This window comes from Protopterus annectens, chromosome 9.part0 (genome assembly GCF_019279795.1).
Source record: "Protopterus annectens isolate FY-2018-M chromosome 9.part0, PAN1.0, whole genome shotgun sequence".
Lineage (NCBI taxonomy): Eukaryota > Metazoa > Chordata > Ceratodontiformes > Protopteridae > Protopterus > Protopterus annectens.
In genome coordinates this window covers 375,651,936-375,724,024 of record NC_056743.1, presented here as the reverse complement: position 1 = coordinate 375,724,024, position 72,089 = coordinate 375,651,936, and positions in this window count along the sequence as shown.

Sequence of the window (72,089 nt, the reverse complement as noted above, 5' to 3'; positions counted from 1 at the left end):
GACATCCAACTAAATTCCTGGTTTTGTGTATATATTCTGTATGTAATTCTGTAATTAAATCAACTAGAGTCCTGCTTTTATGTATGTATTCTGTATATATTACTGTAATCAAACCAACTAAATTCCTGCTTTTATGTGTATATGCTGTATATGTTATTGTAGTCCCTATGTGTAACACTGTTTATACTTCTGTACCAATTAATGTTTAATTTTTTCTGTTTATATGTTCTTGTCAGAGCTTTTCTACCCGGGCCACCACTAAAAATGGGCTGTTTTTGGCCAAGTGGACTTTCCCAGTATAGATAAGTTTACTATCAAAATGTTGAAACTGAAAACAGTTTCCAACAAAATTACCAACCTGTTTATCTGACTTTGGTAATACCGAATTACTAAAAATGTCAGAAATGGTAACAATGCCATCGACATTCAAATACCGGAAGTTCCAATGTTGAAAATCCCTGTTACCATTAACACAGCACCCGCCACACCCCATGCTTATTATATATACCAACGCTGAGATCACACTACAGTTAGGAAAAGGGAATATTTCACCATCTGCACTATACCACGATCTAAATTCAAAACATCAATTTCATATTAGCAAATGTATATTCGGTTTCTCTATTATGAAGTCATATATTTTCAGTTCAACATTACAGGTGTTGGTAGATGTTCGACCAACCCATTTTTGAACTGCATTTCCAAATTTTATATATATATATATATATATATATATATATATATATATATATATATATTTATAAATATATGCAGAGAGAAAGTCCGAGTGTATATGATACTTAGTCATATATAAAAAAAAAAAAAAAATAGTCTTTTGCAGGGCCAATCCCCCTGGTACCACTACCAGAAGTTGATTATATTTTCAAACCCCAAGATTGTTCTACATTGGGGAAAGGTCAAACTCTCCAATCCCCACTGTACGTGATCTCTCACTGAAGCAAAGCCAGCAATATTAGAACAGTTGATTTTCATTCAGCTGAGCAGCTTCCTCAACACAATGATTGCACATTTCACCACCTCAATGGCACCCATATATAAATATACACACACACACACACACACACACACACACACACACACACACACACACACACACACACACACACACACAGACACACAGACACACACACACACACACACACACACACACACACACACACACACACACACACACACACACACACACACACACACACACACACACACACACACACACACACACACACACACACACACACACACACACACACACACACACACACACACACACACACACACACACACACACACACACACAGTCTGATGGTGCACAATCAGTCCAGGCAAGCATTCTGATCACTGTCATTTCAAAAAGTTGTGCACCTCTACTCATGTTTTCTGTTACTTGTCTACCTCTAGCTTACTTCATTTAGTGTTCCTGTTAGCTCAAATGGACCCATTCTATTTAGCCACAATTGTTTCTGCTGAGAGGACAAAAGCTAATTCTTGGTCTCCCACCTCAAATTCCCTGGTGCGTGAGTTTATATTAGATATTTCTTGTTTTATAGCATGGACTCTTTCCATCTGCCTCTTCCTGGATTATGGGCATAGTGTTTTACAACAGGGGGGTTTCTCTTCTGCCCAAATTTCTATTGCAATATCTAACAATCCATAAGCGTACCTTCCCTTTAATAACAATGTCAAAATTTGTGGCCCTTCTCTAATGGCAGTCCAGATGTACATTCTTAACTGGTCCCACCTTCTGCTATTGCCATCACTAACTTTTTTTTCAGCATGGACTTTAATGCTTGGTTAAAATTCTCTACTAATCTATCCAGCTGGGCATGGTACACTGAGGTTTATAAAAGCACAGTCATAGTGTATTATTATTATGAACATATATGGAGTCCCCTGATTAGTGAATATTTCATTATGTGTCTCTACGTAGGGAAAAATGAAAGCTTGGCTATAGATTTAGCATCCTGGTCTGGCCAAAACGTTCCACCCCTGGAAAACCTCCTGAAGTGGGCTAACCATTCCCTACCCCAGGAAACCATAATCCTAGGTGATTTTAATATTAACTGGCTGTCTTGTAGTAACGGTCACCCAGCCCACCACCTAAACCTTCATGGTTTTTCCCAACTAATACAGTCACCTACCCGGATAAATAAAAACTCTAACAAACATACTACTCTCGACTGGATAAATAAAGACCCTCATTCATACTTAGCTGGCTGTCTACCAGACAGCCTCAGTGATCACACACCAACATTCCTTCTGAGACACCACTTAAATTTTGCTAAGCCTATCATCTCTAGGCAAATCTGAAATAGGATAAATGTTAACCCTCTCTCCTTTATCTCATCCCTTCAGAAATGTGATTGGACACCACTAAAGTACCTCAATCTGGATGAAGCCATCCACTTCATTAATAGCACCTTCCTAAACATCCTAAACACACATGCCCCCATAAGAAATGCCAGAGTCAGAACACAGTACTCCCCTTGGCTACAAAAAAGCACCAAGGCACTAATGAAAATCAGAGATAAGGCCTGAGAGCACTGGCGCTTAACAACCCCCCTTCACTAGACAGTCATTCCTAGAGTTGCAACAAGGTCAAAAAGCAAATAAAAGAGTATAAAACACAATATTATCAGTTTTCCCTAAATTCCTCCCATCACAACCCTAAGCAGTTCTGGTTCACAATAAACTACATTCTCCACCCAGGTAAAGTAGGCACCCCCCCCCCACCTACCACATCCCCCTTCCTGCAGCAGTATTGCTGACTCATTCAGTAAACAGTTTACAGAAACTATTCTGTCTTTGACTAAACAACATAACCCTCTACCCACCCTCCCTACATCAAAACCAAATACTCTGCCCACAGTCATTTATTTATCATCAGTACCTACCTCTTATATAAAAAAAAAACTTCTATTGAAACTTAAGCCTACAAAATTTGCAGCTGACCATCTCCCCTCTGAATACTTAAAAATAGCAGCAGAAGCCTTAGCTTATCCAGTTTCTTTCTTAATTAATTGGTCCTTAGAAAGCTATGTCTCCACATTTTGGAAAATATCCCACATCATTTCCCTCTATAAAGGTGGCTCCTCCACTGAACTTTCCCATTACCTCCCCATAGCCATCATTTCTCCACTTTCCAGGATACTTGAGAAATGCATCCATTCCCAAGTCTTAGACTGCCTCTTAACTAATAACTTCCTCTCCAGCACCCAGCATGGCTTCAGGCCATACCACAGCACTACTACTGCCTTGGTCTCTTTCACTAACGCTGTCCTTCATCATAAATATAATGGCCTATTCTCCTTTGCTATTTTTCTGGATCCATCCAAGGCTTTTGACATGGTCTCACACAAACTACTAATCTCTGTTCTCACTAACCTATCATTTTCCCAATCAGCTACTGATTGGTTTCACAGCTAACTGGGCGCCAACACTCATAGCATAATGCAGCAAAAACAGATTCCCAACAGGAACAAAAAACTTGCCAACAAAAAGCCAGAGTGTCCTGGGCTGGTGTGTCCCAGGCTGTTGTTGGGAGCTGGTGTGTTCCAGGTCATTGTTGGGATTATTTCTTTATTTTCCAAATCATGGCATAATGACCTATCTCCTCGACTTCCTGTAACACTCAGTGTTCCCCAAGGCTCCATCCTTGTCCTCCTACTATTCTCCCTCTTCACCAATGATCTATTCACAACCACCAAGCATGCTTTTCTTATACAGTATGCAGATGACTCCACCCAACTATACCAACTTCACAAAATCACACAGGAAGCCTTTTTATCTGTAGAAAGCTGGCTATCTAATGCCCAGTTATTACTCAACCCAAGCAAGACTAAACTCCTTATCTTCCAACACACTAAATCTAACCCACTTATTCCCCACTTTAGTATTCTAGCCAAAGAATACTGTCATTTCCCCAACAGAACACACCAAACTACTTGACTGATAATCTCAGATTTGACACTCACATTTCTCTTACCATAAAAAAAGTTGACAAAAAACTAGGTGCATTGTACAGAAACAAACAATTCCTCACCAAGACAGGCAGAATTTCTGCTGCCAATTCCCACCTAATCTCTACTTTACTCTACACCTTTCCTATACTTACTTACCTTAGAAGGCTTGCTACAATAAAATTGCTAAGTTTGCCACTGGTGCATCTTATCGCAGCCAGCACTGTATCTCACTTACAGAATTTGACTGGCTTGAACTCCCTCAACTTCTTCACCTGAATCAACTCTCTCGCCCACAAGTTAGTAAACCATCCTCAAATTCCCATCCCTTCAAACCTTTTCCAGCCCTACTGCTCCACTAGACCACTATGCTCCAGCAGCAAAAATCTACTTCTAGTGACCAAACCCAAGAACTCAGCGGGAGAAGCACTGTTCTCCTGCGTCATATCCAGATTATGGAACAATCTCCCCCCCAATAACCACACTACCTTCTTGCAATCTGGTTATGCACATGCACCAATCCTGACTAGTAACCCTCCTTTTTACCTCCCTTTCCTCTCCCCTCCCCTAGCCACCCTGCCTCACACCACCTGACCATTGCATTCCTTCCTCTGCAGGCTCTGGCTCACGCTTTACCCTACCTTTCCTTCCTCACTCAATCTCTCAGACCTGTTATAACATGCTAAACTACCTCACTTCATCTCAACTCCAAATACGTATCCAACTGACTTACACCCAGCTTCCTCTCACCACCACTTATACTACTCACTCAGTCTCCTCTCACTAGCTTCCTCTCACCACCACATGTACTACTCACTCAATCTCCTCTCACTAGCATCCTCTCACTACCACGTATACTACTCACTCAGTCTCCTCTCACTAGCTTCCTCTCACCACCAAGTATACTACTCACTCAGTCTCCTCTCACTAGCTTCCTCTCCCTACCACGTGTACTACTCACTCAATCTCCTCTCACTAGCTTCCTCTCACCACCACGTATACTACTCACTCAGTCTCCTCTCACTAGCTTCCTCTCACCACCACGTATACTACTCACTCAGACTCCTCTCACTAGCTTCCTCTCCCTACCACGTGTACTACTCACTCAATCTCCTCTCACTAGCTTCCTCTCACCACCACGTGTACTACTCACTCAGTCTCCTCTCACTAGCTTCCTCTCCCTACCACGTATACTGCTCACTCAGTCTCCTCTCACTAGCTTCCTCTCCCTACCACGTATACTACTCACTCAGTCTCCTCTCACTAGCTTCCTCTCACCACCACGTATACTACTCACTCAGTCTCCTCTCACTAGCTTCCTCTCACCACCACGTGTACTACTCACTCAGTCTCCTCTCACTAGCTTCCTCTCCCTACCACGTGTACTGCTCACTCAGTCTCCTCTCACTAGCTTCCTCTCCCTACCACATGTACTACTCACTCAGTCTCCTCTCTTCCTCCGCTATCTCTCCCTTCCTTCCCATTAGCCTTCTAGCTTGTTCCACCTTTGTGTGGAGCATCTGCTTTATATCAGAGTTTATTGCAATATTTGTATATAAGATTTAGGTATATGAGTTTAGAACAGTATCCATTTGAGCTTAGTACTATCTGTCTATACATCCTACCTTTATTCCAAGCCTTTAGCTAGATATTGGTATATCTGTTCATTACTAAGTTCCATATTGTATGTATAACTAATGTTTGCTGAAGTATGCATTATTTGCTATTGTATGTATACTCAACTGTTCTTCATGTACACTGCTGCTCATTTATTGTTCTGTGGAGCTTTTCTCCCTGGGCCTCTGCTGAAAAAGGACCTGTGTCCAGTTGGAATTTCCCAGTAAACAAATGTAAATAACTAAATAAATTAGCTTTAAGTAGCAGGATAACATTTTGGTACTTAGTTGCAGAGTCCAAAGTAGCTAAAATATGATGAAACCCATTGCTGGATTTTGCCAATAGCTCAGCAATTTATTAAATATGATTAAATGGTACCTCTTCTGGGATAGATATTAGAATCACAGGCTTTTTAAAACCAGGGTGAGGACTACCTTATGGCATTCAACATAGTTGTTTTCCAATTCTTGCTCTGCTGTGGCCAGTAAAACCTTGGTAAAATCCTTGCCTTAGATGTATCTATTCCTAGTTGGCTCCCTAGTACGTCTATATTTTCACTCAACATTTAACTTCTCAGAGGCTTAATTAGGCTTACTTAATGCACTATTTAATCCTTATTTATTTTTTACAAGTCACTTTGTAACTTCAAGTTTATGCAGGAAATATGAACTTCTTAGCTCAGTTTCTTTCCCTGCAGCTCTAGTTCTTTTTTCCTTGCTTTGCTCGAAGAAGCATAGTCCCATTGAGCCTGTTTTAAAATTGACCAGTTTATCACCTTAAGATCAGTCAGCTATGTAGGCTGCTCAGGGTCAGCCTGTCATGAATTAAAAGGTCTCAGGGTCTCAGCGCATAACTTTTCACTTAGAAAGGGCACCTTGTACCACGATTATATAGTGTTAGTTGCTATCTTTACCTTATTCAGTTTTTTCTTGTTCCCTTAATTCCTGGAACTGATGCACAAAACTCTTTCTTCTGTTTAATAGTCCTGTATTTTGGTTTACTCTTAGGAAGAAAACTAGGGACACGTGATCCATCACAATGATTGTTTACAGTAAAGTACATGTTTTATGCGTTACATATTGGTTTAATGCTGGTGAGAAAGATTCCATTCAAACGCTGTCCTCGTCTTGGACAGGGAGAATGCAGATATGATGGCCATAGCAACCTATAGGTAGAGCACATTTGCTTGACAGTTTCATGGCCATGCTGCCAAAGCTATGTCAGAGCTGAGTCCCTCCCAGCAATCTCTAGTCTAAACTTGCAGGTGGAGCTGTTTTTCCGGAGAGCATTGGCTGACGTGAGCTGCCTCAGTGAGACCTCTGATATATATATATATAGATAATGAGATTGAATAACACAGAGCAGTGCAGAAATTCAGCACCTGTTCCTGGCATAGTGACACTCCCACTCCAACTCAATACCTTAAGGTATTCACCTAAACATTGTTTGCCACATGATATCACAAGATGCAAGATAAACCACCAGAGGGAGGCTGGCATAATGCTAAGATATTTGCCTTGCAAACGCAAGGTGCTGGGTTTTATTCTCCTATGGGTTAATTTTTCTAGGCTTAAAATGGCCCACAACAGAATCAGGATGTAATTGGACAGCTATTTAGCATATACTAAATATAAACACACCTTTTTTTAAACTTAAATATATCTCCACTCTTGTAACTAAAGTAAAAAAAAAAACTATGTATTTTTGTATCAGAATGCTCACTTTATATTATGAGAGTAAAAATACTGCAAAAGTGGTAAAAAGCCTTTGCACTTGATATTTAGGACACAATTTTGATCTCAACATTTTGTTATGAGAAAAATTCCAGCTATAAACTTTGGAGCTTGTCTCTCTAAGTAACACCAGCTCTGACAAGTAATGCTTTTTTAGCCTCCTAAGTCTGGTTACTCAATCCATTCCATCTCTGTAAGGATTTCACTGGTTCTCTGGTCAGATGGGCAGAAAGGATCCTTGACCAGTTGGCATGGTCCCGTCCTATGATGGGCATATTGCTTGAAGGTGGCATGAAGTGTCACTAGGTCCTCCCATTCTAGTTGTTTTAATGGTGGAACTGTCCTTGGCATAACCATTGATTTGGACAGTACTAGCATCCCTTCAGCTGGGGCAGTCATGGTCTACAGTAATTCTTGCACAGTTTTTATCCTGACAAATACATGCACACATAGGTGTATTTGACAAAGTGAACGCATTTCTCAGACTATACCACAAGATTCTCACACTGGGGAAACATACTGAAACAGGTGGCTCCTTTATGTTGACAGTGACAAGTACAGTCCAAGGACTTTGACATAATAGGTGGGCCACAAATGCCCACTGCAATCTACCAATGTGTGATATTAAAAGCAGCAGACAGCAGCCTTCGAAACCAGCAATGTTTGTTATACAAAGACATCCATTTTGGAAACCACCGCACCCTGACTACTTCATTCCCTGTGCAACTCCTCAATATAGCCAAGGTTAAGGATTCCTTTCACTTCACTTATTAATTTTCTTTGGCACCCTGGTTTCCTATATGGTTTTATGTTTATCTCCTCAACTGGCACTACTAATTGTTGTGCAAGGTGTTATTGCTTAAATGTGTCATATGTAGGGTTGTCATTTTCCAGATTCTTCAAACTGTTGTGTGACATTGTGCAGCTCCATTTGTAAATATTGCTCATTTTTGCAAATGATACTGTGGAGTGGATTGGCTCAAATTAGTATTGTTTGTGAAATGGTAGTGATCCTTATATTCTATGCTACAACTATGAGCTCAGACTATTAATTTCTGGTAGATATACGAGTATTTCAACTTTACTTATATTCAGTTTATTAACTTTTATGGTTTATTCGCTTATAAAACTCAAAGTACCCTTCTCACTAAAATTTATAAGAAAATGGAACACAGTAATGCATACCTGAGCTAAACAAAATATTGTCAATACAGAGTTTTTGAGATAATCATCTCACCGATGATCATTTTTTGAAGAAGAAAGCACAATAACAGCCAATAAGGTCTGTTAAAGAGATTACCCAGATGATGTATTGGTAGGTGCCATTGAGGAAGGTAAGGTAGCCAAAACCACTAAATACAAACAATGCAGACGGATTGACCAAGAATCTGGTCAGTATGTTGAAGACAATGATAATCCTAACTATAGCTCTCAACCTCTTGGCATCAGAATTGGGAATATCCAACACTTTTCACAAAGAAATGGCCCAAATTAAGGCCACATTTTAACTATTAGCACTACTGATTTAGGAAGCTGACAAAATAAAAGGATGTGAATTAACATGCATTTTCTGAAGTAAAACAAGTCTGTAACAGTAATTAAGGTAATTGCTTGCTGATGGTAATCCACTTTTTTCATCAAGTATCACAGATTTTAGTTGGTCAGTGCAAAGGTATGAGCCAAGATCAAGGACATTCCTGAAATTCAGGGATAGTTGAGAGGTATGCTTGTAAGTTATACAACATCCTAGTTCTCAATTCTCTGTATATAAAAAAAAACACCCAAATCAGACAGACGTACATACCTAGTGACACACATGAATACCAGCAATTGTAGCAGAAAACATACACATACCATTCACCAAGCAACAGTACATGCAGACAATGTACTGGCAAACAAAGGACAATGTGTATGTCTTCACAAGGCAATAATGACATTGCTAGGGGATCAAACAAAGCTGTTTTCCTCTGTAACTGTCCATTACAGTATGTATAACATTCACACCATACTTATAAAGGCCATAAGCTTTTCCCACCCCTGATATACCAAAGCTCATGATGGATGTTAGCTCATGACACCCACCCTAGCAGCTTTTCCGCAGGAGACCACCAACCAGGTCCACTGCTTGCCCAGAAGTTTGATCTCAGTCAACAGCTACAAAGTGGTTGTCCTTTACATTGTGACCAGCAGACAGACCCACACACCCATACTGCTCTGTGCATTGATGAATAGTGGGGTTTTGACCTTCTCTCTTCAAAACAGGACTACAATGACTGTGAAGATTACCGTTACTGGCGGATGTCAGCTAAGGACATTATCCCAACTGCTGCAACAAGTCACTGCACTGACTCCTCTTTCTTTGGTCCACAAGTGTCCACTATAGTATATTAAAAACATACATATGCACATGCATGCACACTTTAATCTCAGCTCCTTTAAATGGTATCTCTGGTAACAGTATTCCCCTATGCTACACTGCTTGGCATCCTAACTGATAACTGCAGTAAATCTGAGTTATACAAAATTTGTCAAAAAGCACAATAAAAACTAGGCTGTCTATACACATAGGTAAACTCTGTTAACCTGCATATGGATAAAATGCATAGATGCTACTTCTATACTACCTTGCATTTCTTACACTACTCCAATCGGGTGTATGTTTACCCATCAAACAAAATCTTTAGCGAATGGCAACTTGTCGAACACTTAACATTGAACGTGCCATTTATCGAACAGTCATATCAACATAAATAACATCAATGCACTGTCATAGTTGGCCAACAACAAGGAAATAGCATGTAATACATGTAAATGTGACACTAAACATCCTGATATTATTAATAAACGTTTGCCATATTATTGTCCCATATAGAAACCTGCTATATAACTACTGTCTGTCTCCATAGCCCCCAATGTACAGGCCTGCACCCACCACAACCCACTAACAGTTGGCCAACAACAAGGAAATAGCATGTAATACATGAAAAATGTGACACTAAACGTGCTGATATTATTAATAAACATCTGCCATATTATTATCCCATACAGAAACCTGCTATATAACTACTGTAATGCACCCAGGTTGTGGGATCTGCCCCCACACTCCCCAATGTGGAGGGCTGCGCCCACCACAACCCTCTTAAATATATATATATATATATATATATATATATATATATATAGTTGGCCAACAACAAGGAAATAGGATGTAATACATGTAAATGCGACACTAAACGTACTGATATTATTAATAAACATTTGCGATATTATTGTCCTGTATAGAAACCTGCTATATAACTACTGTAACCCACCCAGGTTGCGAGCTCTGCCCCCACACCCCACAATGTGGAGTGCTGGGCCAACCAAAACCCCCCTAAATATATATAGTTGGCCAACAGCAAGGAAATAACATGTAATACATGTAAATGTGACACTAAACGTGCTGATATTATTAGTAAACATTTGCCATATTATTGTCTAGTATAGAAACCTGCTATATAACTACTGCAACCCACCCAGGTTGCTGGCTCTGCCCCCACATCCCCAAATGTTGAGGGCTGCACCCAACAAACCCCCCCTAAATATATATAGTTGGCCAACAGCAAGGAAACAGCATGTAATACATGTAAATGTGACACTAAAAGTGCTGATATTATTAATAAACATTTGCCATATTATTGTCCTGTATAAAAACCTGCTATATAACTACTACTGCAACCCACCCAAGTTGGGGGCTCTGCCCCCACACCCCTCAATGAGGAAGTCTGCTCCCAGCACAAAACCCCTAAATATATATAGTTGGCCACCAAGAAGAAAATAGCATGTAAAACATGTAAATGTGACACTAAACGTGCTTATATTATTAATAAACATTTGCCATATTATTGTCCCATATAGAAACCTGCTATATAACTAATGTTACCCACCCAGGTTGCAGTCTCTGCCCCCACACACCCCAATGTGGAGGGTTGCACCCACGATAACGCCCCTAAATATGTATAGTTGGCCAACAACAAGGAAACAGCATGTAATACATGCAAATGTGACACTAAACGTGCTGAAATAATTAGTAAACATGTACCATATTATTGTCCCATATAGAAACCTGCTATATAACTACTATATCCAACTCAGGTTACAGGCTCTGCACCCACAACAAACAATGTGGAGGGCTGCACCCACTACAACCCCCCTAAATATATATAGTTGGCCAACAACATGGAAATAGCATGTAATAAATGTAAATGTGACACTAAATATGCTGATGTTATTAATAAACATTTGCCATATTAGTGTCCCGTATAGAAACCTGCTATATAACCACTGTAACCCACTCAGGTTGTGGGCTCTGTCCCCACACCTCCCAATGTGGAGGGCCTCTCCCACAACAACCCCCCTAAATGTATATAGTTGGCCAACAACAAGGAAATAGCATGTAATACATGCAAATGTGACACTAAATGTGCTGATATTATTAATAAACATTTGCTATATTATTGTCCCGTGTAGAAACCTGCTATACAACTATTGTAATCCACCCAGGTTGTGGGCTCTACCACCACACCCCCATTGTGGAGGGCTGCACGCACCACAACCCCACCAAATATATATAGTTGGCCAGCAACAAGGAAATAGCATGTAATACATGTAAATGTGACACTAAACATGCTGATATTATTAATAAACATTTGCCATATTATCGTTCCCATATAGAAATCTGCTATGTAACTACTGTAACCCACCCAGGTTGTAGGGTCTGCCCCCACACCCCCCAATGTGGAGAGCTGCATCCACCACAGCACACCCCCCTAAATATATATAGTTGGCCAACAAGGAAGTAGCATGTAATACATGTAAATGTGACACTAAACGTGCTGATATTATTAAAATGTTGCCATAATATTGTCTGTTATAGATGCCTGCTATATAACTACTGTAACCCACCTAAGTTGGGGGCCCTGCCCCTACACCCTTCAATGTGGATGGCTGCCCCCACCACAACCCGTGTAAATATATATAGTTGGCCATCAACAAGGAAACAGCATGTAATACATGTAATTGTGATAATAAACGTGCTGATATTATTAATAAACATTTGCCATATTATTGCCCCATATAGAAACCTAATGTATCTACTGTAAACCCAACCAGGTTGCAGGGTCTACCCCCACACCTTCCAATGTGGAGGGTTGTGCCCACCACAACCCCCCTAAATATATAAAGTTGGCCAACAACAAGGAAATAGCATGTAATACATGTAAGTGTGACACTAAACATGCTGATATTATTAATAAACATCTGCCATATAGGTTCATAGGTTCATACTAGGCTATCTGCCCTAGGGCATTTACAAGCCTAGCCAGAGTGTGTTTGGCTTTTGCCACCCATTTTAAATGAATTTTGCTATGCCCTTTTTCGAGGTTAGTATACTGTGCCTCTGTCTAACAGTGACACAGAAGTGATACCCGGGGTAAACCTACGATCTCCCATCCACTCATCAAGATTCCTCTTGAAGAGAGTCAATGAGGGACTCTGCCTAACCTGGACTGGGATTGTATTTCAGAGTGAAGGGAGCCTCTGGGTTATGACTCTGTCCCTCCAGCATGTCCTATTTATTTCAGTGCTGAGGTTCAAGTCTCTCGAGCGCGTAGCTCGATGGGATTTGGATTTTCTGAGGTGCAGCATGTCCATTAATTCTGGGTTGGATATGGCTTTATACGTCAGGCACAGATCGCCTCTGAGCAGGCGGTATGCCACTGAGTAGAGCTGGAGTTTCTTTAACCGGGCAGCATATGGCATCTGTTTGAGTCCTTTGATCCTCTTGGTGAGGTACTTTTGGGGTCTTTCCAGTTGCTGCAGGTGTCTGGTAAGGTACATCCCAAAAGGGGCATTGTACTCAATTATGGGCCTGATGAGGGATGAGTAAAGAGGCACGATGGCCTCCCCTGATCTAGATGTGAATCCCTTCATGATTAGGTGGGCTATATAAAATGTTTTTCTAACCACTTTGGCCACGTGGTTGTCGAATGAGAGATTGCTATCAACTTGGGTCCCCAGGTCCCTAATTACTTCTTCCATACTTAATGGATTACCACCTATGTGGCAATTTGTGGGCACTTTTTTTTTTGCCAAAGGGGATGACTATACACTTTTTGGCATTTAGCTTGAGGCCATGGCTCTGGCACCAGTTATCTGTTTCTATGAGGCCCTTTTGTAGGATGTTTGTGTTGGCTGAAGAGTCGATTATGGTGCCCAGTTTGCAGTCAGCTGCAAACTTAGTCAGCCACAGTCCTTCCATGTTGGCCTGTACCTCCGAGAAATATATACTGAACAAGAGAGGTCCTAAGACTGAGCCTTGTGGGATGCCACTTGTAACTGGTCTGGAGTCTGATATGGCTCCAGCAATTCTAACCATGTGGGTTCTGTCCTTGAGCCAGTTTGCAACCCATCTAGTGACATAGGGGTTTATATTTAAGCTGGTGAGCTTATCTATAATGCCCGAGTGGGGTATTGTATCGAAGGCTTTTGTGAGGTCCAGGTAGGCTGTGTGGACCACCTTTCCCTTGTCAATGGCCTTGGTGACTGTTTCAAAGAAATCAACCAGGTTTAAGAGGCAGGATCTGCCCTTAACAAAGCCGAACAGGGTAGGATCCAGTGTCTGTAGGTCCCCATTATCTTTATTTATGAGGTCCATGATGATCCTTTCCATAGCTTTGCAGACCAAGCTAGTCAGGCTTATGGGGTGATAGTTTCCAGGATCCGTTGAGGCACCACCTTTGTGGAGCGGGACCACTGTTGCTGTACTCCACTCTTTGGGTACATATCCTGTAGTAAGGCTGAGATTGAACAGTAGTTTTATGTTTGGGTTTAGTTCTTCTTGGAGTTCATGTAGGACGAAACCTGGGACACCGTCTGGTCCCATTGATGCTGTGTTTTTTTGCTTTGGAGAGGGCGGCTCTTACCTGAGCATCTGAGATGTCAGGGGGGCAGCACTCTGCTGGGATAGATATTTGCCCTTTTGGTGGGGAAGGGGGGGAGAAGTTTGCGCTGAACCTGCCAGCTAGGATGTTGGCAATACCTGTGGGTTCGGTGTATTTTTTGTCATTTTGGACTAATTCTAAGCATATCTGGGAATTCCCACCCAGGTTCCTAACATAACTAAAGAAAGCCTTGTGATTACCCTTAGTGTCCTGTGCAATTTTTCTCGTGAAGCTGGCCTTAGACGATTTTATGAGTACCCATAGTTTTTTGCTAATACTGATCAGAGATGCCTTCCCTTTTTGGGATTTTGCTCTATCATGTAGTAGCTTCCTCCTTCTATTGTATAGTTTGTTTATGGCTGGGGTCCACCAGATAGGACGCCTGCCATTGGAGGATTGGGTCTTGGTTTTGTTTGGGATTGCATGATCCATGCATTCCTGAAGGTGTTCATAGAATGCATTTATAAAGGATTCTGCGGTCTGGGCCGTATTTTCCACAGGCCCGGGGCTTTGAAGGATTCCACCTTGGTTTTGACGAGTGTGAAATTTGCTTTAGAGAAGTTTTTCACTGTGGTTTTCTGGGCAGGGGCTGGGGTCGGGATGTGAATATCTAGTGAGATTAGTTTATGGTCTGATCTTACCAGTGAGGGATACATTTCTGGTCTGGAGCATAGAGTCCCCATGTTGGTGATGATCAGGTCCAGTATGTTTTCCCCTCTTGTGGGAGTGGTAACAAGTTGTTCCATAGCATTTGAGTTTATAAATTCTAGGAAACTTTGGGCTAGGGTGTTGGAGCTAGAGTAATGCTCCCAGTCTATGTTTGGGTAGTTGAAGTCACCCAATATAATGGTGTTTGGAGAGACCTTCATATTTTTCAGTGTTCTCAGGAAGGCTGAGTGGGGTTCCTGGGTTTGGGAGGGTGGTCTGTAGCAGGCTATAAACTGGAAGGCAGTTTTACCCACTGTTAGTTGCACATGGAGAGTCTCTGATGCTTCGTGCTGTGCCACCAACCTGGAGGTGTGGGTATCTTTGACGAATATTGATACTCCCCCTCCTTTTGTGGTTTGGTCCAAGTTTTGGGGCCGAAAAACATGGTATGAGGTATAACCTAGTAGTGCTGAGGTACTCTCGGGAGCCTTGAACCAGGTTTCTGTTACTGCACAGATATCGATGTTCTCCATGCTAAGGAGAGTTTCGAGTGCGTGCATCTTGAGGTTTAGACTTCTGGCATTGAGTAGCATTACTCTTAGTTTCTTATCCCTTGTGATACCTGTGGAGGTGGGTTTGTCTTTTGAGCCTTGCCTAAAAAAGGCACTATGGGGGTGGCAAGAGCCTTTGCCACTATCTGAAAGCCCAGGGGTGACAGGTGCAAGCCATCCCTAGCGAAGCATCGTGGCTTGTCGAGCATGTCATCACAGGCTGACAGGCATTGGATCCCCTTTGAATGATACCAATACTTAAGCCAATTGTTGAAATTGATCATCTTGTCTTCATATTGTGGCATCATTCTTGGTGAGGGTAAGATGCTACTCAAGGTCAGGGTCATACTGGCCTGGGCTACATGCTCAGAGAGCTCCTCTATGTCTCTTTTCATGTAGTCCAGGGAGGTACGTCTCAGGTCATTCACACCAGCATGGACAATGACTGAGTCATATTTGTACTTGCCTTGGAGTGACCTGAGTGCTTGTGCTATGTGGCGGATCCTAGCACCTGACAGGCAGCTCACCGTGACCTTCTCCTTGTTCAGCCTGGTGAGAGGGACATCAGTGTGCCTGATGATAGAGTCACCTATTACAAGTGTATCAGGTGTGTTATTTAGCCTTAAGGGCTGTGACTGTTCAGCACACTGGCTTTGGGGGCTATGTGTTGCACGTGTTTTGTTTTGGGGTAGTGATTGCTTGGGTGTCTGCTTTGGAGGTCTCTGCTGCTTAGGCAGATTTTTATTTAGAGCCTCCGAGTATGTTTTTGTGTGTTTATGTGTTTGGTTTGCTGTTGTGGTAGGTCTATGTGAGACTGGAATTGTAGTGAGTGTGGTTTCCTTCTCCTCCTGACTGGTTATGCCAGTACTGAGTTGAGAGAGCTTAGCCTCCAGTTTGGCTATATGGTTGCATCTCTCACATGTGTTGAAATTTGTTGGGAGGAGGAGAGGGTTGTCTGTGCACATTGTAACAGTTGTAACATTGCCTCAAGATTCCCAGATTCACCAGCTGGACCAGAGAGGAGATTGACAACTGACCTTTGGACATGCTAGAATAGTATTGGGAATTCCTTTATAATTGAAAAAAAGGGCCAATGGGGAACAAGGTACTCAAGAGGAGTTTGTGAGGGTGTAGTGCTTTTAATATTTTAGTGCTGACTTATATAATTGCTTTAGTGAGCAAGTGCCAGGTTTTAGAGTAGGAATAGGGTATTTATTATGAGAACTAGATCAGTTCTAAGGGAAAAAGTGAAGAGCAGACTTTGTGGAGCCGAGAATGGTTTAAACCCAATTAAGCGGCGTTGTCCGATGCTGCACTATGCGCAAAATCGCGCAAAGCCGCTCTAAAGCGGGTTTTATACAGGGGGACTTGAAAGAGCTAGTAATCGGCCCAAAACGGCCAATAGACTACCAGATTCTTGTGCTGGGAACACTCCTCCAGGGATAGATAGGCTGCTCTAAGCTCCCCACTGCCACTGGTGAACAAAGAAGCCTCCCTTTATCCAAGAAAGGAAATGGGCAAAACAGGAACTTTCCAAAAGTCTAGAATACAGCAAAGCCTGTATTTGGACTACTCTAGGTCAGGAAAGATGGGAAACAAGGATATATTTTTTTCTTTTTTGCAACAAACAGCAGGAAAATGCAATAAATATGTAACACAGGCTAGCGCACTTGAGTGTGTAGCCTCAACAGGTAAATGCAACAAACAGGGCAAACTTTAAAAGTGCAGGTGCAAAAACAACTTTAAACAGTTTAAAAAATGGTTCAAGAAGCAGAAATACTTGCAGTTTAGCTAGATTGGACAGTCGCCCAGGTAGTAGCAGCAAAAAAAAAAAAAAACACTTTTATCAGGTTAGCAGTCACTCTTTTAGCCTCTCTGCTGCTAGCACTACTCTGCAGGACCACGAGGAGCTTGGCTGAGTAGTAACAAGCACAAAAACCGCACCAAAGCGGGTTTTATACAGGGGGACTTGAAAGAGCTAGAAAGTTTCCCAAAACAACCAATAGACTACCAGATTCTTGTGCTGGGAACACTCCTCCAGGGATAAATAGGCTGCTCTAAGCTCCCCACTGCCACTGGTGAACAAAGAAGCCTCCCTTTATCCAAGAAAGGAAATGGGCAACACAGGAGCTTTCCAAAAGTCCAGAATACAGCAAAGCCTGTATTTGGACTACTCTAGATCAGGAAAGATGGGAAACAAGGATAATTTTTTTTCTTTTTTGAAACAAACAGCAGGAAAATGCAATAAATATGTAACACAGGCTAGCACACTTGAGTGTGTAGCCTCAACAGGTAAATGCAACAAACAGGACAAACTTTAAAAGTGCAGGTGCAAAAACAACTTTAAACAGTTTAAAACAGTTCAAGAAGCAGAAATACTTGCAGGTTAGCTAGATCGGACAGTCGCCCAGATAGTATCAGGAAAAAAACACTTTTATCAGGTTAGCAGTCACTCTTTTGCCCTCTCTGCTGCTGGGACCACTCTGCAGGACCACGAGGAGCTTGGCTGAGTAGAAACAAGCAAAACAAAACACTCCAAAGTGGGTTTTATACAGGGGGACTTAAAAGAGCTAGAAATTGGCCCAAAACGGCCAATAGACTACCAGATTCTTGTGCTGGGAACACTCCTCCAGGGATAGATAGGCTGCTCTAAGCTCCCCACTGCCACTGGTGAACAGAGAAGCCTCCCTTTATCCAAGAAAGGAAATGGGCAACACAGGAACTTTCCAAAAGTCCAGAATACAGCAAAGCCTGTATTTGGACTACTCTAGGTCAGGAAAGGCGGGAAACAAGGATATTTTTTTTTTTTGCAACAAACAGCAGGAAAATGCAATAAATATGTAACACAGGCTAGCACACTTGAGTGTGTAGCCTCAACAGGTAAATGCAACAAACAGGACAAACTTTAAAAGTGCAGGTGCAAAAACAACTTTAAACAGTTTAAAACAGTTCAAGAATGCAGAAATACTTGCAGTTTAGCTAGATCGGACAGTCACCCAGGTAGTAGCAGGAAAAAAACACTTTTATCAGGTTAGCAGTCGCTCTTTTAGCCTCTCTGCTGCTAGCACCACTCTGCAGGACCACAAGGAGCTTGGCTAAGTAGTAACAAGTGCAAAAAACGCACTAAAGCGGGTTTTATACAGGGGGACTTATTATTGTCCCGTATAGAAAAAACTGCTATATAACTACTGTAACCCATCCAGGTTGTGGGCTCTGCCGCCACACAGCCCAATATGGAGGGCTGCACCCACCACAATCCCCCTTAATATATATAGTTGGCCAACAAGAAGGAAATATTATGTAATACATGTAAATGTGACACTAAACGTGCTGATATTATTAATAAATATTTGCAATATTATTTTCCTGTATAGAAACCTGCTATATAACTACTGTAACCCACTCAGGTTGTGGTCTCTGCCCCCACACCCCCCAATTATGGAGGGCTGCTCCCACCACAGTCCACCTAAATATATATCGTTGGCCAACAACAAGGAACTACCATGCAATACATGTAAATGTGACACAAAATGTGCTGATATGATTAATAAACATTTGCCATAATATTGTCTGTTATAGATTTTATTTTTATTTTATTTTATTTTTATTTTACCTTTGTTTACCGGGTTTGTCCAAATGGATACATGTCCATTTTCAGTGGAGGCCCGGGGAGAAAAGCTCCAGTTATACAGTATAATAACAATATACAAAAACATTGCATAGCATTTAGACATTACAATAGAAGCACTAGACATTTCAAAAACAACATATTGAGACAATATAAAAAAAACTTAGTTAGGCAGTGACATTAGTATAGAGTAATAGTTCTGAGTTAACAAAAATAGGAATGAGACAGAAGCATAAGGTTAATAGGATTATAGATAACTAGTGAAGAGAGTGCAAAGACTAGATGAAGGGGTAGTAGTAATGAAATGATAAGAAGTGGAGAGATATGGTAGAGAATAAAATTATGTTAGTGTCAGATAGTTTGTAGAAAGGAAAGAAAAGAAAAGATAGTTAGTCTGGGTTATTACAAGAGCATAACCAGTGATTAGAGAGAAAGAGTTTTAGTTTGGTTTTAAATATTGGGAGAGAGGTGAGGGTGGTCAGATCGTTTGGTAGTTGATTCCATATTTTACCCACTGTGTTTGAAAATAAAGATTTGCCTGCTAAGTTATTTGAGAAGGAAGTGTGAATCAACATTTTGCTGGCAGAGCGCAGATTCTTCAGGTTATTATAAGGTCTTATAAGGGTCGAGAGAATTGGGGTGTTACTAGGTTGGTAAAGGGCTTTGTGGGCAATTGTGAGTTGATTAAATTGTAATAGTAGTGGTAATTCAAGCCAGCCTAGCTGTTTTAGATTCTGACAGTGGTGGGTCCTAAAAGGAGAGTTGGTGGCAAATCTTGCAATAATACTGTATGATCTAGTCAGATTGTTAAGATTATGTTTGGAAAGGTTTGTGTATATGGGGGAAGCATATAACAGGGTAGAGATTAAGTGAGTTCTGGCTATAGTGATTCTAGTTGTTGGTGTCAGGAAGGGTTTCATGCGGTAGAGGGATCCAGGTTTTTTATTAGTAGATTTAATTGTAGAATTTATATGAGTCAAACTTAAGTTGATTGTCAATAGTAATTCCTAGCAGTTTGGTAGTGGGGTCTGGAGTGATAACGGTACCATCTTCAGATGTAAGTGTGAAATGGAGAGGGGGTGATAGGTGAGATGGGTTGAAGAGCAGCAATTTAGTTTTTTTAGGGTTAAGGAGAAGACAGTGGTTAGAGAACCATTTTTCTATAGTAGAGAAGGCTTTTTGTGTGTGAGAATGAAGATCAGTTTGAGATGAGGCAGAGCAAATGATAGCATATTGGATACAGATAGACTGCGGAATGGAGAGATGGAGAGATACCTCCTATATAACAACTGTAACCCACCCAAGTTGGGGGATCTGCCGCCACACCCCCCAATGTGGAGGGCTACGCCCACCACAACCCTCCTAAATATATATAGTTGGCCAACAACAATGAAATAGCATGTAATACATGGAAATGTGACAATAAACATGCTTATATTATTAATAAATATTTGCCATATTATTGTCCCATATAGAAACCTGCTATGGGGCTCTACCTCCACACTCCCCAATGTGGAAGGCTGCGCCCACCACAACCCCCCTAAATATATATATATATATATATATATATATATATATATATATATATATATATATATATATATATATATCTAGTTGGCCAGCAACAAGGAAATAACATGTAATACATGTAAATGTGACACTAAACGTGCTTATATTATTAATAAACATTTGCCATATTATTGTCCCATATTGAAACCTGCTATATAACTACTGTAACCCACCCAGGTTGGGGGTTCTACCCCCACACTCCCCAATGTGGAAGGCTGCGCCCACCACAACCCCCCCTAAATATATATAGTTGGCCACCAACAAGGAAATAGCATGTAATACATGTAAATGTGACACTAAACGTGCTTATATTATTAATAAACATTTGCCATATTATTGTCCCGTATTGAAACCTGCTATATAACTACTGTAACCCACCCAGGTTGGGGGTTCTACCCCCACACTCCCCAATGTGGAAAGCTGTGCCCACCACAATTCCCCTAAATATATATAGTTGGCCACCAACAAGGAAATAGCTTGTAATACATGTAAATGTGACACTAAACGTGCTTATATTATTAATAAACATTTGCCATATTATTTTCCCGTATTGAAACCTGCTATATAACTACTGTAACCCACCCAGGTTTGGGGCTCTGCTCCCACATCCCCCAATGTGGAGGGCAGCCCTCCACATTGGGGGGTGTAGAGGCAGAGCCCCCAGCCTGGGTGGGTTACAACCCACCACAACCCTCCTAAATATATATAGTTGACCAACAACAAGGAAATAGCATGTAATACATGTAAATGTGACACTAAACATACTTATATTATTAATAAACATTTGCCATATTATTGTCCAGTATAGAAACCTGCTATATAACTACTGTAACCCACCCAGGATGGGGGCTCTGCCCCCTCACCCCCAATGTGGAGGGCTGCACCCACCACCACCCCCTAAATATGTATAGTTGGCCAACAACAAGGAATTAGCATGTAATACATGTAAATGTGACACTAAACATGCTGATATTATTAATAAACATTTGCCATATTATTGTCCCATATAGAAACCTGCTATATAACTACTGTAACCCACCCAGGTCGTGGGCTCTGCCCCCTCACATCCCAATGTGGACTGCTGCACTACAGTAGGGAAAAGGACAAATTTATAAAAGATATTTTAGTTTATGTCATACAATGTGCACTTAAGAAGATGTGTTTAATTTTACTTCACAGCATTATTGGATATCCACTATGTTGGCCAACTATGAATATTCAGTGATTTTACTTACGATGGTATGACTGTTCAATAAAACAGACTTGCAATGCTTAGTGTTCGACAACTAGATTTTGTTTGATGGGTAAACACAGACCCGCTCCAATCTTCATTAACTTGCAATGTAAATAGTTCACAGACCTTGCGCAGTGTTGCAATAAAATAGCCAAGTAGCCGTGGCATAGCAATGTTCTAGGTTAGTTCCAGTGGCATTGCAATGTCAAATGCGGTGGAACTGTTTTACTGGATGTTATAGGTAGTGCCTGACCTTACCTCCACCTCGTTCCTCTCTTGTACTATTCTTCATCCCTTTTTCCTCTCATTTTTAACTATTTATACAGTTTGTAAAAATACAGATGACAATTTTTCTTATTATTTTACACCCTGTATATAAGGCATCATACAAACGCACAAAAGTATTATGCCTTCTGACAACTGATCATTCCTTTCATTGTATTGCCTGGGCAGAACTTGAAAATGGACAATATTGAAGAGTATTTTACCATGGCTAACAAATAAAAATAAATACAAAAAATCTAATGAGCCATATGAATTAAAAAAAAAGCTGATTGAATTATAATTAAAACACACCACAAAAAAGAGTCATGGCCTAAGTTACAAAACTTTTATAAAAAAAGCACATCAGCTACTTTTCTTATCAAGTCATGCAGCTGTATCTTTAAACTCTGCTTGATACCAAAAACTTCAATTAAAATAGAAACTTAGAATGGAAAACTTGTCAAGGTAAGATGTTAGCAGTAAAAGAAAAACTTGGTCAGCAGGCTGCGGAACAGAGCATAGCACCTGCATTAACGCTATGTGCAAACCAGTGTAAGCAAACGCATGTGAAAGTGCTCCAGAGACACAGGATGATAACCTTAGTATAACCACAGCTATGAGCTGCAGAACAGAGCATAGCACCTGCATTAACGCTATGTGCAAACCAGTATAAGCAAAGACATGTGAAAGTGCTCCAGAGACACAGGATGATAACCTTAATATAACAACAGCTATGAGCTGCAGAACAGAGCATAGCACCTGCATTAACGCTATGAGCAAACCAGTGTAAGCAAAGACATGTGAAAGTGCTCCAGAGACAAAGGATGATAACGTTAGTATAACCACAGCTATGAGCTGAAGAATAGAGCATAGCAACTGCATTAACGCTATGTGCAAACCAGTGTAAGCAAAGACATGTGAAAGTGCTCTAGAGACACATGATGATAACCTTAGTATAACCACAGCTATGAGCTGCAGAACAGAGCATAGCACCTGCATTAACGCTATGTGCAAACCAGTGTAAGCAAAGACATGTGAAAGTGCTCCAGAGACACAGGATGATAACCTTAGTATAACCACAGCTATGAGCTGCAGAACAGAGCATAGCACCTGCATTAACGCTATGTGCAAACCAGTGTAAGCAAAGACATGTGAAAGTGCTCCAGAGACACAGGATGATAACCTTAGTATAACCACAGCTATGAGCTGCAGAACAGAGCATAGCACCTGCATTAACGCTATGTGCAAACCAGTGTAAACAAAGACATGTGAAAGTGCTCCAGAGACACAGGATGATAACCTTAGTATAACCACAGCTGTGAGCTGAAGAACAGAGCATAGCACCTGCATTAACGCTATGTGCAAACCAGTGTAAGCAAAGATATGGGAAAGTGCTCCAGAGACACAGGTTGATAACCTTAGTATAACCACAGCTATGAGCTGCAGAACAGAGCATAGCACCTGCATTAACACTATGTGCAAACCAGTGTAAGCAAAGACAAGTGAAAGTGCTCCAGAGACACAGGATGATAACATTAGTATAACCACAGCTATGAGCTGCAGAACAGAGCATAGCACCTGCATTAACACTATGTGCAAACCAGTGTAAGCAAAGACATGTGAAAGTGCTCCAGAGACACAAGATGATAACCTTAGTATAACCACAGCTATGAGCTGCAGAACAGAGCATAGCACCTGCATTAATGCTATGTGCAAACCAGTGTAAGCAAAACATGTGAAAGTGCTCCAGAGACACAGGATGATAACCTTAGTATAACCACAGCTATGAGCTACAGAACAGAGCATAGAACCTGCATTAACGCTATGTGCAAACCAGTGTAAGCAAAGACATGTGAAAGTGCTCTAGAGACACAGGATGATAACCTTAGTATAACCACAGCTATGAGCTGCAGAACAGAGCATAGCACCTGCATTAACGCTATGTGCAAACCAGTGTAAGCAAAGACATGTGAAAGTGCTCCAGAGACACAGGATGATAACATTAGTATAACCACAGCTATGAGCTGCAGAACAGAGCATAGCACCTGCATTAACGCTATGTGCAAACCAGTGTAAGCAAAGACATGTGAAAGTGCTGAAGAGACACAGGATGATAACCTTAGTATAACCACAGCTATTAGCTACAGAACAGAGCATAGCACCTGCATTAATGCTATGTGCAAACCAGTGTAAGCAAAGACATGTGAAAGTGCTCCAGAGACACAGGATGATAACCTTAGTATAACCACAGCTATGAGCTGCAGAACAGAGCATAGCACCTGCATTAACGCTATGTGCAAACCAGTGTAAGCAAAGACATGTGAATGTGCTCCAGAGGCACAGGATGATAACCTTAGTATAACCACAGCTGTGAGCTGCAGAACAGAGCATAGCACCTGCATTAATGCTATGTGCAACCTAGTGTAAGCAAAGACATGTGAAAGTGCTCCTGAGACACAGGATGATAACCTTAGTATAACCACAGATATGAGCTGCAGAACAGAGCATAGCACATGCATTAACACTATGTGCAAACCAGTGTAAGCAAAGACATGTGATAGTGCTTCAAAGACACAGGATGATAACCTTAGTATAACCACAGCTCCTGTGTCGGGTAACTTTACTTTGTTTCTAACTACTGGTTCAGAGCTCACAGTATGACCATTATCTAAATCATGTGAAACAATAATTACATCTGATGTACACCCTTGAGACCGATAGTGGCAGGCAGGGGATGGGTAACAGAACCAGTATCTATTTTTATAGAGAACAATCTTAGACCTGTTGTTGATAAGAACATACATATTCTTAAGGACACACGACAGTTTTTGTTAGACCTTTACCAACATCTGAGAGAACAACACATGGATACGGATTACATCTTTGTAACCATGGATGTTAAATCTTTGTTTACTGTCATACCCAATCAAGTTGGTATAGATATGCTCAGACGCTACATAACACATGAGTCCACTTACAGTGACTCTATAATTAGTTTACTGTCCTCACTATTACATCTTGTACTCTATAATAACATCTTTTATTTTGAAGGGAGATGTTTCCTACAGAAGGATGGCGTAGCTATGGGCACTTCCTGTGCCAATAGCTACGCCAATCTGTTCATGGCTGAGTGGGAATATGAATACATGTTCTGTTTACCAGCCTTTGCTGAACACGTTACCTTCTACAGGCGTTTTGTAGATGATTTATTTCTTTTATGGAAAGGTGACTACCACGATTTGTTGAATTTCATCCACACCATTAATACATCTACTACATATTTGAGCTTCAGCCATGAAACATCAACTACCAAGATTTCTTTTTTAGATATTTTCATTGAGAAATTACCTGGAGGGATGATCAACACAGGAGTATATAGGAAACCCTGTCATATGAACACTTTATTACACCGCTTAAGTATGCACCCCCCTTATGTTTTTCGCAACATCATCAAAGGACAGGCTACTAGAGCTTCTAGGTATAATCCCACTGACTCTGGGTTTGAACAAGATATGAGAACCCTGCAACAGAGACTACTACATCGAGGGTATACCAAACAAGATATAGATAATAGTACTGTTGCAATATCAGACCTTAGACTGGATATTGCTGCTCCATATTTTTCGGAGCAATACATTAATATTGATACTAATCCAATAACATTACCCAAACAAACAGTACTAAAAAAGACGCCTTTCTCAATTTTTTACACTACTGACGTCCATGGTATTCAGGAAGTAGTTAGAGATCACTGGAATGTACTTATGGTAGATCCCCACATTAAAAACATTGTGGGTGATACACCAATGTTCAGATTTAGGAATAAGAAAAATCTTAAAAGATTGTTATGTGACAGGGCATCTATTGGTCTATCATCCTCTGCATCATCTTGTGGAACACATAGTTGTGGACACTGTAATTTTTGCAATTATATTAATACTGATCCCATTTTCATACATCCAGTTACTAGTCATTCTTACTTTTTAAAAGCATTTGGGAATTGTATGTCCACTCATATAGTTTATCTTGCCTGCTGCTCTACCTGTCGGTCTTTTTACGTTGGCAAGACCAATAGGACCTTTAGGGATCGAATAAGAGAACATCTTTACAGTATTAGGTCTGAACATAAGACTAATGCCTTAGCCAGACATGTACTTGAGTGTGGTCCCTCACATGTATTCAACTTTAGGATTTTAGAGACAGTTCAAGCTAGTAGCAGGGGAGGTGACATCAGGACACATACAGAGGGGAGAGAGAATTTCTGGATCATGAGATTCAGGTCAGATAATCCCCCTGGACTGAATATGAAGCTATCTGTGAGACCATTTTTAAAAATGAGGAGATTAAAAGTTTATAAATAAAAGTATATACACAATTGTTTACATAATTTATACATTAATGTCCTATTGGGATGTGCTATACAAACATTTTATATTATATTATATATATTATTACATCACAATACTCTGCTAAGCTGTGTAGCTGTTTATCACTACAGTTGTTGCTAGTGCAGCACACTAATATAAATATATATGTATATAATTTACATTTTTAAATACATGTGTATATAATTTATATTTTTGATATATATTTTTTAAGAGAGAGTTTTTAAACAGTCTTTGAGGACTTTGTTATTCTGTATACTTCTGCACTATATGCTTTTTTATATCATGTTCTATGCTAATCTTGTAATTGAATACACCTATATTGTTAGCTAATTGAGAATTAATTGGGAAGCTTGTTAGGTTTTACCGCCAGCTTTATGGTATATATATCACTGTTTATTTAATATAATTTGTTCTGAGTCTGAAGAAGCCTGTTATAGGTGAAAGCGCTCACTCATACATCAATAAAAGCTTTTAACCGTCCTTTGAGTATTGCTGTATTAGTACCCTGTATTGTGGAATACCCTACAAGGACATTTGGCTGCTTCCTGCTGTGTTCTGCTTCTCCACTTTGCTATCTTATCCTTTTATCTACATTGTTTTGGAGGAGAAGCGGTTTACTCCGAGTAATTTCTTGTCTAGCTATTACTTAGTATCATCACTGAAAATGAGCTGAAGTTCCATCATCAAAGTGAAGAAAAAAAACACATTAGCAAACTCGGGCATTTATACAAAACTAAGCCTTCTCTAGATGGCCACAGAAGAAAAACTTCAGCTGCATCTTTTCTGCTTCCCAGTTTCCTGTTCACCTCCACAATATTCTCTAATCTCCCTGCTATCCAAAAATGCAAGCTAGAAAAACACTACAAGAAAATCAGCAAATTTGCATGCAACCTCCCTAATCTTTCCCAAACTCCAACATCTTGTCTGGTCACTCCATTACATCACATACTCAAAACTAGTTACAACACTTAAACCATTAAATCAGTGCTCTAACAACCCTACCTTATCCAGCAGTATATAATGTCATAAACCTCAAAGAAACCCCCATTCCAGTCAATAAAACCTACTGAAGTCTTAAAATGTCAACAACATGGTGATACTCTATTTTCAATAAGAATTTTTAAACTCTGGAACAAACTTCCCTCCTCCATAAAGAATCATACAACAATGTCAAGTCTTTCAAAGCTACACTAAAACCCATCAAATGAACTCAGGAATATGTAACTCTTCTATCCCAAAGGTTGAAGCTAAATCACTGCTCTTCCCTTCCATGATGAAGGAAATGTACTCCTTACATATGTGACTCATGCTATACATCATTAAAACGTGGAACAAAAAGGAGCAATAACATGTTTTCTTATTCCTAGTCAGAAATTATTGCTTACATTATAAAGCAAGATCTTGACAGAATAAAGTTTGTGATATCTAAATAGCAATTAAGATGACATAAGAACTGTTGATGCAATTATGACCAATATTTTTTTACCACAGATGCAAAAACTACTAAATTAGTAGATTATTTTCCATATGATGAAGATACAAATGCAACAAACCTTATAAAAGAAAAATAATATACTACACAGACTATAAAGGGAAAAAATCTCCCATATACTAAAACTTAAGCAAAGTCACCAAAATGTCAAATTAAATTACGAAATTAAAAAATAAACCTAATTACAAAGTCAAACAGTGATAAAATTTTAAAATATTTAGATAAATCAAGCTAATGAAAGTCATAAGTGTTCTTCAACTGTTGCAGCAGGAAAATATATACTCTTCAACTACAACCAGGAACATGAAGAATAAAATTCATACAAGTGTAATATACTGGTTAAGGCAGAGGAACAATTTCTGACTATGTAATACATAACACTATACTTTCTGCAAGATTTATCAACAATTTTAACACGGCACATAAAGGAGAAAAAATGAGTTCGAATTTTGAGAAAAAAAAACACTAACACAGAATGTACTACAAAAAACCTTGAATAAACTAAAGAACACTAGCTCTGTGGGACCTAATAAAATTCACAGGTTTCCCTGCTATACAGTCAGATAAAGCACTACCCAACCTCTTACACCACTTCAGAGGTACATAGTAAAAATGTGGTGGCACAAAGTGGTAGTTCATATGAAGCAATCAAATTAAACAGAGCCAGGTTTATTTCAGAGCCATATAATTACAGTCCCATCAGTTTAATGAGCATACTTTGCAAAGTAATAAAAGGGCTTATCATGAACTTCTGATAAAAATGAAACAGGAGACCTCTTGGTCCTAGATCAAGCTCATTATGGATTCATGAGTGGGAAGTTTTGCTTTCATAGGTTCATAGATTAGTACTAGGCTAATTGCCCTTGCGAGCCATTTTAAGCCTAGCCAATTATCCCTTGTGAGACTCAAACCCTGCACCTTTGGTTTCTAAGGCAAACACCTTAACCATTAGGCTACCTCCTAACCTAAACTAGCAGCATCACTTCAACAAGTAACTGATGCTGTAGAGGTTCAAAAAGCATAATTCAATCTCGTAAAGGTATAAGACAAACTCTAACAAGTAAGCAAACTATATAAGTAAAAGTTTAAAAGGTGCTTACATACAATTAACTGCATCAAAAATTTGTTAAAACACAGACACAGTTGTATGCATATTAGTGTACTCAGAATAATATTCATTAAATTGCATTATGTCATTCAGGTGATTTTCGGCATACAGAAATTTCAATAAAAATGCTATGGCTCTACTCTTACGATCCATAGTAGCAGCTACCAAGTCAAAAACTGAGCTATTGGCGACTTATGTTGATAGGCAAACTAAGCCACGGTTGCACAATTTCTCCTATACACTTAAGAATTCATGGCACTTTTTACAAAACCTCAACTTAGTGCCTTCTAACGAGGAATACTGGCTGGTTACTCTTGATGTGATTAGCTTTTTTTTGTGTGAAACTACATGACACAAGTTTGGATTATTTTGTGTATACTTTAACACCTTCTGGCAACAATGACATAGTGTTATAAGATTTAACAGATATTGTGTTAAAAAACAATTTTGTTTGAGGGGGAATATTTTCAGCATATTTCCACAGTGGAGATGGGGAACATGTGTGCCCTTAATTGTGTTAATTTAGTTACAGCCTAGTGAGAGAAAAGTTTTCTTTACCTCTAAGTTTTACAGTCCTATTGAGGTTTATTGTAGATAATTGGATGATATCTTTATTATTTGGAATGGTGACATTAGTCAATGTATGTAATTTATTGATTACATACAACAAATTACTGGATTTTTGAAACTTACCTTCCATTTAGATTTTTTTAAAGATCAATTATCCTAATGTATTACTCACTAAAGACTTTGCAAAAAAGAAGTGCTTTATAGCCATACCTGACTTTGTTGAATTGCAATTGTTTGATTTTAAAGAGTGAGTTTGGTAGTTAAAACTAAATGTTTGTAAGAAACCTGGGCTTAATTACAGTTCATCTATTCCCTGTGTTTTAAAACAATGAGCTACTATTTTGTAATGGCAGTTGTAATTATTGTATAATTATTTTACAATTTTGGTGGTGGCTTTTACCATATATTTTATTTATTATACAGTTTTAATATTTTTACATATTATAAGCCATATGTTTTTAGGTGTTCAGACTTTAGTTAGGCTGACATGATATCAGTGCTCCTTTTAAGTGGCAAGCAATCAAGGTGAAGTATTTAAAGATGTACTCTAAGGGAGTTATTTTTCTCCAAAGAAATCATTTTATTTCACAGGATGAAAGCACTAAGTTTATTAAAAGGTTGTACTTGACTTTTGTGCAGTCTTTGCCTCACCTTTTGTGCGCAGTATCAAATCAGTTAAAATAAATAAACATGTGACTATACAAGAAACCAGTTCAGCCAATTATAGTGTGTAATGCAGCTTTTTTGTAGTTAAAAATGAAACGATTTGCAGAATTTGAGAAAATTTAAAGGCCTCTCACAAAGAAAATAGAGGAGTTAGAAATGCCATCAGTACAGTTAAAGTATATTGATCATGTTTGGCAGCAGTAGTATAGAATATGATGCTACTTATGCCGATTGGGTGGACGATGCATCATATCTGCAAAATGACAGGTTTCTTTCTTGCATTGATTCAGTATGCTGAGAAGGACTTCAAAGTAACACATTCTAAATTAGGGCTACAGTATTCTTTAAACAGAAGTTTGGGTATCATCAGGCTTACAGTTTTGTCAGGGAAAAGCCCTGCTTATATCTGTTATCGACAAAAGTTTGTTGACATATTCTGGAGATGACTATGCAGTTCATGAAAAGATAAAAGGGATTCAGTAATCTATTGTTTGGTTTTATGACTGGTTTTGATTACACTACCCATCAACAGAAACGACATACAGTACCCGTAGAACTACCCTTGAATGAGTGAGACCTCGCTGGTGTTAACATAAACCACCTACTGCATGCAAGGAACATTTAGTTCATGGGAAAATCAAGTTGCTTGTACATACTGTTAAAAAAACTAATTAATTAATCAATCAATCTACACTTCAAACCCCACTTTTCTTCTTAGGAATCACCCATAATTATACTATCATAACAAATCAAACCTACTGAATTCGCTGTTTTCTAACATATATATGTCACACACACACACACACACACACACACACACACACACACACACACACACACACACACACACACACACACACACACACACACAGTTTGTATTATCTGCATTTATAACTCCATACCATTCTTATTAGCTTCATAACCTCTGCAACCTTTTGACCACACCCTCTTCCTTTTTTGCACCCACCATACTCTCTTGTGTTCTTCCCAGCCTTTAGATTCTCTAGCTCCTCAGTATTCCCACCAAAATTGGCTTGTTCTCCTCACACCCAGTCACAAGTTAACTCCATCCATCTCCAGTCATCTCACATATCTTTGCTCCCCTCCCACCCCAATTCCCCAGACACTCGTTCTTTTACTGGGACACCCTTTAAAGGAATACTGCTTTCCTCCCTCATGCTCTACATTCTCTAGATCTTAAAGCTGCTGCTACAGTTACGTCACACTAGGAATACATATAACCATAACATGCATGTACATACTCTTGTTGATATCAATTATTTTCCTTCAACCTTCACACGAAAATACACAGTAATTACTTGACTGCCACTGCCTCCATCAATCAGACTACATTAATATATACACACATACTACCTACACATACGTATTAAACATTCACATCGCATCACAGCCATACCAGCACCCAGCTCACATACATCAAACATATCAGGGTCCCAATACCTCATCATCTCTAATTTTGGTAAAATACCCACAACTACACTTCCAAAAACACTACTTACATTCAGTCCCATTGTCTTCATACTTATGCTAAGAGGCAAAATTGAGCCCAGTCCAAGACCGCTTAACAATAATGCCTCAACTCAAACCAATAAAACTGTGTCCTATTACCTGCTCCCTCTATCTCCCACAGCATCAAGAACAAAAATCGACCAAATCAATGCCTTTACCACTCAACATAATCTTGACATTATACCCATTACAGAAATGTGGCTGAAATTTGACAGCCCTAGTCTTCACCATCTCATACCATTCATACCTCTAGTATTACAGACCAGGCAAAAAAAAACCTGGGGGAAGAGCATTAATTCCCTTCAACATCCTTAACCCTCCCCCACTGTTGCACAAGCCTACAGTAACTCAGAATTGGATTTTAACTGTATCCTTTTAAAGTTTCCAACAAACAACCCAAACCCCCTTCTTATAGCCATTGCATGCCACCTCCACCAGCCTCACTACTACTTCAATGCCTTCACCCAATAAATGGGTCTACCCGAGTCTGTCAAAATCGGACATCATTGAATTGCAGTTCGTCAACACTGAAAATATCGAAATCTCACTTCATTGAAGCAGCGGAATAAAGATCTTCCCAGGGTAAACAACTTGTTGTGTGAGACAGTGAACTTTTCCCTTTTCCCAACTGCAGTGTGATCTCAGAGTTGGTATATTTAGTTGGAGGGGTGTGATAGGCATAGCCCTCCACCTAAGTGGTTTAACGATGGTGCAGTTTAGGTTTTGTTTCTTTTTGGGTAACTAGTAACTTACCCTGGGTAGATCTTTGTTGTTCCATTTCTTCAATGAAGTGGGATTTCAATATTTTGTGTGTCAATGAACTACGATTTGATGATGTGCGATTTCGACAAAGTCAGGTAGATCCCAATAAATATACACAAAAGCTCCCAAAAACTGTAACCTAACAATTCTTGGAGACTTCAACCTTAACCACTTAGGACCAAAAGCCACTGATATGTTAAAACTTCTGGCCAGCTTAATGAACTCTGAAGCCACTAGACCAAACCCTCAATCAACAGGTACACCATACTAGATCTTGTAATAACTAATAATCCTACAGTGGTATCTAACCTCACCATATATGCACCCTCCTTCAGTGATCACTGTCCCATTATCTCTCAGCACATAATCTAACATTAAATATAAACCTAAACTTATCACCTTCAGATCCAAAATCATTCAAAAAATGTACTTGCAAAACAAATTCTTTCCCTTAGTACAAAGACTACTTCAACCTCATAAACATGCCTGGGTAGCTAATGAACTCAAACACCTCCTCAAATTATGTTATGAAGCAAGGCACAGTTGGAAATGCAACCCCTTCATGGATTCCTAAGACAAATGTATCCCCCTACACAAACCAGCAAAGCAGTCCTTCTGCAGATACAAAATAATCGCTGCCAAAACAAATCTCATTTTTAGCCAAAGCCAAAAGATTGTGAAAAGGAAATGACCTGTTGACTGGTTGAAAATTTCAACATAGTTCCACTCCCCTGAACCCTTCTAACACCATCACAAACAAATTCTCATGCACTGACTACCTCAATGAGTTCAGCAACTTGCCACATATCAACAATACAAACCTAACAACCTCCACAGCCACCCTCCCCCGTTAGACTCCACTATTCCACTTCAAAAAGATTAGAGCGAAAGAGACAATGGAACAAACATAAATAGACACTCCCCTAGGTTCAGATAAACTAGCACATTGGTTCATTTACCATTGTAAGGACTTCATCTCCCACCAGCTCACTCACATACATAATCTCTGCTTAATATTATGCCTCAGCTATGGAAAACAGAAATAGTCACTCCTTTTCCAAAACTATCCAAGCCAACTACTGTTTCACGATACTGCATTATCTCAATACTTCTCACTTTAGGTTCATAGGTTCATAGGTTCATAGGTTCATAGGTTGGTACTAGGCTATCAGCCCTAGGGCCTATACAAGCCTAGCCATAACAATTCCCTGGCTATTTCTTCCCACATTATTTACTTTCCTGGACCCCTGTCTACAGGGCGACTGACGTGATCCCTGGGGTGAATTTCCTTTCTCCCATCCAATTGTCAAGGTTCCTCTTGAAGAGGTCCAAAGAGGCACTCTGCTTGACATGTATGGGCAATCTATTCCAGAGTCTGGGGAGTCTCTGGGTCAGGAACCTATCCCTTCAGCATGTTTTGTTTATTGTGATGACAAGGTTTAGATCCCTGGAGCGTGTAGCTCTGAGGGATTGGGATTTCTTTAAGTGTAGCATGTCCTGGGTTTGACATGGCTTGTATGTTAAGCAGAGATTGCCTCTGAGTAGACGATATGCGACAGAGTATAGCTGGAGTTTTTTAAGGCGGTCAGCGTAGGGCATCTGCTTTAGGCCTGTGATTCTTTTAGTGAGGTATTTCTGAGGCCTTTCCAGTTGTTGCAGATGTCTTGAGAGGTACATACCAAATGGGGCATTGTATTCTATAATGGGTCTAATGAGGGATGAGTACAGTGGGACAATGACCTCCTTTTTTCTGGATGAAAAGCCCTTCGTGATGAGGTGTGCCACATAGAAGGATTTCCTGACTGTTGTGGCGATGTGGTTATCGAAGGTGAGTCCACTGTCCACCTGTGTCCCTAAGTCTCTTATCACACTTTCTGTGTTTAGTGTACTGCCACCTATATGGTAATTCATGGATACATGTTTTTTCCCAAAGGGGATAACAATACATTTCTTGGCATTGAGCTTGAGCCCATGGCTCTGGCACCAAGCATCTGTTTCTGTAAGGCCCTTTTGTAGAGTATCCACATCATTTGGGGATTCAATAATGGCTCCCAGTTTGCAGTAATCTGCAAACTTTGTTAGCCAGAGTCCCTAAGTGTTGACCTGTACTTCAGAGAAGTAGATGCCAAACAAGAGCGGCCCCAGGACTGAACCCTGAGGTACTCCACTTGTCACTTGTCTGGAGCTGGATTTGGAGTCAGCTACTTTTACAGTGTGGGTTCTATCAGTAAGCCATTTAGCAACCCATTGGGTGACATAGGGATTAATGCCCAACTTAGTAAGTTTATCTCTGATTCCAGAGTGGGGATGGTGTCAAAGGCCTTGGCAAGGTCTAGATAGGCTGTGTGGACCACCTTACCCTTGTTCATGGCTCTGGAGACTGATTCAAAGAAGTCAATCAGGTTCAGGAGACAAGATCGCCCCTTCACAAAACCAAACTGGGTGGGGTCCAGTGTTTGAAGGTTGCCAATGTCTTTGTTTATAAGTTCCATGATAATACGCTCCATAGCCTTGCAGATAAGGCTTGTCAGACTGATGGGACAGTAGTTTCCGGGATCCAAGGTGGATCCCCCCTTGTGGATTGGGATAACTGTAGCTCTGCACCACTCAGTGGGCACGAAACCTGAGGTGAGGCTATGATTAAACATGACACTTAGGTGAGGTGCCAGTTCATATTGTAGTTCATGTAGTACACAGCCTGGGATGTCATCTGGTCCCATGGATGCTGTATTCTTGGCTTTAGAGAGTGCGTTTTGTACCTGTGTGGCCGTTATTACTGGAATTTGGCAATCTTCTGGTATTGAGATGGGCCATTTAGGGGGTGAGAGGGGGGTGAAGTTGGCACTGAATCGATCTGCCAGGATATTGGCAATATCCTTCAGATCAGTATATTTAATGCCATTCTGTTTTAGCTCAGAGCAGATCTGAGCATTGCCATTTAGATTCTTGACATAGTTATAGAATGCTTTGTGGTTGTCTTTGGAATCTTTGGCAATTTTATTTTCGTAATTAGCTTTGGAGGATTTTATGAGGCATCTCAGTTTCTTACTGAGGCTAGTAAGGGAGTTTTTTGCATCCTTGGATTTTCCTCTTTTCTGCAAAAGTTTCTTCCTTTTGTTGTAAAGTTTGTTTATGGCAGGGGACCACCAGATTGGCTTCCTTTTTTTGGATGAGAGCATTTTGGTTCTATTTGGGATGGCACGATTCATGCATGAGTGGATGTGCTCATACAGTGCCTTAGTGTAGGATTCAGCAGTTGAACTTTCAGTTCCCATCTGCATGGGTGTCATGAAGTTTGTCACTTCTGACTTAAGTAGCATGAAGTTGGCTTTGGAGAAGTTTTTTATGGTGGTTTCTTTACTGGGGGGGTGGGGGTGGGATGTGGATTAGCTTATGGTCAGACCTGACTAACGAGGGGGTGACCATAGGTATGGAGCATTGATTTCCCATGTTGGTAATGACCAGGTCTAGGATATTGGAGCCCCTGGTGGGACTATGGATTAGTTGATCCAGGGTGTTGGAATTTATGAATTCCAAGAACCGTTGCGCAAAGGTGTTGGGACATGAGTAGTTTTCCCAGTTAATGGCAGGGTAGTTAAAATCACCCAGTATTAGGGTATTTGGTTCTATCTTAATATTTTCCAGTATGTTTAGAAAGGTGTAGTGAGAATCTTGGGGCATGGTGGGGGATCTGTAGCAAGCTACAATTTGGATTGCAGTCTTACCTAGTGTTAGCTGCACTTGGAGAATTTCAGACACATTGTGTTGGCCAACTAATCTGGTGGTGTGAATATCCTTGGTGAATATTGACACTCCTCCACCTTTAGTGTTTCTGTCCTGGTTTGGTGGCTGAAAAGTGTGGTAAGAGTTGTAGCCTGGTATTGCAGGGGTGCTCTCTGGAGCCTTGAACCAGGTCTCAGTTACTGCACAGATATCGATGTTCTCCATTTTTAGGAGTGCCTCGAGAGAGTGCATTTTGAGGTTTAGACTTCTAGCATTGAGTAGCATTACCTTCAGATTTTGCATGCTTGTACCTGTTACGGTGGTGGTTTTGTCCTTTGAACTTTGCCTAAAAAATGCACTATAGGGGTGGCAAGAGCCTTTGCCAGTAACATGAATCCCAGGGGTGACAGGTGCAGACCATCTCTGGCAAAGCATCGTGGTCTGTCAATCATGTCATCCCAGGCAGACAGATACTGGATCCCCTTTGAATGACACCATAAGCTTAGCCAATTGTTGAAGTCAATCATTTTATCCTTATATTGTGGTATCATTCTGGGCGAAGGCAGGATGCTACTCAGGGCTAGGGTCATACCTGCCTGGGCCACATGATCCGAGAGCTCTTCCATGTCTCTTTTCATGTAGTCCAGGGAGGTACGTCTCAAGTCATTCACTCCAACATGGACAATGACAGAGTCATATATGTACTTGTTGTGGAGTGACTTGAGTGCATGCATTATGTGGTGGATCCTGGCACCCGACAGGCAGCTGACTGTAATTTTCTCCTTATTCAACCTGGTGAGAGGGACATCAGTGTGCCGGACTATAAAGTCACCTATGACTAAAGTGTTAGGTACATTGTCTTGCCTTAGGGGCTGTTGCTGGGTGGCACACTGGTGTTGTGAACTATGTGACACATTGGTTGTGATTGGTGTTTGTTTGCGTTTCAGCTTCAGAGGGCCTCTGCATATGTGGATTTAGTGTTGCTATATGTGGGTGTTGGTGGTGCGGGTTTAGATGGGCTATGTGTTGCTTGAGGTGTAGTGTGGGTGTTAACCTTCTCCTCTTGACTGTTTAGCACAATCTTGGGTGGAGAGAGCTTTGCTTCCATTTTGGCTATGTAAGTGCATCTCTCACAGGTTGTAGTGTTGGGTGGTAGGAGGAGAGGGTTGTCTGTGTACATGAGGCAATTGCTGCATTGCCCCAGTAAGCCCAGATTCACCAGGTGGACAGGAGAAATCACCGGAAGCTGACCCTTGGACATGCCTGGTTTGGGGCTTTTTTTTTTCTTTGTAAAGTATAGGAGCTGTTTACTTAGCAAGGTACTTTGCAATTATAGGCTGTTTAGTGCCTACTATTAATTTCTCCTTGTTAACAAGGAGAGTTCAGTGTTTGTATAAGTTTTAGGCTTCCTAGTGCTTTCCAGCAGGTATTAGAGAAAGTGCTAGTCACAGGGATGCTTAAAGGTAAGATTGAAAAGAATGCACTCTGCAGTGTGCACTAGAGAAGTTAGATGTGAAAGTAGGTAACTTGAGTTTTACCTGTTTAAAAAGTTAAGGTTTAGTGGAGAGTTACTATTTTTAAAACAGCAAGATGAATTGAAAGGGGTGGTCACTTTTGTATTTCGGTACTATGAAATACTGTAGGATGGCCAATAAATTTAAATAATTGAAGGGGTGGGATTTCAAAAATGATTTTGTGATTACTCACATAAGCCAGTGAAAGTAGAGAGAAATGAGATATATGGTCAGATTAACATAAGAGGCGGGCAACTAGAAAGACAGTGGTATTTAACAAGACAACTTAAATGGGTGGGAGAACAAGACAACTTAAATGGGTGGGAGGGCGGGAAAAAATTCTGCCTGACTCAGAACAGAGAGAGCTGTGGTCTCTTTTGAAGTTTTAATATGCTGTTAAAACAGAATGCAAGCAAAACACAAGGTAACGAAAACAAACAGTATTCAAAATATAGAAAGGCAATACAGTAATACAAAAAATAAAAGCAAACTAACCTTTCCTTCACAGCAAAGTGTAGCAGAGTCTGGATGAGCCTTTCTGGTAAAGTACTAAAATACTAGAAAAAATTATCTACAGCCAAATTACTTCTTATTTACATCAATGCCATCTTCTACCCAGGAAGCAAAGTAGTTTGCTAGGCATATTCAATTAATACTCCTGTCCCTCATGAGGGGAAACATATAACTATCCCAAACATATCCTTGTTTGGCTTATCTCTGGGTTATCTGTATAAAAAAAAATAAGGAATAGAAATTACCACAGGGATGTACCAAGAAAAAGTAAAGGTATTACTGTTCAATGCTAGGAGTCTAAATAAAAAACTCCACTCCCTAGAAGCTCTCTTTACCCTAGAGAACACCAACATCTAAACGGTCACTGAGACATGGTTTAAAGCCTCAGAGAGCATAGGCTCATAGGTAGGTACTAGGCTGTTGGCCCAAGGGCCTACGTAAGAGTAGCCAACAAGGTTCCCTGGCTTACGCCACCCAAGAAAGTTATTTTCCTGTGCCACTGTCGAGCAGAGACACAGAAGTGATCCCCGGGGTGTATTTTATATTTTCCATCCACTCATCAAGATTTTTCTTGAAGAGTGCTAATGAGGAACTTTGCTTGACATAGATGGGTAGCCTGTTCCAGAGTATGGGAAGTCTCTGGGACAGGAATCTATTCCTCCAGCATGTCCTGTTTATTGTGGTGACAAGGTTTAGGCCCTCAGAGCATGTAGCTCAGAGGGATTGGGATTTCTTTAGGTGTAGCATGTCCAACAGCTCTGGGTTTGACATAGCTTTATGTGTTAGGCAGAGATCACCTCGGAGTAGGCAATATGCTATGGAGTAAAGCTGGAGTTTTTTGAGACGGTCAGTGTAGGGCATTTGTTTGAGGCCAGTAATCCTCTTTGTGAGGTACTTCTGTGGCCTTTCCAGCTGCTGCAGATGTCTTGTGAGGTACATTCCAAAAGGGGCGTTGTACTCTATAATGGGTCTAATGAGGGTCGAGTAGAGGGGAACAATGACCTCTTTTTTCCTGGATGAGAACCCTTTTATGATGAGGTGTGCCACGTAGAAGGACTTCCTGACTACTGTGGCGATGTGACTATCAAGGGAGTGACTACTGACCACCTGGGTCCCAAGGTCTCTTATCACACATTCGGTGTTGTAGACTGCTGCCTATGTGGTATTTCATGTGTACAGTGTTTTTACCAAAGGGGATGACACTGCATTTTTTGGCATTGAGCTTGAGGCCATGGCTCTGACACCAGGCATCTGTCTCAGCGAGGCCCTTCTGCAGGATGTCCACATTATTTGGGGACTTGACTATGGCTCCTAGTTTGCAGTCATCTGTGAACTTCGCTAGCCAGAGGCCTTCTGTGTTAGCCTGTACTTCAGAGAAGTAGATACCAAACAGGAGAGGTCCCAGGACAGAACCCTGTGGTACTCCACTTGTCACTGCTTTGAGGTCAGATTTGAAGTCTGCAACTTTTACAGTGTGGGTTCTGTCAGTGAGCCAGTTGGCAACCCATCTTGTGACATAGGGATTTATACCTAGTTTAGTGAGTTTAGCTATAATTCCAGAATGAGGGATGGTGTTGAAAGCCTTGGTGAGGTCAAGATAGGCTGTGTGAACCACCTTACCCTCATCTACGGCTTTGGTGACTGCCTCAAAGAAGTCGATCAGGTTCAGGAGGCATGATCTGCCTTTCACAAACCTGAACTGGGTGGGATCCAGAGTTTGGAAGTTACCAATTTCTTTGTTTATGAGTTCCATGATGATACGTTCCATGGTCTTGCAGACCAGGCTCGTCAGGCTAATAGGGCGATAGTTCCCGGGATCAGTGGTGGCTCCCCCTTTGTGGAGTGGGATAACTGTTGCTGTGCACCATTCAGTGGGCAGAAAGCCTGATGTGAGGCTATAATTGAACATACTTCTTAAGTGGGGAGCCAGTTAGTTCTGATGTTCGTGTAAAATGCAGCCTGGGATGTTGTCCGGTCCCATGGATGCTGTATTTTTGGCTTTAGAGAGTGCAGCTTTTACATGTGTAGTTGTGATTACAGGGACTCTGCATTCTTCCTGTATAGATATGGGCCCTTTAGGGGGTGAGGGAGGTAAAGTTAGCACTGAACCCATCTGCCAGGATGTTGGCAATATCAGTTGGTTTTGTAATTTCCATGCCATTGTGCTGACAGTGAAAGGTTATAATGCCTTCCACACATTTAGACTAGGTACTTCACAGGCAGGGACTAAAGGTGGAGGTGTCTCTACTTACATCAAAAATAAATATACTTCAAAGGTGGTCAAACAGGACAATGCACATGAGCTGCTCAGTGTTCAAATCACCATATGCAAACTCCAGTACCACTTCCTTGCAAGCTATAGGTCCCTCGCTATGACCCAGGAAACCATACCATGCATTTAAACTTATTAGAAACACTAACCATCCAAATCATACCCTATTCATGGGTGACTTCAATTACCCCACTATTAACTGAGAATCCTATATGACACCAAAAGTACAGGCACAGAGACTCCTGGATTTTGTAAACACAAACTCCCTGGACCAGATAGTCAATACACCAACCAGGGGTGCAACCATACTGGACCTGGTCCTCACTAATATGGGAGAGTGCTCCACACCCCCTACTGTAATGTCTTCCCTGGTAAGGTCAGACCACAAAATGGTCTCCTTTGAAATAAAAATAAAACCTGGACCCCCAGCTAAACCTTGGGTATTCACGAACTGCTCTAAGGCTAACCTCCTGCTCTTAAGTGATAACCTGACAAAATTTCAACCTCCATAAACCCTGAGAACACTGCTGCATATGCAGAACTGTTCACAGAAACTCTGTAGAAGCATATTAATAGCTGCATAGAGGCAGCTGTACCCACCAGGAAGAAGTGCAGAACCAACTCAAAAAACAAGCCCACCCTGGTGGAATCACAAAATCAATGGGCTGTATAACAGAAGGAAGAAAATCATGGCAAAAATTAGGAGATGCAGCACCCAGCAGGATAAAAGCACTCTCATCAAACTAAACAACTCAGAGGACAAATAAAGTCTTCAAAGCCAAATTTGAAGTAAGTTTGGCCTCCCAGGTCAAGGACAACCTCAAAGCATTCTTTAGCTATGTCCAGAACTTCAAAGGCAATACACAATTGTGTGCAGAGCTCCTTGTAAATGGAGCCACCTATATTGAGCCAGGAGATATAGCAAACCTCCTGGCTGCTAAATTCAGCTCCAACTTTACCCCTCTCTCCCCCTCAACCTTCCCTCAGGAAATACCATAAAACATAACTCCCCCTATTATCACTAGGGAACAGGTCCTTAATGCTCCCTCTAAGACCAAGAGCACTACACCAATGGGCCCAGACAATATCCCAGAATGCCTTCTAAACAGCATGAAACATGACCTGTCAGGGCGTCTGGAATTACTATTTAACCACAGCCTCCAAAGAGGCTTCAAGTTCATGAATGAAGAACAGCAATAGTCAGCCCTCTTCACAAAGGTGGGCCATCTACAGATTCTGGAAACTACAGACCCATACGTCTCACTAGTCTGATACGCAAAGGCATGTAAAGAATTATCATGGAAATGATCAATAGACATATAGTAAACCTCCAGACACTGAACCCAACCCAGTTTGCTTTCATCAAGGAGAGATCATGCCTACTCAACCTGGTGGACTTCTTTGAGAAGGTAACCAAAGCAATGGATGACGAAAAATGGTTCTCACTGCCTACCTTGACCTGGCCAAATCATATGACACAATACCAAACTCGGGCATTGTTGACAAACTCAAGAGGTTAGGTACAAACTCATATGTCACCCAGTGGATAGCCACATACGGGACCCAGGAAGTTAGAATTGGGGAGTCCACCTCTACAAAGAGGCCAGTTACAAGTGGAGTCCCTCAGGGATTAGTCCTTGGACTACTCCTTTTTGGCATTTGCTTCTCTAAAGTCACGGTCAATGTCAGTAGTCTCTGGCTAACTAAATTTGCAGATGACTACAAATTAGGAGCTGTCATTGAATCCCACACGGACACAAATGTTCTCCAAGAGCAGCTGACACAAACAACTGGTGTCAGAGCCATGGACTAAAACTAAATGCCAAGAAATGCATAATAGCATCCTTTGGGAAGTCATCCACCCCTAGTAACTATCATATTGACAACACACCCCTTAGAGTTGTCCCAGCAGTCAGGGACTTGGGGACACACAGATAGTAATATAGCCTGTAACCATCATGTGTCTACAGTAGTGAGGAAATCATTCTGTGTTGTGCAACTCATAAACAAAGATATGGCATCTAAGGTCCAAGGAAGTCACTGTCCCAATGTATTCAGCATTTATCAGACCTATCATTAAGTACAATGCCCCTTTGGTATGTACTTAACCAGGGTGCAAGTAAAGCATCCTATGCAGACCTCCTCAAGCCCCTATCCCTCTATTCTGTCTCCTACAGGCTTTTGAGAGGAGATCTATACCTGTCATACAGGGCATTGTCAGACCCCACTCTGATGGACCTCCTGCATATCCACAAAACAAACAGCACCAGAATTACTCATTCAAAAGACTTAAACCTTGCCTGGGATATAAACAGGACCTGCGGGAGAGACAGGTATGTATCCCAGAGACTACCCTGTCTATGGAACAGGCTCTCCATCCACGTGAAACAGAGTTCCTCCCTAACCCAGTTCAAGCGCAACTTGGACAATTGGATGGGGAACAGGAAATTCATCTCTGGTTTGGCACCTATGTCTCTAATGGACACAGGCAGCCTGTAAATGTTTCATCTCCCAGACCCCTGCTTACACTTATCAAGGGTATCAGAACTTGTCAGAGATTTGGGATACATGACTAGGCTTAAAAAGGCCCTTGTGGCAGTTAGCCTAGTAAACACCTATGAACCTAATAGCCTAATACCTGTGAAACAAAGTCTATAATTTACTGATTGTTTAAATAAGTAATATTTAGCTTTATGGTACGAACTGGTGCTCTGATTACCACCACTAGCTTGTCTATTGAGGCCCAATTTGTCACAGTGATGCAAAGATTCAGCTTACCTCAGACCAGAGGCTGCCCTTTAAGGAAGAGGATACCCTGTGTAGATCAGAGTGTAACGTGTGTGTGCTCTGTCTTTAAGAAGCATGCGCGGGTGTGCATGTACGTATACATTCCAGACATGTGCAGTCCCTACTGCTATTTTGTAGAAGCATCCAGAGAGTAAGCAAGTTTGATCGAACTGCTAAGTCATAGTCAATAAGCCTCTATAGTGATATGTTTGTATAGAATAAAGATTCTTGAACAGACCCCTGAAAGACTCGTTTATTCATGTGCCAACACGAAAGCGACATGTCAGAACCGGGATGGAAAAGACAAGAACATTTGGAGCCATGAGATGTAAAGACAACAGCGAAGGTAAAACCAAGAGAAAGCAGTACAAACACAACCAGAAAGAATAAAAAGTAACAAGAAATAATACAAATTATTTACTCGATGTGAAAAGAGGCAAGAAAAGGCATTACAAGGGCACAAACTGCATTATCAGGCAAGCAGAAAGTACAAAAAGTTTAACTAAAAGAAAATGTTTAAGATAAAAGTATTTGACAATATGATTAACTTTAAAATACAAAATGAGCATGTTTATATTAGAACAACTGTGTGTAAGGCAGAACTGGGCATGTTTAGAGGAAAGCGAGCACAAGAAAAGTATGTTGGGCATAAAAAGGGCTTAAACGAGCAAAAAGAATAGAATAAGAAAGAAAAAAGGGCATGGTAAGCAAAAATAAAGCAAGGCAACTGCTTGTGTTTGGGCATAATTGTGACTTTGTATTGTATCAAGGGCATAATTAAAGTTATTCAAAGTATCTCAGAGTGTGTAAAAGTTCTTACAGTGTGTGCTTATCACTGTGCATGTATTTCAAAGAGTTCTCAGAGTGTGTAAAAGTTCTTACAGTATGTGCTTATCACTGTGCACGTATTTCAAAGAGTTCTCAGAGTGTGTAAAAGTTCTTACAGTGTGTGCTTATCACTGTGCATGCATTTCAAAGAGTTCTCAGAGTGTGTAAAAGTTCTTACAGTGTGTGCTTATCACTGTGCATGTATTTCAAAGAGTTCTCAGAGTGTGTAAAAGTTCTTACAGTGTGTGCTTATCACTGTGCATGTATTTCAGAGTTCTCAGAGTGTGTAAAAGTTCTTACAGTGTGCGCTTATCACTGTGCATGTATTTCAAAGAGTTCTCAGAGTGTGTAAAAGTTCTTACAGTGTGCGCTTATCACTGTGCATGTATTTCAGAGAGTTCTCAGAGTGTGTAAAAGTTCTTACAGTGTGCGCTTATCACTGTGCATGTATTTCAGAGAGTTCTCAGAGTGTGTAAAAGTTCTTACAGTGTGTGCTTATCACTGTGCATGTATTTCAAAGAGTTCTCAGAGTGTGTAAAAGTTCTTACAGTGTGTGCTTATCACTGTGCATGTATTTCAAAGAGTTCTCAGAGTGTGTAAAAGTTCTTACAGTGTGCGCTTATCACTGTGCATGTATTTCAAAGTGTGTAAAAGTTCTTACAGTGTGCGCTTATCACTGTGCATGTATTTCAAAGAGTTCTCAGAGTGTGTAAAAGTTCTTACAGTGTGTGCTTATCACTGTGCATGTATTTCAGAGAGCTCTCAGAGTGAGTAAAAGTTCTTACAGTGTGTGCTTATCACTGTGCATGTATTTCAGAGTTCTCAGAGTGTGTAAAAGTTCTTACAGTGTGTGCTTATCACTGTGCATGTATTTCAGAGTTCACTGTGTGCAGGTGTAACTATTTTGTATAATCAAGTCAAAGCACAGCTATTTGAAGAACAGTTCTTGTGCTGGGTGTGTCTGTTCACAAAGTGCCACCATTCCAGAGTGCTTCTCGTACTGTAAAAAGTTGCCTAGCAAGGTACCTCCATTTTGGGGACATTTCAGTGTACTGCATACAGTCACTTGCAAAGTACAATTACTTCGGAAAATTTTGAATTTGGGCAACAGAAGTTTGATTTATTCGCATTGTACAGTTGCTTGATATGTTTCTTGCATTGACAAAAGGTGTTTCTTACAAAAGATTACAAGAGTATTACAATGCTTGTGAATTGCTCAGTTGCATTGTGAAGTTTTCGAATGTTTCTTAAAGAGTTGACTTTAACAGGTGATGATGCATTACTCTGGCATTTTTACCTTTACCAATTCTCTTAGTATTCCTGCTTTTATTGATAAAATTATGAAAGTGATTACTTTAGCATTTCTGCCTTTACCAATTCCAAAAGTGCATGACATTAGCATTTCTGCCTTTACCGATTATGAAATCATTGTGAGTGATGATAAATGACTTTAACATTTCTGCCTTTACCAATCAAAAATTTCATAAAGCACTGAAAAGTCCTAGAGATTATTCTGCAAACCTCCGTAAAGCATAGAAAAGTCTGAAAAGCTATTCCGTAAAGTTATGAAAAGCATTAATAGCCCGAGAAAGTTATTCCGCAAAACCTAGCAAAGTATCAAAAACTCTGAAAAGTTATTTCGCAAAACACAGTAAAGCATCACGAAATCTGAAAAGCTATTTTTGCAAAGTACAATAAAGCATTGAGAAGCCAGTGAAGCTTATTTCACAAAGTCCAGTTACTTGAAAGTATGAGATTGTTCATTTGTATGATTCCAATAAGCTTGAAAAGAAAAAGTATAAGCTCAGAGCACAAAAAAGTGGGCAAATTGTCTTTATGCCAATTACTTATGTGTGTGTCTGTGTGCAGGTGTGTGTGTGTGTGTGTGTGTGTGTGTGTGTGTGTGTGTGTGTGTGTGTGTGTGTGTGTGTGTGTATTTGTGCTTATTTTCAAGACCTTTCACTAGTATGTGTTAATATGGCAGACAGATTTCGAAAACCTCAACCACTTGTGTTTGATCAGAATATTGCAAAGAACTGGAGAATATTTGAACAAGAGTATGATATTTTCATACAATTCGCTCATGCAGATAAGGAGGAATGCGCCAAGGCATTTATTTTGTTGAATCTAGCAGGATCTGAAGCCATAGAAAGACAGCATTCATTTGTAGATGCACCAGCAGTATATGAAGGTGAAGATGCAGACCGCCATACTGTTGTGCAAATTGAATCAAAGGAAGACCCTGAGTGTATGAAGAGCAAGTTTAGAGAAATGTGCAACCTCCAGATGAATGTTACATTACAGAGGCAATTGTTTTACACAAGTAATCAGAAACCAGGGGAAACATTTGCAGCTTATATAACTGACCTGAGAAACAGAGCTAAAACATGTTGGTTTGGTGATTTGAAAGATGAGCTGATAAAGGACATACTTGTGTGTGGTATTAGTGCTGTAGTGAGAACGATTTTACTCTGTGACAGTGATTTGACATTAATAAAAGAAATAGAAATTTGTCAGATCCATGAGGTGATAGAAAGACACACGAATATGCTTACAGGTGACAAAAGCATGGTTTCAGTAAGTTCCAGAGCAAACGGAGATAGTATGGTATGCAACTCGTGGCAAACAGAAACAGGTCTAAGCAAGAGGCAGTCACAGGGTTTACAAAGAAGACACGCAGCTTTCCAGAAAGTTCCAGAAAAAGTGCAAGCTCCACTGCCAGCTCTGTGCAACACAAACATGAGTCAGCAAAACCTAAATCTAGCTTTATTGTTAACTGTCACAACTGTGGTGCAAATCATGAATCTGAAAGATAGAAGTCTTTAGCATATAGTCACCAATGCCACAAGTGTAAAAAATGGAACCATTTCCAAACATGTTGCAAATCAAGTAAGCCTAACACACTTGTAGAGAAAGGTCACACAAAGAAGCAAGTTGATCAAGTAGGGCTGAAACAGTCAGCTTTCATTGTGGATGTTGTATCAGTACTTGGGGAAAGAGCTGATACAGTAAACTTATTAACAAGGAGTGAAGTATTTTATATGGTTCGAATCAATGGATCAAAGTGTAATGTTATATCAGCAGACAGATTTGCAAAAGTGAGAACCAATGAACAACTCAATGTAACCAGCACTGTGTGACTTGTTGCATATGGAGGTGAAGAAATTCAGACCAGTGCAGTCTTTATTGGATCTCAAAGATAGTTTGAGAATGCATCTGCTTTCTTTTGCTAAAGAAGTTCATCATGTGAGTGCAGTTCCAAGTTCCAGTTTTTCTGAAGCTATTTTCTCAGAGTATGCTGATGTTTTCGATGATAAATTGGGCAAACTTCCAGTTGTGTATTCTATGAACCTGGACCACAGGATCACTCCAGTAGCCAGACCAGCAAGAAGAGTTCCAATAGCAATGCAAAATAAAGTTAAAGCTCAAGTGGATAAGATGGTGCAGCAAGGTGTGATTTGTCCAGTCACAGAACCAACTGAATGGATGGCATCCGTGGTAGCCACTCACAAGAAAGGCTCAAACAAAATCAGAATATGCATTGATCCTAGAGATTTGAACAAAGTATTAAAAAGATCATGTCATCCAATGCATACAGTTGAAGAAGTTGCAGATCTAATACCGAATGCCACTGTATTTTCAGTTTTGGATGCATTCATTTTGGCAAGTGATGCTTGATCGCAAATCCTCATTTCTAACTACTTTTGGTACTCCGTTTGGTAAATACAGATTCCTAAGGATGCCATTTGGAATAAATTCTGCAAGTGATGTTTTTCAGCGTGCGATGGAACAAATTTTTTTCAGGTTATCCTTGTGCCATAATAGTAGATGATATATTAGCTGGAGGCAATGGTGAACCAGGGCATGACAAAAACCTCAAGAAAGTTATTGACAGAGCACGTGAAGTAAATTTGAAGCTCAATCCTCTAAAGTGTAAATTCAGACTTCCAGAAGTCACATACATAGATCATTTGTTTACAAGAACGGGCTTAAGACCTGACCTGACCAAACAAACAGCTATCCTAGAGATGTCAGCACCAGACAATGTGCAAAGTTTACAGCGTTTTCTAGGCATGGTCAACTATTTAGGCAAATTTATACCAGACTTCAGTGAGTTGTCAGTCCCTTTGAGGGAGCTAACATGCAAAAATGTTGTATGGTCATGGATGGAACATCACCAAAAGGCATTTGAAGACCTTAAGCAGAAAATTGCCCCCCCCCCCCACATTACGATACTATGATGTGAATAAACCAGTTGTTCTTTCCTATGATGCTTGAAAATTTGGTCTAGGTACTGTTATTCTTCAAGAGGGCAGACCAGTAGCCTATGCATGCATCTAGGACACTAACTCAAACTGACATGCATTATGCTCAAATTGAGAAAGAGCTTTTGGCGATAATTTTTGCAAGTTCCAAGTTTCATGATTATATTTATGGTCGAGCTATTCAAATTGAAACTGATCATCAGCCTCTAGTTACCATATTAAAGAAGCCTATGCATTCTGCTCCAGCAAGATTACAAAGAATGATGCTCAAATTGTGAAAGTACAATTTCAAAATGGTCTACACTAAAGGTAAATTACTCTAGCTGGCTGATACCTTACCCAGATTGTCTAGAAGTACAACAAAACAGCTTGATGCTGAAACTTTTGACTTTGATGTAATGTCAATGCTTAATTTTTCTACCACTAAACTTGATGAGTTGAGAGATCACACTATGACTGATCCAATTTCACAAAAGCTTAATCACTACATCAATGTCAGATGGCCATCAAAGCAATCTAATGTATCACCTGAAGTGCAATTGTATTTTCCATACAGAGATGAATTGTTGATGGAAGATGGCATTATTTTTCAAAGGTCCTAAAATTGTTGTTCCTGCTTTGTTACAGCAAGAATATATATATATATATATATATATATATATATATATATATATATATATATATATATAGATTTTGCATCGTGGTCACCCAGGTTTGTTATCCACCTGGCACCTGGGAGAAGGGCAACAGAATTAGTAATTCCACCTTCACTATCAACAGATATTGATAAAGTTCTTTCTTCTTGTTCAGTAAGTAATAGCACCACAGCGCATTTGCAAAGAGAACCACTTCAGCTAAGTCCAATATACCTGAACTACCTTGGTCTACAATAGCAACTGATATCTTTGAGTGGAACAATCAACACTACTTAGTTTCGGTAGACTCATATTCAGGTTAGTTGGAGATTGATCTGCTACCAAATTTAACCTCAACAGCTGTTATTACTAAGTTGAAACATCATTTCTCAGCTCATGGTAGTCCACACAAACTGTATTCTGACAATAAGAAAAGAATATCCACAACAGCCAGAAGAGTATCAAGGCTCGCAGTAGTAATAAATCAATGTACAAATACAAAAACCCACTGGAGCCACCATAGCAAGGAGAGTAAATAAAACTTTCATTAATACACAAGATAAGCGCTTTCAAGCCACTGCTCTTCTTCAGCTCCAATAACACAATTAAATCAACATCACTTTAAAAATGAAAAAAGCAATAAAAATCAGTATTCAAACCTACGCCCCCTTAATAGAGGTTTTAAAGGCATATACCCATTTAAACATGGTAGCCGGTCTGCCTGCAGATTGGCTATCCATTTCAACTCACTCAATTCAGTCTGATGTCAGATGTCACCACCCCTTCTACTCTCAAACTGTACTTGTAATACCATAAATAAAAACAAGTGTCCAGGATTTAAAATAATTTGATGGGCTAAAGCATTATGCTTCACCCTTAACCTAATATCAGCTCAGATTCTACCGGAAGTTTGTGGATGACGCCTTTTTATTATGGTCCGGTACTGTAGATGACTTATGTTCCTTTACTCATTATTTGGAAGGAAGTACCACCTTTTTAAAGTTCACTGTTAATTATTCATCACAGGAGACTGATTTTTTGGATGTGAGATTATATAGGGATGATTTTGGAGTTCTTCGAACCAGGATTTATAGGAAAGATTGTTGGAAGAATAGTTTGTTGACCTATGACAGTATGCATCCAAGACATATTTTTGAGAATGTTGTTAGTGGACAAAATCTTAGGGTGTCTAGACTTTGTACAGAGGATAATATCTTTGAACAAGAAGTTGCTGACATGAAGCTTTATTTTCTGTCTCGAGGCTATCCGGAAAGGGCTGTTACTAGGTCTACTAACAATTCCAAGATGGTAAGAAGAACTAAGGGAAGACCTTGGTTCAACTCAAAAAATAGATCTGATTATGTGCTGATGTCAAATGCTCCATTGTCATCAGGGGCTAACCATCCTAGGATTAAACTACATTATAACAGTGACATAAAAAGTATTTGTACTGTGATTAAAAGTAATCAGAAAATTCTCCAGACAGATGACCAAATAAAAAGGGTGATAGGTGATGCTCCAAAATTTCCATTTAAGAATGGTTTGAATTTAAAGCATTTATTATGTAAGGATGCTCACCCCCTTCATTGCTGAAGGGGAATTTAGGTATGTATAGGAAGGGTACCTATCCATGTAAGCATTGTAAAGGATGTCAGTACATTGATAAATCTAATACTTGTTTACATCCAGTGACTAATAAGGTTTATACTCCATGCTTATATGCTGATTGCCATACTAAAACTGTGATCTATTTAGCTAAATGTTCATCTTGTACTTTCTGTTATGTGGGGAAGACTAATCGGATGCTTAAGGAACATATTTTGCAGCATATGAGTGACATTAGGTTAAGGGCGAAGCATAATGCTTTAGCCCAACATATTATGTTAAATCCTGGACATTTGTTTTTATTTATGGTATCACAAATACAGTAGGAGAGTAGAAGGGGTGGAGACATCCGACATCAGACTGAATTGAGTGAGAAGAAATGGATAGCCGATCAGCAGGCAGACCAGCTACCAGGTTTAAATGGGTATATACATTTAAAATCCCTATTAAGGGTGTATTTTTTGATTTTTTTTTAAATTGATGCTGATTTAATTGTATTATTGGATCTGAACAAGAGCAGTGGCTTGAAAGCACTTATCCATTCTGTTATTAATAAAAGTTTTATTTTATTCTCCTTGCTGTGGTGGCTCCAGTGGGTTTTTGTATTTATTCTGACAATGGCACTCAATTTACTAGCCAGTTGTTTCGGAAATTTGCAAAAGAATGGGACTTGGTACACATCCTGAATCCAATGGCCTAGCTGAATGAGCTGTGCAGAGTGCAAAGCAATTACTTGAAAGGGCAAAGTGTGACAATACACATGTATTCTTGAATTTACTTAATCTCAGAAACATACCTCGTGATGATAGTCTTGGCTCATCTGCTCAAAGAGTACTTTCCAGACAGACTAGAATTACTCTATTCCATCCAGATTGTTGCAGCCTAACTCTAAGAACACTAAAACGATCAAGGCTCAATTGCTTAAGAAGCTTAATATCCAGAAATCTAGTTACAACAGATCGAGCAGATTACTTTGTTCATTGAGAGAAAGAGAAACGGTACAAATTCAGGCAACAAAAGGTTTTGATTGAATAGGACAGATTACAGGCATCTGTGCTGAGCCAAGATCCTATTTGGTAAGCTCAGAAGTCATGGAGTATAGGAGGAATCTCAGACATTTACTTCCTGTACCAGAATCATCATTGCAATCACAACCTTGTATCTGTGATGTAAACCCTAAATCAGAGAATGAGTCAGACATTGTTTCCAGACCAGAATGTGTTGAAAAGTCTAATTCTGTTCCAGAAAGTGACTCGTACATTCCACAGGTCAACCATTTCGCAGAAACTATCCCAGTGGCCAAATCAAATTCCCAGTTTTATGTCACATGATATGGACAAGTTTCTAAGCTTAGTGTGAAATACACAGGAACGTGGACTTCATTGTGTATGTGTGTATGTGTTGTTGTTTGTCTTTTGGCTTTTCCTGGTAAGGGCTCGCCACAGCAGAACTCCGGTCCGCTAATGATTGGCAGTAGATTTTTACAAACGCCGAGGTGCCAGCTTGACACCCAACCTTCAACGAAGGCACGCCCATTTACACACGCATGTCTTTCGAACACTACCCAAACGTGTGGAGGACATGCAGACTCCACACAGAAGGCACTCCCAAGCCAAGCCTTGAATCAAAAGGGAGAACTTCTTGCTGAGAGGTAACAATGCTACCACCGCTGCATTTATATATATATATATATATATATATATATATATATATATATATATATATATATATATAAATAAAAGTGCATACTTACTATTGTAGAATGCATGTCTACAGTTTATCTGTGATTTCTGCATGCTAAATATCTCATGACAAATTGCATGATCTATTTCTCAAAGAGGGAGGATATAGATCAGAGTGTAACGCGTGTGTGTGTGTGTGTGTGTGTGTGTGTGTGTGTGTGTGTGTGTGTGTGTTTGTGCTTTGTCTTTAAGAAGCATATGAGGCTGTGCGTGCACATATAAATTCCAGACACATGCAATCCCTAGTGTCATTTTGTAGAAGCAGCCAGAGAGTAATCAAGCATGATGACAGTCGTTAGTCTGTATATAAGTTACTTAAATCATGCTCAGTAAGCCTCTATAGTGATGCATTTGTATAGAATAAACCTGCTTCAATAGAACCCACAAAGACTCGTTTATTTGTGTACCAACACGAAAGCGACACCCTGGGAGCACATAACTATTTGTCTGCAGGTTGGGGAGCTAATATACAACAACTGTAATGCATCATTATCCTTACACTTCACAAAAGATTGTTTGCATGCTCTGCTTTCCTTATTCCACTGTGGCCAGACAAAACACACATTACTGATGGACGGTCGATAACGGAGAATACTGCACTTTGGTATTGCATTTTCATGCTGCTTAGAATGTCACAGCAGTTGTGTATTTTGACAGCCATGAACTGGCACCATAACAATCTAAACTGTATTACTGATAGTTAAACAAAATCACTGATCCATCACCTGAAGTGCAACCATAAAACATTTATACACTCTACCATTTTGCAGAACGAATAGGAATTTGCCTTGTACTTTTTGCTGGGTACCTCGTAAAGTGTTTGATTTTTTGGTGAATCACTGACAGTCAGCCAATAATGTCAGACATTATAAATTCATACTTCTTATTGTTTGTTTGTTTCAGAAAAACGCAAAATCTGTTGTTCTAGTAACTTTTTAAAGTTTCTAATTTTTTCCCCAGTCTTTCCTAATCATACTTTTTACTGTTCATAAAATAAATTCCAATGCAGAACCTACAGTTCTATCTCACTATATAACATCCTTGATTGTGTCACATTATATATATAACATCCTTGATTGTGTCACATTATATATATAACATCCTTGATTGTGTCACATTATATATATAACATCCTTGATTGTGTCACATTATAGTTTTGCCTATATCACATACATTTTTGATTTTTTTTTTTTTTTTTTTTGGTAAATCACTGAGTGACTTCTGATTCAGAAAATGCATGTTGTTCTATTAACTCTTAAGTGACTTAAAAAAAAAACAGCATTCACAACTATGATTTACACACAATCCAGTGCTCTCCATTACCATCAAAGGGCCAAAAATATCAGTGCTTAGACGTAGGCTTCTATACACCTAACCGAGCTACAGTGCTGCAAAATGTTTGATAGGACCCATGTGTTTGCCCTAATGACAGACTATTCTTGTGCCTGTCCTCCAAAAGGTGTCACATAATAGAAAACACATTGGTCTCTTTGAGATGTATAAGCCAGCCATACCTCTCAAATGTCCAGACTTTTTGCCTCATATTTTTGGGCTTTTTCTCATAAAATTTGTGATTTTCTGGCAAATCACTGAGGACTGAAATCACTAAATAATGATGCATTTAAGTTTCAGAGTTTATATCCTTCTGAACCTTGTCATCACAATGAACAAAACATGCTGGAGGGATAGGTTCCTGACCCAGAGACTCCCCATACTCTGGAATAGACTGCCCATACATGTCAAGCAGAGCGCCTCATTGGCCCTCTTCAAAAGGAACCTTGATGATTGGATGGGAGATAGGAAATTCACCCCGGGGATCATGGCAGTCACCCTGTTAGACAGGGGTCCAGAGAAGTAAATATTGTGGGAAGAAATATCCAGGGAATTGTTATGGCTAGGCTTGCATAGGCCCTAGGGCCAATAGCCTAGTACCAACCTATGAACCTATGAAAAATGCATGCTAACAGAAATCACATTATTCTAACAACTTTCTAAGTTTATAAGCACAACACTTAAAATCTGTTCCTACTTTTGGGCCTCTGTTCCCCCATTATTTTAGGCTTTGTCTGGATTTTTTGCACTTAAAACGTTGAGAGGCCAGCTTAGGTTTGCTGATCTAAACTTGGTTGCTTAGAGATCAGTTGGTACTTAATGCCTATACACAATACAGCCTGCAGTCTATTCGACTTTTACAATATAACAGCATCCTCTAATGATTTTCTTTGTTTTTTTTTTTTTTACTGAAAAAAAAAAGTGTTACTGGTAGTGTTACTCAAACACTTACTGTGTGATGAGAAAAAGACATTATATCTCTGCTCAACTTGTATACTGCATATGAAGAAAATTTACTATGTATGTTGCTTACTTTGCTCCCTTTTAATTTCTATTGTAACTTTGGGAATTTGATCCAGAGCTCCTACTGAAAATGCTCATAGGACCAAGGCAACCCTCCTCGTCAAAAAAAAATTAATAAAACACACTACAAGCATATCTGCTGACCTCAAAAATCCCTTACACTGAGAAAGTATTATTACAGTGATTTTAAAGGAATACTGGTTATGTTCACAAACCTGATTCCCTAACCCAAAACATTATAGAATCAGTGATTTAAATGTATGAGGATGTCAGAAAGATGAATGAAACCAACATTTTATTTGTGGTTTACAACCTCAATGTTTGCGTTTTTCATATTTGCACAACAGATGGCAGGCATTACAAAACACAAATTAAGTAGTATTAATAGCAGAAAGTCAAACCAGATGGAATACAGGACCCCGGCTGACTGATCCTACGATTTTACTGCAAATCCTGAAAGCCTAGCACCTAAAATTCTGAGTCTATGCGTCAGATCCTAGAATTCCCAGATACAATTTATACACATACTTCACAGTAAACACAAAATGTGTAACACAATAAAGTAAAACAAAGTAAGCAGCATCTCACTACAATAAGCACTTATCATAACCCACAAATGTAAATGTAATAACCAAAGCAGTCCACAGTAACAAAATAAATAAGACGGAACCATGAAATAAAGTAAATAAATTTACCGCAGTTACGGCAATATACACAGAGCTGCAACCGCGGCATTATCTCAAGCAGCAGGCGTCTTAGAATTTTAATGTTTTGTAAAGTCTATCCTGCCTTATATTCGTTGCTGCTTGCCTTATGATTTTTTTTTTAATTATTTTTTTACCTTAGAAGCAGGAATCTGACAATGCTCCTGCGTTCAAATTCACCAGTCAGTGGCTCTCTTGGGTGCATCTACTATACGTGTTTGGTAAAGTATTATACATTATGATCTCTCAAAGAAACACACACACCTAAAATAATTAAATAAATAAAATTAGAATAGAATGGCTGTAATGATATTCACAAACTAGAAAGTCAGAGAATGCTGGATTAGCGATCGTTACTATTTTTTTAAACAAGTTAACGCTGACAAATGCAGCAAACTATTGAATCAGAAAAACATACTTTATCAACCTCTAGGAACTAAAATTACAACATTTCAGTTTGCAGAGGGGAACCAGAGAGTGAATGGGACTGAATAGGCAAAGTAAACTGATATTTGAGTTGAACAGCCAGTGCTGTCACAAACTGGGAGGTAGTTAAGTAAAGAGGTGGCAATGTTTGTGATTCGGTCCGAGGCAAAGCACTCTGTTTAGAAACGAGCCTGTGCCCCTTTAATCATCAGATAGTCAGGGAACTACAGATAGAAGTTTTCTAAAATCAGTGTGAAATATATCCTACAGTGTTGTTTTCATATTTCCTCTGTTTGAAAATTTTGCAGGCATTTGGCGAATATACTGTCAGGGGCATTTGTGCATGGTTTGAGTTTTAGAAGCAATTTTTGAATAGTCGAGGTGGGTATAGGTGACAGAGTAAAGCTGGGAATAGGGGGTGTACTGGTGTTAGCTGTGGAGAGGTCTGAGGTGGACAAGTTGGTGTTGGGAAGGGTAGAAGTTAGACTGGATATAGTATCTATGAAATAGGAGTTAAAGTTTGCAGCAATTTCAATGGGTGTTTTATTTGGGTCTGGGCAAGGATTATTACTAGAGCCTAGGTTTAATAAAGAATTGAGAGAGCTCCAGAATTTCCTTGAGTTTTGCTTGTGTTGATTTTGTAGTGTAAGGTAGTGTTCCTTTTTGTTTTGTAGTACTAGGCACTTAACCTGGTTTTGGAGCTGTTTGTATTGGGCGAGGTCAGATGGGTCTTTGTTTTTTTGCCATATTTTCCATGATTTGTCCCTGCATGTCATGAGATTCTTAGTAGATCTTGTAAGACATCTGGCATGGTTGGTCTTTACTCTCTTTTGTCTAAGGGGAGCAAGATTGTTTAGTATGCTGAGGAAGGTTGAGTTGAAGAACTCAACTGCCTCATCAAGGGGATGATAACTGACCTTTGGTTAAAGCTAGATGTACAGAACTGGGATTCATCTCTGGAATCCCCATACTGATGTTTATTAATTGTTGTGGTACATTTACGTTGTATAATGGCTAGTAAGTGGTAACTTCTACTACTGGAGAGTGTTCCAGCAGATGTCATCTTATTTGGTTTGGACACTGAAATCCAGTCTAGGATAGAGACATTAGTATTCATTTTATTAGGCCTGGTTATGGTGTTAACTAGCTGGGTGAACTTATATAGATTGATATTGCAGTTAGAATGGTGTAAGGATACGTCTAGCCAGTTGATATTTACGTCTCCCAGTATGATAGTCTCAATTTTTTATGTTAGTAGAGGCCTAGGCAAGGATTTTCTCACGGATTGGGGTGTTATTGCCTGGGGGAATGTAAATGACTATCACACAGAGGCTTTTGCAATTATTCATTTTAAGGAAAGAAAGTTGAAGTTCACCTGTAGAGAATTGTGGGATGGGTTTTGTATATGGGACAATAGTGAAGGACACGGGGTATAGTAGAGATGTTACATCTTGTTGGTGTATTTATGAGCTGAGAGAAACCATATAGGCTAATACTGATAGTGGGGGTATCAGAAACAATTTGGGCCTGGTCTATGTTAAGGTCCCCAAAGATGATGATTTTTTGGGGTATACTGGAAGATACCCATGACAACCTTCTGCTGTACTGATGTTCTTGCCAGGGGAATATATACATCTATGATACACATGACCTTATAGGAGTTTAGCTTGAGTAAGGCAATACAAATCTCTGCATTACTGAGTGAGAGATGGTTCTTCTGATAAAGTAATATATTCCGGTGTTTTGGATATATATAACAGCTACTCCACCTGATTTATTTTCAGATATATGGCCATCTATATCCTTGTAAGAGGATTTCAGTGTCTTTGACTTCAGGTTTTAGCAACATTTCTGTGATGATGAGGATGCCAGGGTTGTAGTGAGATATGAAAGTATGCAGTTCCGTTTCTTTGTTACAGATGCTTCTAAGGAGGTTAATATTTATAAATTTTAACACCTATTTTATCCAAGTTGCAGGAGTAAGGTGTTACATTATTAATGACTGCTTGGGCCATTATGGGAGAAACTGTTGTGGTTGGACCTGGATTGGGGTGACTGTCACTACATAGCTGCAGAGTGGCTAGGGATAGTTGGAATATAAAATGTCACTTGATTTTAAATTTATCCTTTGTGACTAGTTTGTGGGTTGCGTTAGTTACTTTTGTATACATTTATTGGAAAAGATGGATGTGAGATAGGTTGTAAAGGCTGTGGGCTACATGGAATGAAATATGGGAGTATTTGCCATTGAGAGCAATGGACTGAGCACTGGGCAGAACAGAGCTGTTGAGAGGTGTATGATAGTTGATTAAGTGTTCTAGAAAGCGGGGGAAGTAAACTGTAGTAAACTGAATAGAATGCTAATTGTTATGTAACTGCTCATTTGATGAGAATGTAAACAGGATAGCAATAGAGGGCTGGATAAGGTGTGACTGGTTCTGAGTTGGGTGGAGTGAGAGGGTCTGTCAGCCAAAAGAAAGAAGAAAGGGAAGACATGTTTAGTGGGTATGTGAAGGAGGGAAAATGTGTAGATTGCTTTGTGATTGGTGGTAATGTGGTTGGTGATTAACTTAGGATAAGTGTAGATGACGTGGGGTTGAGTGGGAATTGGGGTACGGAAGGGTAGGGGAGTGAGTCCAATCATAGCAAGGATAAACTGAGCAGGCACAACCAGTCAGGTACTTCAATGTAATGCAATTACTCCCCTCACAGATGGTTAACACCAAAAGCAATCAATGAGGTAGAATGTTTAGAAAAGGGGAACATATTTTCCACGAGTGCAGTGAGTTGGCAGACTAAGGATTCCCACCAGGATGCACTATCAGAGATGCTGGGTGGGCAGATTGGTCTGATGAGGGAGATGTTTTTTCTGAGCTAGGATACAGAATCAGACTTGCCTAGACATGGTAAGTCCTTGCTATGTCTAATAATGGTGGCTGCCAAAAAAGCAATTACTAGAAAATGGAAATAATTGTGGTATAAATCTTGGCTCAAGATGATTGCCACTGCAGAAGTGACACCCCAACCCCATTTACAAAATGAGAAAAAAGGGGTTGAGGATGGATGGAAATCAAACTCTAAACCAATTATACTAGAAGTATCTATACCAATTATACTGGAAGTAGTGAATATAGTAACAGAGATAAAGCAACTGTAATTGAGATCTTTAGAAAGTGTATGAGCAAACTACATAGGAAAAGAAAGGAATTGTGGGAACAGTACATACAAGGAAGGAATGAGGTCTAAATGGTGGCAGGACATAAATGAGTAATGTAATGTTTAAGTGAGAAAGATTGAATAGATTATAAGTGATGTATAATGTTTGCAAATGGGAGTGTGTCAGTATGGTTTGTGATGTAAAAGGCTTGCGACTAGGATTGTGATGGTGTGGATTTTCATTTATGTAAGTGTATGATTGCCTATGTAGTAAGTGGTGGTTTAATAAAGATGTTTCTTGTTTACAAATGGCAGAAATTGCTTAGGTCATATAATATACAGCAATACAATTGAAGTATAATACTTGTTTGCTTGGATGGTGTAGTGGTGCAGTGGTAGCATTGTCGCCTCACAGCAAGAGATTCTCTGGTTTGATTTTTGGCTGGAGTGCCTTCTATGCAGAATCTGTATGTCCTCCCTGCGTTCGTGTGGGTTTCCTTCTTGTACTCCTGTTTTCTCCTACATTACAAAGACATATATCTGGTGCATTTCTTCCTGGGTCTCCGTTGAAAACTGGCTTTGTTCCAAGTCAGACTTTCCTGGTTAACAAATGTTAAATAAATAAATTATAAATAAATAAAAGTTATGTTAATATAGTTTAATTATTTTTATATGAATGTTAATTTGCCTATGTCAAAAGTGATAAATCAATAAAGTTGTTTGGAAAAATAAAATTAAATAACCCCATAGCAATCATGCTAACTTTAGGCCCTGTGACAATCTTTGAGCTCTTAAAAAATTTTGGAAAAACGACTCTACGTGTAGATTTTAGATTACATTTCTAAATAAGACATTCCATTTGCCTGACAAGACAGCTTTCTCCCCAACTACAGCACCTTCACTTTCATCTGCACTCTCTCCAAACAAATGGTCTCACAACTCTTAACTAGTGCCCTTTTTCTGAATCTAAAAAGAGCCTTTGAAGTTGTTGACACACCCTGCTATAGAAGCTAAGTTTGTGCAGGTTCTCCAAGGATGTCACAAACTTGTTCAAAAACTATCTTGCTAACAGATTATTTATTTATTTATTTATGTTTTCCCAAAAGTGATGGCAGCATTTATTTGCCTGGATCTATAAATAAGGGTGTTCCCGAAGGCTCAGTGCTAGGACCCACTTTCTTTGCTTTTTACATAAATGACCTTCCATGGGATCTGCCCCAAATCATTTGCATAATGTATGCAGATGATATTGTCCTGACAGTATAAGAAATGTGCACAAATGCTATCACTAGGCAAATGCAGTTTCAGGTCAAGTTGATATGGAATTGGCTTGCTAATCACCACTACTAAAACTACCACTATGCTACTGTAAACTGCACAGGAACTAAGAGGCATACTGCCTATCATTATTACAGACCCCAGTGGACTCTCCTCCCAGTAACAACCACTCAAAAAATACCTTGGGGTATCTGTTAATCAATCACTAAACTTCCATTTACTTATGCAAACACAAGTAGACAAGATACTGACCCAGTGTGAATTCTTCTACAAAATATTCAGCTTGTACTCCCAGGAAGCCAGACAAACTATGACTATTAATGTCCTACTACCCAGATTGGAATATGCCCTCCCTACCATAACATCCTACTCTGTCCAGAACAGTTCCTTGATCTAAGTACCTGAAAACAAAATACTGAGATTTGTATACCTAAACAACTCAAAAACATCACTGCAGCACCCTACAAAGAGGGAGATGATTCCCACTAGCCTCCCATTCCACTTTCCTTCTGGCTACTCTGATCCTCAAATTGCTTTTTGAAAGTTACTGTCCTCCACCAAACAAACTGTTATACATCAGAGAACTGACCCACTCACACAAATCAAGTCAAGCTGCTCAGTTAATAACATCTCCATTCAGATTTACCTCTAATGAAAGTGCATTTTGTAAAATTGCAGCAGTTTACTGGAACTCACTCCCAAAAGACGTCTGTCTGACCATAATAGCTTCAATCATCTGCTGAGAAAAGCATCTCACTGAAGAAAGTAAACATACGTGTAAACAGGATCTAGGGTAAACAACCAGCTCTAATATCAGCACAGTCTGTGCATTATCTATCATACCTCATACTCTCTCACTCATAGGTTCATAGGTCAGTACGAGACTAGCTGCCCATGCAGGCCTTTTTAAGCCTAGCCAATTTCCCTTTTGGTGCTTGAATTAACCTATGCCATTTGGTGTTAGCTTTTCTTACCTATTCCTTGATCATACCATAGATAATTTGAAGGGACCCATACATGGTATGAAGCATTTAGAAGCTGCCTCTGTCCATTAGTAGTAAATGGGACAGTCCTTGGATAAGTTTTCTGTTGCCCATCTATAGATTCAAGTTGCACTTTAATTTGGATAGGAATGAACTTTCTTTTACGTGGATGGAGAGCATGCTCCAGAGCAATGGTACCTCTGCAAAAAATACCTGTCTCTCCAAACCATTCTGTTGATCCCAGAGAAGATGTTTAGTCCCTATATTAAGTATTTATGATGCCATTTGACTTGTTGAAGTGCAGTAAATCCAGTAGCATAGTTAAGATGGGGTAAGCAGGGCAACTACCATGGGTTGAAAGTATTGGGGGGGTTGTTAGGGAATGATACCAATTGCTCTTTAATGCATAGTGGCTGTTAAAAGTCGGGATTGCATTTTTGGTACAACCTGAATAGTCTAAACTGCAGCAAGTGCTCACTACATTCTTTTTGCTTTTGTTCTTTTATTGAAGAACTGGGGCAGAATGGTGGGAATGTGTATATGGCCACCTGCTTGGTGTGGCAATAGGATAGTCTTTTTTTTAGTTTTTTTAAATACTAAAATGTACCTGGCTGGGGAGTTGTGGACTGTCAGAACAGCACGAAGTCTGGTTGAGCCAGTTGCACCTCTGAGAAAATCCATCAGTATTGGGAAAAAGGATACCTTATATACCAAACACAGGCCACCTCTCAGCAGTCTGTTTGATGCAGAGTATAGTGACAAGGCTTTGAGATGGTCATGTAAAATATTTTGTTTAGGCCTTGTATCCTTTTAGTAAAGCATCTGTGTGGGCATTCCAGCTGTTGCATGTGTCTGGACAGATACATGCCAAAGGGGGCAAGATAATCAATGACTGGCCTAATGAGGTTGTGTAATGGGGGACAATGACATCTCTAGATGTAGACACAATCCCTTTGTTTATATGCTGTGTAATATAAATGAACTGTCTTATGACAGTGGACACATGTTGGTTGAAAGTTAAATCACTATCCATATTGTGACGCCCCTCATCTGGGCCAGTAATCAAGAAGCCTCAATCCTCACCACTGACACTGGTGGAGAATGTTCACTTAAAACAAAAATGGATACACAGTATTTTCAGGTGTAGCTCTATGTACCGAGTACAATTTCCCTGAAGGCACACAGGGAGCACACTCCAGTCCTGGTGCTGGGTTCCCCTCTCAAGGACACAAATAAGACCCCACCTTTCTCACTGAGGAAATTAGTGCTCTGTGTCCCTGCTCCAAGTAGCTGACACACACACACACACACACACACACACACACACACACACACACACACACACACACACACACACACACACACACACACACACACAGCTGGGAAAGGTTGGCACAGATTTATCAGCTATGCCACCTCTACCCAGACTATAAGGTAGATTCACTGCCACCAGCCTGCTACTTTAAGGCTTTTACCAAGGTACCCAATTACTCTCAGTAAAATTAATACTTATAAAAATGGTAGTATTAACCAAGCCTCAACTTTCAGAAGCATGAAGCAACAGTGCCACCCAAATAAATGCAATTACTTTCAAAGGTTAAAATATTTTCTAAAAACAAGCCACAATGAAATATTTAGATATATTTAATAATAAAATAGTAAACATGAAAATACTGAATATCTATTTAAATAAACACCAGAGTTTCATTCACAGGAATTGTAAAAAAACACCATAGATGAAAAGATTCAGACAGATACAGAAAAACAATATTTAACTAGTCTCACTATATTTTCCTAACTTAATGAAGAATTACTGTTCCCTACTTACTGGCTAGAACAAGACAAGATGAAGTGGATGACTGTCTTTATTGTCAGTTCAAAACAGTGTGCTGAGTGACACTATTGCATCTCTCACTAATATCTAAATACAATTTCAGTGCTGGCTACAGGATGACATAACAACTGATCACCTTATTCTGTAGTTCCAACACTACCACCTCACTGGAAATTGAGCATAGATATATCACAATACACAACCAGAACTCTGGTAAGACTTATTCCAGTATTTGGAGACTATAAAACAATTTCAATTCTTTCAGCCATTCCCAGGCACCCTAGGGTAGCAATTAGTTCATCACTAACAAAACATAAGAACATGACCCCAGCCCAAACAGTGTGTCTGGCTGCACTCAGGCCTATAAGATAAAACTGTTATGGCCTAAACCATGTCATTTAATTTCAAGCTATTTTCTACAGGTTAGCTGGGCTCAGCTTAGCCCCTTCCCTTCCAGCATCCTCTGTTAACATGTATACATTTCATCAGTTAAAATACAGTCTGACTTGCATGTATATTTCTCTTCTGTCCAGCAGGACCCACTGTTGATACGTTTTTAACACAGGTGACTTTATACATACATTTTTAACACAAGCATATGTACAAACCAGTTTGATATTCAAATGACATAAAATTATTTACAAAACTCCAGCTAGCTATGCTGGCATATGTTATACATGCACTGTCCTACTCTCTCTGACATAGCTGGCACTACCTCACATCATCACATCTCTCCCCCCTTTAAAGACTCAAGCTAGTTTTTCAAGTGACCCTGAAGAAACATTGCTTGAGAGAAATGAGCCTGTCTAGGTATAAATTAACCCACACCCTGTCTTGAGGGCCCACCTGCATTGACATTGCTGACCCCACTATGGTACTGCACTATCATGTCATATGCCTGTAACCCTAGGCTCCACCTTAGTAACGTGGCATTTTGCTGGCTGGCTTGATACAGCCATGTTAAAGGGTTGAGGTCTGTAACCACAGTGAATTTCCTACCATACAGGTTGGGCTGAAGTTTTTGCAGTGCCCAAACTATGGCTAGGCATTCTTTTTCTATAGCTAGATAACATTCCTCCCTGGGTTGGAGTCTATGGCTGAGATATGGAACAGGGTGTTGTTCTCCCTCTGAGGAAACTTGTCTGAGTATAACCCCAACCTCATGGTTTGCACAACAAATTCTTTGATGTAATCTGAATTGGCTAGCACATGGGGTCCTCCCAAAGTCCCTGTGATGCCCCTGCACTGGTCCAGTAATCAAGGAGCCTCAATCCTCACACCAGTGAGGGATGTGCACATTTGGATGAGGACAAGTACACACACAGTAAAGAACACTTTCCCTTAAGAGCACACAGAGATCACAGTCAGTCTGGGGCTGGTTTCTCCCTCTCTCTCCAGATCTCCAATAAGACTCTTCACTGCCACAGCTATAGGGTTAAGATTTCAGCCCAGTGATCTAGCCAAAACCTCCAGGACCCGCTCTGTCCAACCAGTGCTTCATGTCCCTGCCTAAGTAGCTGGCACACACACACACTTTTAGATTTGATTTATATGCAAACACACATACACTCCTGGGGAAGGCTGCCACAGGTTCACTAGCCATCACCCCTTGTGCCCAGGCTGTAGGGTAGTACCAGCTGCCATGAACCACTACTTATCAGCTACTATAAAGCTCTTCCCTAAGGGTGACCAATTCTACTGTGTAATTTTACTGTTACCCAAATGGTAAGTGTGACCAACAGCAAGGCTATTGGAGTGGCCTATACAGTGTCACCAAATACTTATGAAAGTACTGTAAGAGCTTAAATATCTGTAAACAAACCATCCACAATTAAAAGGTTTAAATATATGTAATAATAAATAATAAAAGAACAAGACAATACTCAATAACGCAATATAGTGACAAGAGAGTTCAGAATCACAGGAAATATTTTAAAACAACATTGCAGGACAGTCTCACAACAATGTAAAAAACATCTAAACTAATCTTACTATATTCCTATCTAGCTCTAAGAGAGATTACTGTAGTCTGGTATTTACTATTAGCAAGGCCGAAGTGCTGATGAGAGGATGTTTTCCGATCCAAGACAAGATACAAAATGCACAGACTTTTTCTGAGAGATAGTTCTTAAATTAATAACAACACATTACTGATAGGTCAACTGAATGACATCACTATTTGTCACTTGCCTTCAGTTCCCAGGCTAGCAGATACCAACAGAATTTAACATTTCTCTGTGAAAAATAGTTATCTCTCAGAAGTTTTCCTAGAACTGGAAATCATAAAACAGTTAAACACTTTTACATTTGAAACCTGTAATTATTTCTGTTTCCAGACAATAGAAAGAAAACTCTAGCTGTAGACATCCTGTCTCCTAGCTTCCTTGAAACTGAGATAAACACAGTCATAAATCTTTTTGCTTTTCTTGAGGGTTTGCAAGTTAACTCTGTATGTTCCAGCCTCTACCATCAGAACATACTGCACATTTGCAGAGGCATATAGTTTGTATACATTTCTGTTATTTTCCACTAGGGTGCACTGTGGTTACATTCTTGACGCTCAGTACATAACATACAGTTCAACACACACTTCTGCACCAGTAGTTTAATATCCACATAACATATAGGTTTCTTACATTTGTAAGACTAGCGTATGAATCATATTAATATTTCACAAATTACATAGAATTATTTACAAAATTCCAGCTAGCTGGCCTGGATGCCTCACAGCCACTTTAAGCTTTTGAAATGGCTGCTCACAGGCTGGGGTCCACAATACCTTATCTGGCCTGTTTTTCCTCATCAGGTCTGTGAGGGGAGCAGCTATTGCACTATAATTGGGAACACACTTTCTATAGTACCCCGCTGTCCTCCTTGAATGCCCTCACCTGTTTTTTGGTAACAGCGGCAGGACATGCTTGAATACCTTCCACTGTGACAGGTTCTGGACTGATCTTCCCACTTCCCACTCTATGTTCCAGGCAGGAGACCTCTGTCATACCCATCTGACACTTATTGGGCTTAATGGTTAAGCCTGTGCTGCGCAGGACCTCCTTGACATGCTGAAGGTGCTGTTGCCAGGATGGCAGTATCATCCAGGTAAGCAAGGACATAATCTCCTGCTCCTGCTAGGATATGATCTACCAGCCTCTGGAATGTCACAGGGGCATTTTCTATCCCAAAGGGCATCTTTGTGATCTTGTGTAATCTGAAAGGAGTCACAAAGGCTGAACTCTCTCTAGTGGTAGGAAGCAAGTGCACCTGCCAATAGCCCTTGGTCAAAATAGTGGTCAGATACTTAATCTCACCCACCCACTCTAAGGTTTCATCTGTCCTAGGCATGGTGTTAAGCATCTGACTTTGTGTGACTGTTTAGTTTTCTGTAGTTCACACAGAACCTGGTGCTGCCATCCTGTTTTGGTACCAGCACCACTAGGGAGGCCCAGGGACTGATGGACTCCTGGATTACTCCCAGTTCCAACATTTCCTGTATCTCCTCCCTTAGGGTGTGTCTGACTCACTCAGGCACCCTGTAAGGGGCCTGCTTGATAAGTCTTTGGTGCCTATATCCACATGGTACTGCACCAGGTGGGTGCACCCAGGTTTCCCAGTAAACATGTCCCCAAACTCATATAACACTGCTCAGATTTCTCAAACCTGGGTAAGGAATAGCTGCTGGAACATAGCTACCCCTTCCATTGAGGTGTCAGTCCAAGCTGTGATGACATGAGGTATTGCCATATGTGCCAGGGAGAATACGCAGTGCATGTGTAACATATGTCAGCATTGATAGCTGGAATTTCTTTAAATAATTTTGTGTTATTCGACTATCACATTGACTTGTACAGAAGCTTGTGTTAAAAATGTATCAAAAGTGTTATTATAACTGATTAAATGTTTATGTTTAAACAAAGAATTTTGGAAGTGAAGAGTAGATGTTTTTTAAAATTGTTCTACAGCTTTCAGATACTGCAACAGATCTCAGCAAAGCTCTGAGTGTATATTGTATCAGAGTCAGGTGATCAAATATGATGTCATTCTATAACTGGCACTGAGAGGATGAGACTGTCACAACAGTTTGTTTTGTTTTCTTTGAAACCTGATATAAATTATCTATGTCAGTCATCACAGTCCAGTTAATTCAGTTCAGTTTAGTTGGAAGCTCACCACCTTGCCTTGTGGAAGTAAGTATCTCAGCATCCAGTCTTGCATTGCTGCATTAATTAAGTTAGCTAGAGAACAGTTGTTCTTTAGACAGTCAGGAAATACAGTGAGATTAGTTAAGTAGTGTTTTTCTGCATCTGTTTGAATCTGTCCACCTGTGTTATTTTTATTTCTCTTGTGATTGAAACTCTGGTATTTATTGCACTTCGATATTTATTATTAGCGAACAAACCAATGTAGACCACCACAATCCTTCGATAAAGCACTAATTTAATATGATAAGGCAAAATTCAACAAGCAGTTTTTAACACAGATAAGCGCTTTCGGGCTCTGCCCTTCTTCAGATGAAATAAAAACAATCTTAGTCACACTTAAATACCTAATTCAAACCAATTTCCAACCAATCAAAATTTGTACTGCACCCTCCTGTCTTTGAGGGCGGGTTTCATAGGAACAAATTCATTTAGTCCTGGTGTCCTATGGGCTAAAAGCTCAATTATCCACTTTGCTTCTTCTCTCTCTGTGGCATCTACTAAGCTACCCTTTCTTATACTAGGAAATACATTTGCAATAGCTCTAAATCTAAACTGATGGTCATTATTTACTTCTATGTGTTTATAAAGTGCATTGTGCATATTACTAGTTCTTATGCATGAAAGATGTTGCAAAATTCTAACTTTAAACATATTATTTGTTTTTCCCACATAAAATGCTTTGCATTGCTGACACTCAGCTAAATAAATTATATTCTTTGTTCTACAATTGGCTTTTGCTTTAAAATAAAATAATTTCCCTGTTACTGGATGCTTAAAAACAGTCTCTTTATTAATACAATGGCATGCCTTGCATAGCCCACATGTTTTTTTACCTACTTGACAAATGGAACTTTTCTTGTGATTACTCTTTTCTTGTGTTAAAATGTCTTTCAGATTTTTATTTCTTCTAAATCCAAATTTGGGTTCTATCCCTACTATTTCTTTTATTTTATCATCAGATAAAAGTATATGCCAATTTTTCTTGATAATGTCACATACACCATGTATATTACTACTATATGTGAATGTCATTCTATTAAGTGCAAATTTATGGCCATGTTGCTCTTCTGATGAAATTGTCTTAAATGTAGATACAGATTTTCTATGTATATTACCCTGACTTAATTCACTTACTATTAACCTCTTATTGTAACCTCTATTTTTACAGATATGTTCCATATTCATCAATTCTTCCTCAAAATCACTATCTTTAGTACAAAGCCTTGAGGCTCTACTTACCTGACCCCTTATTATATTCTTATATGTATGTCTGGGGTGCATACTATCATAAGTAAGTAAATTATTTTTCCAGCATTCTTTCCGAAACAAGGTAGTAACAAAGCCAGATCTTTCTTTTTCAATTCTGACATCCAGAAAATCTATAGCTTCATCTGAGCATGTGAGAGAAAATTTGAAAAAAGTGGTGGTATGTTCCAAATATTCTATGAAAAGTACTAGTTCATTCTTTTCCCCTTCCCATAAAATAAAAACATCATCCACAAAACGTCTATAAAGGCTTTGTACTAAAGATAGTGATTTTGAGGAAGAATTGATGAATATGGAACATATCTTTAAAAACAGAGGTTACAATGAAAGGTTAATAGTAAGTGAATTAAGTCAGGGTAATATACACAGAAAATCTGTATCTACATTTAAGACAATTTCATCAGAAGAGCAACATGGCCATAAATTTGCACTTAATAGAATGACATTCACGTATAGTAGTAATATACATGGTGTATGTGACATTATCAAGAAAAATTGGCATATACTTTTATCTGATGATAAAATAAAAGAAATAGTAGGGATAGAACCCAAATTTGGATTTAGAAGAAATAAAAATCTGAAAGACATTTTAACACAAGAAAAGAGTAATCACAAGAAAAGTTCCATTTGTCAAGTAGGTACAAAACCATGTGGGCTATGCAAGGCATGCCATTGTATTAATAAAGAAACTGTTTTTAAGCATCCAGTAACAGGGAAATTATTTTATTTTAAAGCAAAAGCCAATTGTAGAACAAAGAATATAATTTATTTAGCTGAGTGTCAGCAATGCAAAGCATTTTATGTGGGAAAAACAAATAATATGTTTAAAATTAGAATTTTGCAACATCTTTCATGCATAAGAACTAGTAATATGCACAATGCACTTTATAAACACATAGAAGTAAATAATGACCATCAGTTTAGATTTAGAGCTATTGCAAATGTATTTCCTAGTATAAGAAAGGGTAGCTTAGAAGATGCCACAGAGAGAGAAGAAGCAAAGTGGATAATTGAGCTTTTAGCCCATAGGACACCAGGGCTAAATGAATTTGTTCCTATGAAACCCGCCCTCAAAGACAGGAGGGTGCAGTATAAATTTTGATTGGTTGGAAATTGGTTTGAATTAGGTATTTAAGTGTGACTAAGACTGTTTTTATTTCATCTGAAGAAGGGCAGAGCCCGAAAGCGCTTATCTGTGTTAAAAACTGCTTGTTGAATTTTGCCTTATCATATTAAATTAGTGTTTTATCGAAGGATTGTGGTGGTCTGCATTGGTTTGTTCGCTAAAGATTTTTTGTACTTTGTGGACCTTCAGTCAGTTTTCTCAATTTGTTTTCTCTGCCGATATTTATTATAGTCATGCTTTCAATGTTATTATTTATTATTACATATTTTTTATACTTTTCATTGTGGCTGGTCTTTTAGAGAATACCTTTAACCTCTTGAGAGTACTTGTGCTTATTTTAGTGACAACTTGCCCACTTCAAAAAGCCTTGTTGCTTTAGTTACACTCTACCATTTATACTAGTATTGATTTCACTCAGTATAATTAGATGCCCTTGTAAGAGCCTGATAATAGTTGACTGATGGCAGCACAGTTACCTTACAGTCTAGGCAGAATGGGTACAGCTAGGAAATCTGTACCAGCCTTTCCCAGGAGAGAGAGAGAGAGAGAGAGAGTGTGTGTGTGTGTGTGTGTGTGTGTGTGTGTGTGTGTGTGTGTGTGTGTGTGTGTGTGTGTGTGTGTGTGTGTGTGTGTGCAAATCAGATGTGTGTGGTGTGCTAGTTACTTGGAACTGGGACACAGTGCTCCAAAGTGTGTCTTGTTTGGGATATGGAGACACAGACAGTCCAGTCCCAGGTCTGGAGCCTGTTCCCTGTGTGTTGTTGGGGAAAATTATGCTTGATGTAGAGAGCTGCTTTTGAAAATACTGCATAGATTCATTCCTGTTTTTAGTGACCATGTCTCACTGGTGTGAGAACTGAGGATCCTTGATTACTGACCTGGGGTACAGTGGCCATCACATGAGCCTCACTGAGGAGCTCAGTCACCAGATCCCTGTCAGAATCCTTCTGCCACCCACTGCGAATAATTAGCACAAGAGCCTCCCTATCAAGGTAAGGCTTCATCATGTTAGCATGTACAGTGTGTGTGTCTCTGCCTCTTGCCTAGTAGTTCAAGCATGTAATTGACATCACTGACCTTCCTTAGCACTTTTAAGGGTCCTTTCCAAGCTGCCTGCAACTTACTGTGTCTGACAGGAATGAGCACCATAACCTGCTTTCCCACAGCATACTCTCGGACTCGAGCATTTCTGTCATACCAGACCTGTTTCTGCTGTTGGGCTTGTGAGGATATTAGATATTGTTATCTGTGATATGGGCTTGTGAAGATATTATATATTGTTATCTGTGCTAGCATGCCTGGCTGATGTTTTGTAAATAATTATAAATTACCCTGTGTTACATATGCCAGCATGACTAGCTATAATTTTGTAAATAAGTTTGTCATTTGATTATCACTCTGATTTATGCAAGATTCTTGAATGTCAAACAGTGCTCTTTTAGCTGACCAAATGTGCACATTCTTTGTAAAGAGAATTCTGAATGTATATGTCAGAGTCAGCTGACTTAGATGTGATGTCATTGTGTGCCAGAGTTGAGAGAATAGAATATTCACAACAGCTGTTTATTTTTCAAAGTCTGATATGAGAGAGTAAAACTCTCATAGCAGCTTCCTGTTACTTTTAAAAATCTGCAATAGAAACAGGTTCTGTTTCAGTTCATAGGTTCATAGGTAGGTACTAGGCTATTGGCCCTAGGGTCTATATAAGCCTAGTGAAAAGGTACCCTGGCTTTCGCCACCCACAAAAATTATTTTCCTGTGTCACTGTCGAGCAGAGCCACATAAGTGATCCCCGGGGTGAATTTCATATCTCCCATCCGATCATCAAGATTTTTCTTGAAGAGTGCTAATGAGGAGCTTTGTTTGATATAGATAGGTAGTTTGTTCCAGAGTATGGGAAGTCTCTGGGACAGGAATCTATCCCTCCAGCATGTTCTGTTTATTGTGGTGACAAGTTTACAAGGTGACAGTTAAAGTTTAGTTGAGTAGTAGTTCAGTTGTTTCCAGAGTTATTCAGTTTTTTCCAGAGTAATTGTTCCAGTTGCTGAGGACAGACAACAGCCTGGAGTGTGGGCAAAATTCCTCATCTTACCTTGCAGAAGTAAGAGTATAATCTTACCTTGCTGAGTTATTTAGATTAGATAGGGACAGTTAATCTTCA